Source organism: Gossypium raimondii, chromosome 13, assembly GCF_025698545.1.
Source record: "Gossypium raimondii isolate GPD5lz chromosome 13, ASM2569854v1, whole genome shotgun sequence".
Classification (NCBI taxonomy): Eukaryota; Viridiplantae; Streptophyta; class Magnoliopsida; order Malvales; family Malvaceae; genus Gossypium; species Gossypium raimondii.
The window spans coordinates 53,008,828-53,080,916 of record NC_068577.1 but is presented as its reverse complement, the minus strand read 5'-3'; the positions used below and the strand labels follow the sequence as shown (position 1 = coordinate 53,080,916).

Genomic DNA, 72,089 nt, shown 5'->3' with positions numbered 1-72,089 from the left:
CACTTTAACCATTGGTGACACCTCTATGGTTAAAATTTATAATCGAAAAGAAAAACACAACAATGAACACAGAGACGGAGAGGGCAAATGGAGCTTTAAAAAAAGAAATTAAAAGTCAATATTCAATAAAATACACCAATTTAACTAAAATGTAAAAACCAAAGTTTCCAAAAAATATTATATAATATAATAATGAACACCTTTTTCCCCATTTTTTACGAGTTCACAAGCCGACCAGCCGGCGGCTGTGCACCCCCGCTGGCGAGAAACTCGCTGATAGCTGTCATGGCTCGAACTTGCATCTCCAAAGCTGCTATGTAATCGCTAGTCTCTTCTAGAAGGTTCGCCAACGGTAGTTTCCGGCAACCGGGGACAAGACGTCCCAAAGCCATCAACTTCCTCTCAACGGCCGGCATTTTTCTCTTCTGTCTGTTACTCACCGGCTTCCTCAACTTCCTATTGGCGCCAACCTTGGCTCTCTTATGTTTCCTCATCTTGGCACCAGCAGCGACTCGGCCCAGGAGAATGGCTCTGCTCCACCGCGTTCTACCCTTGGCCGAGACAGCGAGAAGTCTGTACGCCATGTCACGGGCATAGTTTCCGGTAGGCGTTGGAGAACGACGAAGAGATTCGATGAGGTTGGAGGAGTAGATCCGTTGTTCTCGTTGCGTTCGCCATTGCTTGATTCTACGGTTGCCTTGCGTAGGATGAAAAGAAGATGGGTTTCCTTCGGTTTTCCTCCGTTTCTTCCGTTCAAACTCCGGTGACATCTCAGGGCCTGGTTCGAGGTCTGGTAAGAAAGAAGCCATCAAAAGTGGGAAGCAATGAGAGTAGGGGATTCAATTTATTGCAACTTTTTGAAGGATATTGCATTATATATATATATATATATATAGCAATGTTATTTTTTTTATTGTTTTCTCCTTATTTTGCTATCATTTTACTATTAAGTTGCTACTATTTTATAGTAATTGTTTAAATATTATATAAAACTTATTTTATTGTTAATTTTGTTATTATTTTAGAGACATTTGCTTGTTAAGTTGCATTTATCTTAGTGTGAAGTCTACATATTTTTAAAATTTATTTTTAATTTGTTGGGAAATATTTATTTTGATGTTTTAGTATTTTTGATGTATTATATATATATTTAAAATTATATAAAAATAATATAAAAATTAATCTGAGTAGGCGAATCGAGCCTAATAAATGGACTTAAAATTTTAATTGAACCATTATTACTTTAATAACAAATAAATAGATATTTAATTGAAACAAAATCTTGACATATGGGATCATCATTAAATCGATCTCCTAATTTCAATAATTATGATTTAATATACTTGCAAGCTAATAAATAATTAATCATTTAAGCAAGAAAAGGCAGAAACTTAGTTAATTTATAAATTTTTGAAAAGGGTTAAAATATAATTTATAAACTTACAATTTATATTATAAGTCCTTATATTCTTTATAAATTTAAAAATTATTTCATATATTTTCATTTTCGAGAATTGAGCCCTCTACTCATGTACGTATATATATTTTGTGGAGCAGGAGGTACGAAGAAAAGAGATGTCATCAAGTTGGTTATATTTGTGATTTGTATTTTATATTTTATCATTATATTGTATCTTACATTTAATATTCTATACAAAATTTAATTTAATTATCAAGAATGTTTTAAAATTAATTAACTACTATTTACCGTATTTTTCTAATGACGAATTTTTAAATCTATGCTACTCAGTATAAGGCAATAGAAATGAACAGAAATTACAAAAATAAAAAAAAACTCAAAATGTTTTTAACCGACGGAATAAACCGTCCATCAAGGCATGGTGGGATAGTGACCGTTCAAAGTCGTCTTCACTGACAGACTAATCATCGCTATATATTAAGAGGTTTATACCGACATACCCCTATAGCAACGGCTCACATTTTGTCGGGTAACCCATTTAACCGTGGAATGGATTTCTATACTTATAGCATCGAATTATGCTCGTCAGTATATGTCAATTTGTTGTAGTGACATCCAATGGTTAATACAGTTCATTTTTTTTTTGTTAAATTTGTTGATGCAATATTTTAAAATAAAAAAATTCTCACTTTGTAACTATGTAATTAAAAAAGGACATTGTAATGAATTTTGAAATGAAAAAGTTGAACAAAATTCTAAATTCGTGGACACTATATTTTAACATTTTATAATTTATGAAGAAACTAAACTAACATTTCACCATTTTTGAAGGGTAAGAATTGAATTATATATATTAACTTATATTATTATTTCATTGTTGAATTTTTTATTACAAGAAACTTGTGAATTTAAGCATAAGGAAATGGGTTATAGAAAATTAAAATGAAAAACATATATTTATTGTTTATGGAATGGGGTTTTGACAGGAAAGCATTGCTTTAGAGATAATAATTATGTTTAGGGTAGATTTTGTTTATTGCAATACTAAATTATGATTATGTGGGAAAATATGATTGGATGACAAAAGAAAATATGCACTCAATGGGTAATGGAAATTGTTTTCATTGTTAGCAATGTTAGCAATGATGAATGAGGGTTGCACAAATAGGAAAACAAAGGATTAGACACAAAAGAAGGCATCATGTGGTTGCATTCATGGCACTTTCTTTATGTCCTCTTATTTGTTTTGGCCATTTTAGCACACCTTCTCTTCTGAGTTGTGGACAGGTTTGATCCACATACATTATTTTATTAGGTTGAGGTATTTATCATAATTCCATTGATTTTTTTTTAATATTAATTATGAGTTTGTATTTTTAATTTTTATTTTGACAAAATATTTCGTTTTATAACTTTTAAACATTATTTGGTGAAGTTTTTTTTTATTTAAATAATCAATAACTCTAGTATTTTTGAATTTTTATTTTTATTTTAAATATAAAATATTTATTTTCACATTATAAAAATTAAATTAATTACAAAATAAATAAAAATTCAATTCAATTTATTTGAATAATTGTATTTTTTTTATTTCTCAAGATATCTACCGGAGCGAGTTCAATAAGTAATCTTATTAAGGAGTAGTTTTAAAGTGGCTCCATATTCAAAGAGAGACACTATTATTCAAATCGATTTTTAATTTCTGGAATATTTTCCCAACCCACCTTTCTCCTTCCTCACTTGCTATGCACTAAATAATGCAATTTCTTGTGTTTTTCCTTTTCTTTCTTATTTTTAATTATTGATACATTGCTTTCTTCTTTTCTTTTTTGTCACTACCGACAAATCAAGGAATCCAGATAATATTATGTTTACCAATTTTCTTCTAATTTTGAGCTATAGGTTTCAAATATGTATAGGGTTAATTACATTAGATATCTTAAACTATGATCTAAATTTTAAATTACCCTTAAACTTTGACATATTTTAATTGAGTCTTCAAAGTTTTGGAATTATAATATCAATTTGGGTGTTGGAGTAATTTAAAACACGTGAATCATAGTTTAATTTTTGGTATACCTATTGCATGGTAAGTTTGGATCGACACGTTAAAGAAAAATAGGCGTCTCATTAATAATTAAGAGGGCTATTTTTAATTATTAAAATTAGATTTAAATTGTCCATACGATAAGTACAAAAATATTTAAAATTCAATCCACGCGTTTTTAATATTTTTACATTAAATCGAACTAATGAAATGACCTAATTGATATAAAATTTGAAGAGTAATATAGATTATGGACCCATTAGGTAGAATAAACCCATATTATATAAATACATGAATGGTTATAAATTGCAAGAAATTGAGATATCACATCACATGCATTAGGTCATAAGTAGTAGTTCCAATAATTTGTGGACATGGAAAGCTTAACAAGAGAAAGATTAATTGTATATTAGCAAATTGTAATGTAGAAAAATCTAAAGAGAATCTGATGAGCCAGTGGGGTTGCCTCCTTGTGTGAGACACCCATTTCAATCTCATAAGTCAATCCTTCATTTTTTTTCTTCTATCATACTGTCAACCTCATCCTCTGCACTACATTCAAAACTTACATTTTCCTGTATGCATGTTTATATATTATTACTTAAATTTTAAGATATTATTATATTTATTTTAAGAAAAATTAAATTAAATTAATATCTTTATATATCAAATAAATATCTTTGATTGACCAAAAATTGATTCAATTTAATTCTCATATTAAAAGAAATCTTAATTTAATTATTAAAGTTGTTTGTAATTTCTGTTAAAATTTATTAATTTGCGTATTTATTTATATCAATTATATGTGGAATAAATAAATAAATAAATGAAGGAAAGATTGGAAAAGACAAACAAGGTTTGATTAACTTTGTAGGGTTGCTCCCTAACATGGGTTTCAGAATTAAATATATATATATATATATATATATTGTAATAGAAGAGGAGGGAGCAGAAGATTAAAAATAGGTTAGGTGAAACAAATGGGGATTAGGGTGTCAATCCTCCATTCTATATTATTATAATAATTTATTCAGATTCAAACATTACTACTTGATATGGATGTCTATTTTGATAATGCCATATTATTATTTTTACATACTGATTGATTGTATCATTAGTCAAATTATGTGGGTGAATTCAAAATGTTTTATAGTAATAAATTATTATAAGTTGAGTGGCAAGGGTGTTTATATGAATTTGTTGCTACCGTGTTAGATTCTTAAATAATGTTTTTTTTATTTGTTTTATTAAAAAATTATATAAAAATATAAAAAGATGAAAATACCATTGTAATAATATTATTACTTTTTCAAAGTAAGGGTATTTTAGTAATTCTATAGTTGAGTTGGTATCGAGTTGACTCGTGATATCAACTTAATTAACTACTTTATATGTAACAACCCGATTTTCAGTGGCGTCGGAAACAGTAGTTCAAGAGCACCAAATCTGACGAGTAAGCTCGTAAAATCTATTATTTAGTATTTATGAGTCAAATGTGATCTTAGAAAGATTTTTGAATTGGTAATTCTGTTTTAGAAGGATTTATTAGGTTAATTGGTTTCAAAAACGAGATATCGAGACCTTGATTCTATAAACCGAGCCATAAATATTTTTATAAATATTTATGGAGTGTCATTAAGGTAGTATTAAAGTTTCGTTAGAAAATTTTAACGTTTTGATAGTTAATTAAATAAAAAGAACTAAATTGAAAAAGGTGTAAAACTTGTTAACTAAAGAAATAGTGATTAAATGGATTAAATGCTAAATGAGGGAGGACTTGAAGAGTAAATAAACCTAAAACGAGAAGGCTGGATGGCATGAGTGTGGAAAATAAATAATGAAATACTGTGAACTAAGGGTAAAATGGTAAATTAGTTGAAATTAAACAAATAAAACAACAATTAAAAGATTTTCTAGACATTCCTTCATCAATCTTCAGCCAAAAACAGCCATAGGAGAGCTCCTAAAGATGGTTTTTCATAGTTTTACTTCAAGTGACTTCAATTCTTGCTTATTTCTTATAATTTTTTAATGTTTTGAGACTTTTACAATTAGGTCCAACTATTTATTTCATTAGTTTTGATTTTATTAGTAATTTTGAAAGTTACCATTGATTAATACTAAATGTTTATGATGAATTAACATGGATTTAGAGCTTTAATTTTTTTGTATGATGATTTTATCAAGTGATTTTGACAGATATTGATTTTAGGACCAAACGGTGAAAATGTTAAATATTAGGGTTTGGTATTAAATTCTGTTGATCAAGGGATATATTATAGCTTAGAACATTTAGATAAATTGTCAATTGAGAAAAAATTAGTTCATTTGACGGACTAATTAGTAAGGGACTAAATTTCAAAAGCTGTAAAAGTTGGGGTAATTGTGTAAATTTAAAATTGAGGGTATTAATTGTGAATTGAATTGAAACTGAAATATGTGCTAACGAATGAATAATTTTATATTTTAGATCAAAATCCCGTAGATAATCGTGAAAAGGAAAAATTAGCAGAATAGTCTCTGAACTACTACAAATCTTACAATTAAATCCATGTAAGTTTGTATGGTTAAACTTTAATATTTATTTATTAAATTGATGAATGGTATTATGTATTTGTTCATATTTATTATTGAAAATAAAATTATTGTTAAATTATGAAATTGAATTGATTGTTCAAAATGAGCGGAAAGCGGGATTGAGTACAACCGTTCTGTGGCAAAGGATGAATTGACGGCAAATTACCCAAATAAATCGAGGTTCAGCATTTGTTACGAACATTCGTGTTTACTTTCCATTTAGCTCTCACGAGCTTCTGTTAACTCATATGAGTTTCTGTTTAACCTTAATGGGTTTCCGTTTAGCTCTTTTAAGCTTCAATTTAACCCTTATGGATTTCCGTTTAGCTCCTATGAGCTTCTGTTCAACCCCTATGGGTTTCTGCAACGACCCGATAGTCATGGGTGTCAGAAAGTTCATTTTTGAGACTCTGTTACCTTAAATCGGACTCGTAAATATTTATTAAAAATATTTACGAAGCTAGTTGTATAGTTAATTAGGTTTCGGTTAGGTGAATATGCTTAAATTAAGAGTAATTAGGTAAAAGGACTAAATTGAATAAAGGGTAAAAGTTGAATTATAGATTAAAGAAAAATTTAAGGGACTAAATAAGCAATTATGCCATTGACATTAAATGAGGTGGCATAAGATTTAAAACATGTGAAAATTTTATTTTATATATATTAAAAAAATAAACCTTAAATGTTAAGTAAATATATTATATTATTATAATAAAACAAATAAATAAAAAGAAAAGGAAATAGAAAAAGAAAGAAAGAAACAGAGAAAGCCAAATGAAACAGGAAGAAAAAGAAAGAAAAGAAAGAAGGAAGGAAAAATTAGGGTTTCAAAGTTCCAAACTCAATTGGTTAGTCAATTTAGTCCCTTTTCTTGTAATTTTTATGTTTTTGGAAACCCGGTATTAAATACTACCCGACCCATGTCAAAATTTTAGAAATTATTGAGTTTTTAAGTGTTGTCTATGTTGACTAATTTTAGTATTAGGGATTAAATTGATAGATTTTTAAGTTAGAACTAAAAAAGGATTGAATTATAGAATAAATTGTAAATTTTGAGTAATAGGGATTAAACTGTGAAAAATTCAAAATTTAGGGATTTAAGTGAAATTAGGGAGTTAAATCTAGTCTAAAGTGGAATTTGTATGAAAATATAAGATTGATTATGAAGAAATAAAATTAGTCTCGGTTTAGGGACTAAATTGAAATTTAAGAAAATATTGAGTAAAAATTGAAATTGTAAATATGATATTGAATTGTGTTGTATTGATGAATTTTAATTGTTTTAATTCCGTAGCTAACGTAGTACCGGAACCCTCGACTAGAAAGGGGAAAGATAAAGTCGACAAGGAATAGCTCAAACTTTCTGGTTTGTATTTCTATAATCCGAAACTAGTTATTAATTGTTGTAATTTTTATTTAATGCATATGGTAAGTGTTGAGGTAAGTAATTGATATTTTGATAATTGATTGAATGAAATGAATTAGTAGATATATATATTGAAATGATTATATGTGTAATTATGTGATTATATGAAAAATCAGTATTGGATATTGATTATATCTGAAATGCGAAATTAAACCCTATTAACTGTATCGGGCTGAGTCGGATATAGATGGCATGCCATAGGATTAGAAGAGTTCAGGGATTACTTCGACTTCGAGTCGATGAGGCACTGGGTGCCAATTTACTTCAGTTTAGCCGATGAGACACTAGGTGTCAACTTATTACTTCGAATTTTTCGTTGAGGCACTGGGTGCCAAACTGATGTGTTTTGGTTGGATCCGTGTATCTGTCCGAGTCCGAGTCGTGTTAATAGGGGTAAATGAATAATAAAGTTTTATAATTGATATTGAAATGGAATGTTATGATAAATGGAAGTGAAATAGTGAATTGAAAATAGATTATGAAATATGTTGTGAATACATGGAATATATGAGTTTCCGAATTAGCCCGACTTGTTTTTAATACGTAATTTGGGCCTCGATGGCTTGAATATGAGACAATATGTATGAGTTTGATTAGTTTTGTCTTTAATATTATATGATATGAAATGCTTGAAATTATGTCTGTTTGATCAGTAATACTTCGTAACCCTATTTCGACGACGGATGTGGGTTAGGGGTGTTACAGTTTCTGTTTGGCACTTATGTGCTTTTGTATAGCCTTTGGGCTTCTGAATATGATGTACTCATATCCGTAAGTCATTTTTCGATTCGGTAAGATTTGGTAAGTGACATAAGAAATGATTTGGAAAACTTATTGTTGTTATTTATATTGATCTAAAATAAGTGTATTCATCGATTAAAATTGTGATTGATAGGGAAATTACTTTGAATGAATTTATTTAATTTGATGTGTCGTGTTAGGTTCTGTAAGGTTTATATTTTAAGCCATCGAACTTACTAAGCTTCATTAAGCTTACTTGTTTTGTTTAATGTCATTGTAGATTAACGTGAGGTCAGGAGATCAGATCAACACATCAAGACACACTATCCAATTTAATCCGGTAGCTTTTGTAACGTATACTTTGGTTTATATGGCATGTATAGGGTTGGATTAGTTTGTGTAAATGTTAAGAATTACATTTTGTTATAATCCCAACCAACTTATATATGTATGGTCTAATCATGTTTCATATATGTGTTTGGAGTAGTTAGATGATGGATGATTTATAAGTATATAGGTGAATTGACTAATGTAGTGAATTAGAATGTTAGAATATATGTGATAATATGACAATATTAGAGCTAGGAATTGGTTGTTTTGGGGACATTATTATGGCCTATATGTATGAAATTTGAGATGTTTAGGTTGAAATCAAGAATGGGTGAGAAAAGTGGCCTTGAAATGACCTATTTTCGTCTACATGGGTAGAGACACGGGCATGTGTCTCAGCCGTGTGTGACACATGGCCTAGCACATCGGCGTGTGATCTGGACGTGTGTCCCCTGCATCTTAAAATTTAGAAACAGAATGCCCAAGTTTTTGCACACGGCCTAGCACACGGATGTGTGGCTTGGCCGTGTAGCACTGCACCTTACACACGGCCTAGCACACGGGCGTGTGGCTTGGCGTGTGATCCAAGTCAGAGAGTTACACGGGCTGGGACACGACCGTGTACCTCATATCGAATGCCCACACGACCTAAGATATGGGCGTGGCTCACACGGCCTGGCCACACGAGTGTGTGTCCTCTACTTTTAAGGAAATTTTTGAAATTTTACGAAAAATTCTCTGAGTTTTCAGTTTAGTCCTGACTTATTTCTAACTCGTATTTTAGGTCTCGAGGGCTCATACAAGGGACAATATGAGTGTTTTGTGAATGGTTCCTGATATGTATATTAAATTTTGTGAAATGTTTGTATTTAATCCGTAAAGTCTGGTAATGCGTCTTAACCTTATTTCGGCGATGGATAAGGGTTAGGGGTGTTATATTTTAGTGGTATCAGAGCTTCGATTTAGCTGATTCTCAAAATAAACATAGTGTGTAAAATGGTTAGAAATACATGCCATATAATTCTGTGATAGTGTGATGTGTATGATCCGATCTAACTCTTGTTTTTCTTATAGATTGTAAAGACGCCAAATAGATCTGAAGCTGATCATGATGAGGCCAATAGTAGGGTACAGACATCTAAACATGGGACAAGTAGTAACACCCCAATTCCTTTGGCTCAAGAACAAGAACTTAAAAATATTTTCATTGGGCTTATGAATCAATGGTTTAGTGAATTTATGCAATAGAGAAATATGGCTCAACAACCTCCTCCCTCTACTGTACCACCTGTAGAGTTGTCGGTTGCACCTCCACCTCCTCTAGTGGCTAAATCCAGTAAACGTACTTCGATAGAAAAACTCAGAAAATGTGGGGCCGAAGAATTTCGGGGTAGGTCAGATGAAGATTTAGTGAAAGCTGAGTGTTGGCTTTAGAATACAATAAGAGTTTTTGAAGAAATATCCTATTTTCCCGATAATTATTTGAGATGTGTTGTTTCCTTACTGAAAGAGGAAGCATATAATTGGTGGTCGACTATAGTGGTTGTAGTGACGAAAGAGAAAATCACTTGGGAACTTTTTCAGAATAAATTTAAAAAGAAATACATCGGCAAAAGGTATTTAGACAAAAAGAAGAGGGAATTTCTTGACCTGCGCCAAAGAAACAAATCGGTAGCTGAGTACAAAAGAGAATTTGTATACCTTAGCAAATAGGCCCGGAAAATTGTACCAATCGAAAAAAATGTGCATCTGATTTGAAGAAGGGTTGAATGATGATCGGGGGCACTGAAATACGAGAATTTATCATTCTATTAGATCGTGCTCAAAAGATGGAAGAGGTGTACAATAGAAAATTACAGCTAGAAACGGAATAAAGAATCTTACAAAAAAAGTTCCTCTAAATCATTTTCAGCATTGCTGGCTAAAAAGTTTAGAGATGATTTCAGTTGAGCCACCTCAATGTCTGAAAGATTAATTAAAAATAAGGTGACTCAACTTGATTACGGGGTATCTATTAGACCAGCTGCAAGTGTAGGTAGTGTGTAAAATGCTCTCAAGCCTAAATGCTAGTATTGTGGGAAATACCACCCAGGTGAATGTAGAAGTAAAGTGGGGGCTTCTTATAAATGCGGAGCAATTGATCATTTCATCGAAACTGTCCTCAATTGCAAAAAGAGGAGGAAGAGAAAAAAGAAAAGCAATTAGCCACTTATCAAAAAAGTAGACATTCAGGCCAAAACAGTGCTACTGGAACTGCTCATGCATGTATGAAAGATTCTGCTACTCGGTCAGAGGCTAAAGCACCTGTACGTACTTATGCCATAAGAGCGAGAGAATAAGCTACGACTCTAGACGTAATTGCTGGTGCATTCTATCTTTTTGATGTTACTGTATATGCATTGATCGACCCTGGGTCCACGCATTCTTATGTTTGCACTGCATTAGTATCAGAAAAGAAATTATCTGTTGAATCTACCGATTATGATATTCAAGTCACCAATCCATTAGGTTAAAGTGTAATAGTTAATTAAATGTGTTGTGATTGTCCACTAAAAATAAAAGGCTGTGAATTCCCTACTGATTTGATGTTGCTACCCTTCCGAGAATTTGATATTATTTTGGGAATGGATTGGTTAATGAAGCATGATGCTGTAGTAAATTGCAGATAGAAACAAATTGATCTGAAATGTCAGACAGGGGAAGTAATTTCAATTGAGTTTGAAAATCCAAAAGATATTGTTAGAATTATTTCAGCTTTTTCAGCTCAGAGATTGATGCGAAAAGGTAATAAGGCATTTCTAGCGTACATTCTTAATACTCGAGGTTAAGAATCTAAACTAGAATAGTTACCGATTGTTAGTGAGTTTACTGATGTATTTCCTGAGGAACTGCCGGGTTTACCACCTGATCGTGAAGTTGAAGTTGTAATTGATGTAATTCTTGGAACTGCTCCAATATCAGTAGCACCATACTGTATGGCACTAGTTGAACTAAAAGAATTAAAGGCACAGTTGTAAGAGTTATTAGACTGAGGGTTTATCAGACCGAGCATGTCTCCCTGGGGTGCACCTGTATTATTTGTGAAAAAGAAAGATGGTTCGTTGAGACTATGTATAGATTACAGACAATTGAAAAATGTTACAATTAAAAACAAATACCCTTTGCCACGCATCGACAACTTATTTGACTAACTGAAAGGTGTTGCGGTGTTTTCGAAGATAGACCCTAGATCTGGCTATTATCAAATGAAAGTCAAAAAGTGTGATGTGCCAAAGACTGCTTTTAGAACTCGATATGACCATTATGAATTTTTGGTAATGCTATTTGGCTTGACTAATGCCCCTGATGCTTTTATGGATTTAATGAATAGGATTTTTCAACCTTATTTGATAGATTTTTGGTTGTTTTTATTGATGATATACTAATCTATTCCAAGACAGAATCCGGGCATGCACAACATTTGAGAGTTGTGCTACAGGTTTTGAGAGAAAATTAGTTGTATGCAAATTTTAGCAAATGTGAATTCTGGCTTCACAAGGTCGGATTTCTAGGTCATATTGTATCAACCGATGGAATTCGAGTTGGTCCAAGTAAAGTTTCTGCTATTGTGAATTGGAAAATTCTGAAAAATGTTTTAGAATTATGAAGTTTTCTGGGACTAGCAGGTTATTATTGATGTTTTGTCAAGAATTTTTCGATGATTTCCTCGCCGTTGACTCGATTACTACAGAAAAATGTTGAATTTGTTTGGTCTGATGAGTGTCAGCAGAGCTTTGATCAGTTGAAGAAAATGTTAACAGAAGCTCCGGTCTTGACTTAACCAGAATCGGGTGTACTGAATGTTGTTTATAGTGATGCATCTCTAAATGGATTGGGTTGTATACTGATGCAGTCAGGAGAAATAGTGGCCTATGCTTCTCAACAGTTAAAGCTGCATGAGAAGAATTATCTTACACATGATCTTGAGTTGGCTACAATCGTATTCGCTATAAAGATTTGAAGACATTATTTATACGGTGAGAAATGTTACGTGTTCACGGATCATAACAGTTTGAAGTATTTGATGACTCAGAAAGAGTTGAATTTGAGACAGAGACGGGGACTAGAGTTATTGAAAGATTATGATCTGGTTATTGACTACCACCCGAGAAAGGCTAATGTGGTTGCGGATGAACTTAGTCAAAAATTGTCATTTTTTGCACTCCAAGCATTGAACACTCATTTAACTTTTAATGAAGATGGTTCTATATTAGCAGAGTTGAAAACGAAACTTTTTTTCTTCAAAAAATTTGGGAATTGCAAGACGAGGATCCGAAATTAGTGTTGAAACAACAGATGGTTCAGGACAATCTGAGTTCAGAGTTTAGCGTTGATGATAGTGGTATGCTACGTTATCGCAATAGAATTTGTGTTCTGAATAATTCAAATTTGAAAAATGATATTCTTTCTGAAGCTCACGGTAGTATGTACTCCATTCATTTGGGTAGTACAAAAATGTATTGTGATTTGAAACGAATGTATTGGTTGCTGGGTATGAAATGGGAAATTTGTGAGTTTGTAGCTAAGTGTTTGATTTGTCAGCAAATCAAAGCAGAACATCAGGTACCAACGAGTTTGTTACAACCTGTCATCATTCCTGAGTGAAAGTGGGAGCATGTCACGATGGATTTTGTATCCGGATTACCTGTGACTCCGAGAAAGAAAGATTCAATTTGGGTGATTTTTGACAGATTGACTAAGTCGGCGTATTTTATATCAGTTAGAACAGACTTTTCATTTGAGAAGTTAGCGAAATTGTATATAGCAGAGATTGTGAAGTTATATGGGGTTCCGATATCCATTATTTCTATTCGAGATTCGAGATTCATATCGATATTTTGGAGTAAAATGCAAGAAGCTTTGGGTACAAAGCTAAATTTCAGTACAGCGTTTCATCTTCAGACTGGCGGGAAATCAGAACGAGTAATTTGTAATAGCTCGATTTCGACCCTAATCGGACATAGTAGTTTTGGGACCACAAATCTGAGTTGGAAAAATATTTTAATATTATTTTGTGTGTTTATTATGTGTGAATTTGATCGTGTGAAATTTTTGTGTTTTAATTTTGTCGTTTGAGTGACCGATTAAAGAAAATGGCTTAATCGCGTAAAATAAAAATTTAGGGGGTTAAATCTAAAAGCACCTAATTGTTTTTGTCTTTATAAACTGGAGGTTTGAAGATGCAATTAGGCCAAAAAAAAGATAGTGGGTGGTAAAGGACAAGTATAACCTTGTTATATATATGTTAGTTTATTATTATTAAGGTTAAATAGGTAAACTAATTAATATAACTAATATATGTTAAATAAAACATAAAAAAATAAGATTATTATCATCTTCTCCTAGCCGAATTCAAAAAAAAGAAAAAGAAAAAGAAAAGATGCCTAGCAATATTCAGCCATGTTTAAAGCTTGATTAAGGTTAGTTCTTTGTTCAGTTTTTGATAATTTTTACGTTTTTGAGATCGTTGCTTTGAATACTTCAAAACCCATGTTTTAATTTTGTGAATTGTTGATGATTTTGAAATGTGCCATTGATGAATGTTAGATTAATTTTATGATGTTAGTAGGTGAAATGTGAAATATATGTGTTAGATTAATATGTTTTGTCTTTGAATATTTGGTGTATTTGAGTAATTAGGGCTAAATTGTGAAAATAAAATTTTGAGGGACTAAAATGTGAAATAAATGAAATGTGAGGACTTGTATGAAGACAAGGAACATTCGGCCCTAGCATGGTGTGTACAAATTTTGTGTATTTTGTGTTTTATGCACTAGCGACTAAATTGCAAAAAATGTAAAATGTCAGAGGCAAAATGGTAATTTGCCCATTTATGTGTTTTTGGACTAAATTAAATGGAATTATATTTAAATTATTTTATTTTGAATACATTTAGATCAAGAACCAAAGAAATCAAAGTTGGATCGAGGAAAAACCAAAGTCGTCGATTAATCGCTCTGTTTCGATTTTCATCATCCGAGGTAAGTCTTTTAGCAATTAAACATTGTTATGTTAGAATATATATATGAGTTATATAAGCTGAATTTTAATTGTATGGATTTTATATACATTAGCCGAATGTATTTTTATTAGTAAGATTTGAGTATAAATTCGATTTTTGTTGAGATACGATGATTGGGAAGCCTTATATGAATCTTAAAGCATATTTAGAATTTCTTATATAAGAGTTATGTGTAAGACCAACTTTGTATCACTGAAATTCAAGCTTTGTGCCTAGCAGGCTTATTGCAGGTGAATTAATTCAGGCTTTGTGCCTAGCAGGCTTATTGCCGGTGAATTAATTCAGGCTTTGTGCCTAGCAGGCTTATTGCCGGTGAGTTATTTCAGACTTTATGTCTAGCAGGCTTCATGCCGGTGTACCAAATCAGGCTTTAGGCCTAGCAGGCTTCATGTTGGTGTATCATTCCAGTACTCGTGCCTAGTAAGTTTTAAGTTGATGTGGTACCAAATGAGATTGAGGAATTAAATTAGTTAGGTATGTGATGCTTTATTACCTATTTGATAATTAAGTAAATAATTTGGTTGGTTATATATAAAAAAATGATACATATAGCTATTATAAGTAAATGCGTATATATAATAAGTATATTCGGCATTATGTCAATTATAAGAAAATGTTTGGAAGCTTTTGTAATATCAAATTGCTATGGCTAAAATGACTTGAGATAAATGAATGTAATGGTAATGTTATTATATATGTATATTCGGCTTTGATAAATTGCCTATGAAAATATATATTTTATATGTTCTGCTTAAAGCTTACTAAGCTAAGTTAGCTTACTTTGTATATATTTATTTGTCAATATTTTATAGATTTTGGAGGTCGTTACATGCCCTGGGATTATCAGTGAAGTCAATCACACTGTCGACTACTTTCGGTATTTAAAAAAAAATTCATTTTGAACTTATGGCATGTATAGGCTAGTATATATATTTTTATTTGTCAATATTTTATAGATTTTGGAGGTCGTTACATGCCCTGGGATTATCAGTGAAGTCAATCACACTGTCGACTACTTTCGGTATTTAAAAAAAAATTCATTTTGAACTTATGGCATGTATAGGCTAGTATATATATACATATATATTTGGGTTTGATTTTGATTATGTATATAAAGAAAAAGCCATGCGAAAATGACTTATTTCCTTTTGTTTGATTTTGGTATTTATACATATAGAAGATGATCAAAATGATGGTTTACTTATATTCGGATATAGTATAATTTTTATGCTAGGTATATATATATAATTTTTATGCATTTGATTTGGCCTGTTATGAGTTGAACTAAATGTCTAATGTACATGTATTGGAGGATATTAAATTGAAAGTGTATGTATTGATCGGTTTTAGTAAGTATACCATATGTGTGCATGATTTGTTTGATTTCGATAGGATATGATTTCGGTTATGGGTTGTAGTTGAAAGCTTGATTTTGGTCTTTATATTTTTGAGTAATTGGTTTGAAAAGATGCCGTTACCTATGTATATTCGACTAGGTTATGAACTCTTGATTACATGTCTATTAAAAATTGGTTTTTAATAATTTGACCTTAGCTTATTATGTATGAAATATAGTTGTTAAGTTTATGTTTGATTTGGTGGACATGTTTTGTCAATGAATATCAAATTAGGTCATGTTATATATTAGACATTGGAGTCTTAAATAATGTTTGATTTGAAGTTGTAATTACTTATAATATTCGTTATTAGCACTTGTATTATATTGATGATATGGTTATGACTCAACCGATATAACGGTAATTGCGACTAAAGATTATAGTATAACATGTTATATGTATAAGTGTGTGGTAATGTTCGATTTTAATGTTTTGCTTTGTATGTCTATGACATGTAATTGTAAACTTATATTGTATTGATAGGTAATTACTAAAATGGTTTGGTTGTTTAATAAGTAAAATGTAATAGTGGGTATATGTTTGGCCTTGGGTGTAGTTATAAATTTGGTTATAAGGTGCTAATATATTTGAATATAAGATGTATTAAATGATGAGACATATATGGAGTGGTAATATTTCATATTTGGGTATGGTAGTTGATATAAATTAGATTCTGTTATAATAGTATATAAATATATTATGGATTAAATAATTTGTATGCAATGATGTATTTTGCTTAAGTTAGCTAAATGGTTATTATTATGAAAAGTAAGTGTTTTAAATTGGCTCAAGTGAAATGGTTGCTTTATTACAAATTTAGTGTTAAAAAAAGTAGGTTGTCATGAATTAAATATAAATTGAATATACCTAGATTATTTGAGTTCGTTTATGGTGGTAAGTTTGTAACATTATTTGTTTGAATGGTTTAGTATATGTCAGTAGAATTGACTTTTAAGCAATGAACATGTTCTATTGTTTATATATGTAAGTTCGGGTTCGAAATTTTTTTAAATATTCGTAAGTTATGACTAATCCTTTAATTGTTCTATGAATATTTTAACTCTGATATTGAATTTAAAAGTATAGTTATTCCTTGGTGAGTTAATGATTGTGGTAAAACACGCTTTGTTCTGTAATGCCCTGTAACCCTAGTTCAGCAATGAATAGGGGTTAGGGGTGTTACATAATTTATATTTTGGAAGATATGTTGAGATGTTGTATACTCGAGTTTGGTGGTAGCTGGGAAAAGTATTTACTGTTGGTTGAATTTGCATATAACAACAGTTATCAATCTAGTATAAAAATGGCACCATTTGAAGCTCTTTACGGGAGGAAATGTAAGACACCATTTTATTGGTCTTAATTGAGTGAATCCAAGCTAGTGGGGGTTGACTTGATCCGAGAAATTGAAGATAAAGTTTAAATCATCTGGGACAGTTTGAAAGCTGCTTCTGACTGTCAGAAATCATATGCAGACTTGAAAAGAAGAGAAATAGAATTCGTTGTGGGTGATCGAGTATTCCTAAAAGTTTCACCGTGGAAGAAGGTATTGCGATTTGGTAGAAAAGAAAAACTAAGTCCAAGATTTACTGGACCTTATGAAGTTATTGAAAGAATCGACCCTGTGGCTTATTGGTTAGCTTTGCCTCCGGAACTTAAAAAAATTCATAACTTGTTTCATGTATCGATGCTGAGACGATACATATCTGATCCTTCACATGTAATTCATCATAGTAAAATTGAGCTTCAACCGGATATGATGTACTCAAAAAAATCGGTAAAGATTTTGGCTTGAGAAGTTAAAGAATTGCAAAATAAACGAGTACCGTTAGTTAAAGTATTGTGGCATCGTCATGGTTTGGAGGAGGCTACTTGGGAAACAGAAGAATCAATGAGATCAGAATATCCGAATCTATTCTCAGGTAACAAATTTCGAGGACGAAATTTTTTAAAGGGGGAGAGTTGTAACAGCCTGGTTTTCAGTGGCATCAGAAAAGTGGTTCGAGACCACCAAATCCAACAAGTAAGCTCGTAAAATTTATTATTTAGTATTTACAAGTCAAATGTGATTTTAGAAAGATTGCTGAATTGGTAATTTGTGTTTTAGAAGGATTTATTAGGTTAATTGGTTTCGAAAATGAGATATCGAGACCTTGATTCTATAAACTGAGCTATAAATATTTTTATAAATATTTATGGACTGTCATTAAGGTAGTATTAAAGTTTCGTTAGAAAATTTTAACGTTTTGATAGTTAATTAAATAAAAAGAACTAAATTGAAAAAGGTGTAAAACTTGCTAACTAAAGAAATAGTGATTAAATGGATTAAATGCTAAATGAGGGAGGACTTAAAGAGTAAATAAGCCTAAAATGGGAATGTTGGACGACTTGAGTGTGGAAAATAAAAAATGAAATAGTGTGAACTAAGGGCAAAATGGTAAATTAGTTGAAGTTAAACAAATAAAACAACAAATAAAAGATTTTCTCGACATTTCTTCATCAATCTTAAGCCAAAAACAGCCATAGGAGAGCTTCTAAAGCTGGTTTTTCATAGTTTGAATTCAAGTGAGTTCAATTCTTGCTTATTTCTTATAATTTTTATGTTTTTGAGACTTTTACAATTAGGTCCAACTATTTATTTCATTAGTTTTTGATTTTATTAGTAATTTTGAAAGTTATCAGTGAGGAATAATAAATGTTTATGATGAATTAACATGGATTTAGAGCTTTAATTTTTTTTGTATGATGATTTTATCAAGTGATTTAGATAGATATTGGTTTTAGGACCAAATTGTGAAAAGATCAAATATTAGGGTTTGGTATTAAATTATGTTGATCAAGGGCTGTATTATAGCTTAGAAAATTTAGATAAATTGTCAATTGAGAAAAAATTAGTTCATTTGAGGGACTAATTAGTAAGGGACTAAATTGTAAAAATTGTAAAAGTTAGGGTAATTGTGTAATTTTGAAAATTGAGGGTATTAATTGTGAAGTGAATTGAAATTGAAATATATGCTAATGAATGAATAATTTTATATTTTAAATTAAAAGCCCGTAGATAATCGTGAAAAGGGAAATTAGCGAATAGTCTTTAAACTACTACAAATCTTACAATTAAATCCAGGTAAGTTTGTATGGTTAAAATTTAATATTTATTTATTAAATTGAAGAATGGTATTATGTATTTTTTCATATTTATTATTGAAAATAAAATTATTGTTAAATTATGAAATTGAATTGATTGTTCTAAAACAAGCGGAACGTGAGATTGAGTACAATCGTTCTACTGTAAATGATGAATTGACGGTAAATGCAAAGGATGAATTGACGACAAATTACCCAAGTAAATCGAGGTTCAGTATTTGTTACGAACGTTCGTGTTTACTTTCCGTTTAGCTCTCACAAGCTTCTGTTAACTCATAGGAGTTTTTGTTTAACCTTAATGAGTTTCCGTTTAGCCCTTTTGAGCTTCAGTTTAACCCTTATGGGTTTCCATTCAGCTCTTATGAGCTTCCATTCAACCCTTATGGGTTTCTGTTTAGCACTTATGTGCTTCTGTACATCATTTGGGCTTCTGAATATGATGTACTCATATCCATAAGTTGTTCTTCGATTCGGTAAGATTTGGTAAGTGACATAAGAAATTTATTTGGAAGACTTATTGTTGTTATTGATAATGATCTAAAATAAGTGTGTAAGGCCCAATTTTGGCCCGGGCCCTCATAAATAAGAATTAAAACCTAAAACAATAATAACAGTCCATATGACAAAGTCAAAAAATATATTACAGCCCCAAATAGCTAAACCCAAACCCACTAAGACCCACTAACCTAAACCCTAGCCCAATTACGGAGGCCCGACACTTAGCCAAGCTGAGAAAGAAACCCTAGACAACAACAGCTTCCAGTGCCACAGCCATCAAGGCCATCCTCCGCGCGTGCCGAGCCACTCCCCATGCATGCAGTGCCTTCACGCGCCTCCAGCTGGCCTCCGTACACGCCATGTCCTCCCTCCGTATGCAGTACCTGCGAACACAAACAAAACACAGCAGATAACAGAAACGAATTGTATTTTTATTTTTTTCATTTTTATCTATTATTCTGTTCTTTTTCCAAGGAGGCTATAAGAACAGAAAACCTTTGTATTTCTTTTCAGACACAATATCAATACAAAAAAAGCAAAAAGACTGAGTTTTTGAAGGTGATTCTCCAAATTTTTTTATTTTCCTTCTTTGTTTAGTTTTATGCGAAAATAATAAAGAGAAAAGGGTTCAGAAACCTTACCTGGATCATTGCGCCGTTAAACCTTCATCACCTCTATTTGAATCGGAGAGGAAGGGTGAGGGTTTTGCGCCGGAAAGGCGCTCTTAGGGGCGACCCTCAGTTTTTTTGGTTGCTAAAAGGGGGATAGGGTGTTTAGGGTTTTTTTAAATCTTACTGATTATTGAAACGGTTTCGTTTAGACCTTGTTTCAATGGTTTAAAATGGCACCGTATTGGCTACTATCTAGTAACCCGTGACCCGACCCGTTCCGTGGGGGATCCGCGCGTTTCTCTTATATGGGTTTTTTGCAACCCCGGTTCTCCCACATTTTCCAATTGTTTTAATTCGATCCTTTTCATTTTTTTTGATTTCGCCCTTTTAATTTGTTTTTCGTTTTATTTTAGTCCATGTGGCAACACAGCGTTTTGGAGGTCTGGGAATATTTCCAAGTTAACCATCCATGTTGTTCGCGCGATGCACATTGGCCCTTATTTTGTTTTATTTACGTTATTCCCCGATTAATTTCGTTTTAGTTGCAATCTAATCTTTTTTGTTTTGTTTTGTTTGTGTTATCTTTTTTATTCTTTTTTAATTAGTTTAATATTTTCATTAGTATTAGGATCATTGTGTTGGTATTATCACTATTATTATTACTACTATTACTACTTTTATTATTATTAATATTATTACTATTGTTGCTATTATTGATAATATTATTCGCTTATATATTTTCCCATTATATATACATTACTCTATTTTATACATATTATTGTTTTAGGTTTCTTTTAAAATCTTATATATATTTACCTTTTATAATATACTATTATTAATATTATTTGAATTCATTTTATTCTACGATATGTTTTATCTATATTCACTCATTACATATTTTTAGATTTGTATAAATATTTTTTTACGTAATACTATTATAATATTATATAGGTATACGTATTCCATATTAAATTATTTTCATTATACATACATATATATAATCTATTGTTAATTTCATATTATTATATAGATATTTTATTTCTTTCAAATATTTTAACATCTTTAATTTATTTCAATTCTTATATATATATTATTTATATTAAGTTTTTCATCCCATATGTATTACTTATTTAAATTAATATATGTGAATTATTGATTTTAATTCATTAGCTTTTAAATGTTAGTATTTACATGTAACCATTGCTCTTATGTATATGATATTGTTTATTCGTATATATTAAATCTTTGTTACTCATTAGTCTATGCTTTAGTTTACGAATTATCATTTCGCGTTGTACATTATTAAGAAATAATGAAAAAAGAAAACGGCAGCAAAAAGGAATAAGAGGAGAAGAGAAAACCAAAAATTCTATTTTTGGGGAAAAGAAAGAAGGAAAAAAATATGAACAAAATAATTTGATAAAATTCCCGATAACCTTAAAATCCCTTAATTCACTCCAAAAATTTTTCCATCAAACTTCCACTACGCAATTGGAATAATTTGAAACTCCACCATCCCTTATTTTTCTCCCCAAATCACTCCAACACCTCCCAAAACTGTCCACCACTTCCTCTCAACTACCAAATTTAAATTCCACTCAAACACTTCAGCATTTTGACTAAACCAAAACACCCATACGACACAAGCAGTAAAATAAATACTATTTGCACAAAGAGGGGTTTGAACTTCAAACCTCCTGCTCTTTTGCTCTTCACTTAACCACTAGACCAGCAGGCCCATTTTGATATATTTTACCAACATTTAATTATAAGCCTACTGACTAGTGATAGGGCTAAAATTTTCCTAAGACAAAACTTGAACTTAAGACCTCTCATACACACCCAGAGCACTTAACCACTGAAGCAGATACACAGTTGTATCATAAATACACGTAAACAAATATACAAACTTTGGGGCGTTACAGATCTCCTCCGTAGCATAACTGATGACAAAAGAAAACTTCATCATAAGGCTTTTTTCAGAGGTGAATGGTATGACTATAGCCTAGTAGTGATTAAGAATGTACAAAATTGCTACGGTCAAAACATGGTTGAGTTGGATGAGACCATGAATCAAACTGTAGTTGCGATCACCAACAACGTCTATCTTACTTGGCTAGAAAAGAGGTATTATTCATGCCTTTTCACTTTCTACAATCTATGTTGCTCTATATGCTATTACTACGAGAGTTTGGCTTCCCAACAACTAGCGTGATTCTGTAAGTAAGAAAGTTGTACTCTTTCTTAGAAAAATTGTAGAAATGGTGAAATTTGATCTTAGCCAGATGGTCTATGATGAAATTATTAAACACATTGAAAAGGTGCACGAGTGATATTTGATGCCATTCCTATCCTTGATCTTTCAAGTCCTCTTCAGACAAAATCCTCACATTTTCGACACGACTAAGCATCATGAGCAATTAATGCTTGAGCTCAAATTTTCACACAAGTGATTGGAAAGTAAATACACAGTTAATGAACTAGAGGATTAACTAGTAAGTGCTAAAGAAGATGGTTAAGATGAGGTGCCTAAGGATCGAGAAGTGCCCACTTTCTAAGGCTCTAAGCCTATTCCTATTGGAATCATAAAAAGGATGATTGATGAGCTTATCTTATCCATAGAGGCTAATGATTGGCTTATTGCCTAACTCCCAGTAGAAATGAAGGTTGTTCAAAAGATCAATGACAGACAAAAAGCCCTTTGCAATGATCTGCTTACCTTTTTTGTTGAAGAGTGGCTTGGCAATATTTTGATCAAAAAAAGGGAGATGATGAATGATGGCTGGTGGAGGGAGAGTTTGGGGCAATGCTGCTGATATTGCTTTCGCTTTTATTTTGTTTATTTTTTGAATATTTTTTTATGATTGTAATATTGAACTCGAATGTTATAGGATGGAAGGTATTTTTTTACTTGGTTTCATATTTGTCTTGTCCAAACCTTACTTAGCTATAATAATAGTTTTTTTTATTTTTAATGTGAATTTCAAACTGAGAATTGATGATTAAACTACTAAATTGTTTTCTAAGTTAAAGTTGTTGGAGTAAAGGTGTAGAGGCCCAATTTATCCTTGGCCCAAACAAAAATCAAATAAAATAAATAAAACAAAAAAAAAATCAAAAGTTCATTACAACAGTCCATACGGCCCAAATATACAAACCCTAACCCAATAACCCCGAGGCCCAAATTACCAGTGGCCTAAAAGAACTTTTCAGAAATAGAAACCCTAATCCCTAGCCTTCGCGCCACTACCTCCACTTCGCCAACGGTCTCGTTGCTCGAGGTCTGCCACTGTCAACTGCCTTTGTCCCGTCATTGACTTTAGGGACACCTGCAAAAAAGGAACAACAACAACAACAACAACACGCAAAAGAAACAATAAAAAAATAGTAAAAAGAAACAATGTATAATAGCTATAAAAGGCAGAGAACAAATTGTATTGAGCATATATTTTTTTTACGCAGAGAAAAAAAACAAAAAAGCAATCAAAAAGACAGAAACCAGATATTAACGCTAAGCAAAAAGGTGATTTATTTTTTTGTTTTATTTATTTTTTTGATTCAAAAGCAAAAATAAATATAATATAAAAAAGAAAAAAATGAACTTTCACCTGGTTCTGTTTTGCGCCGCCGATGGGAGCCTCGTCTCCTTCGATCTCGAAAATCGTCAAACCCACTAGGGTTCTGCTTCGGGTTTCAATATAGGGGAATACAAAAAGGGCAAACAAAAAAAGGAAAAAATCGAGGCTTTTTTTTTATTTTTAAGGCTTTTGGCCTTTGGATCCGGGCATTGAGAGGCGAAAGGCAAAAAAAAGGGGGTGTTGGGCATTTTTCGACCACCGAGAACGACGGAGCCCTTCGCCGGCGACTGGTGGTTGTCGTGGGGGCTCACCGAACCTGATGGTCAGCCTGAGAGGGCTGTTGAAAGAAAAAAGGGATGGGTTTTTCATTTTTTTTAAAATGGGTCTCAAATGATTTTTTTTGAATTTTTTATAGGTCCCTTGCACGACGTCGTTTTGGACTTGAGCTTCAGACGCCAAAACGACATCATTTTGAATCGTGACCCGAAAATTAACCCGACTCGACTTGCCTTAGGATCTGAGTATTGTTTTCAAATGGTCTATTTCCGCCTTTAGTCCTTCCACTTTTGTAGTCTCTTTCAATTTAGTCCTATTTCATTTTTTTTATTTTTTCTATTTTCCATTTAATTTCCTTTTATTTTCATTTTTGTCTGTGGACCATTTTAAGAGACGAATGCCTGAAATAGTGTCGTTTCAGCTGACACAATTGCCAGATTCGAACTGCCCCGAAGATTTGTGCGTTTTTAAGGGGGTATTTGCGGCTTTAGTCCTTCTATTTTTTTAAATGCTGTTCAAATTGGCCCTATTTCTAGCTTTTTCATTTTTAAAATTTATCCACTTAATTTTATCATTTTTTCATTTTAGTCCTTTGGTTATTTCATTACTTCTGGAAACAAAGCGTTTAATAAGTTTGGGATAATTTCCCATTTATCCCCTGTTATTTTTTGCGTGTTATAATTTTGTCTTTTATTTTTATTTTATCCTGATTTATCCTTTTAATTTCATTTTAATTACGATTTAGTCTTTTATTTTTCAGCCTTTTATAAACTGTTTACTTTGTATTTATTTATTTATTCATTTATCATTTCTTTACTTTTTTTACGTATTTAAAAATTATATTTTAACATTTCCTTTTCATTATGCATTTATTTTCTTTTTCTTTCCCAATTATTATTATTATTATTATTATTATTATTATTATTATTATATTTCATGTTAATATTATGATGGTAACTAGTATAATTATTGCTATTATTATTAAATTGTTATTTTACTATCATTATAGTTGTATTATCATCACTTATTAGCATAGTATTTTCATTTCTATTTTATTGATTGATTTACTTATCATTTTAATGTCATCTGTTCTTTTTTACTCTTTACTATATTACTTTATTGTGCTAATATTAGTGCCAAGTATCGTGTTTAAACATATTTGTCCGTTTTCATACTATACCTGAATAAACTAAATATACATCACTTTAAGTGTCACATTAATTTTTTGCTTGATGCATAAAAAAAGAGAATTTCAAAACCAATGCAACGTTCTTATTTAGAGATTCGAGAAGTCATGCCCTAACTTACGGGGTTTGAATTTCTCCTTGAACCTAGATAACCGAACATTCCTTTTAAAACTAAAACACATGAGATTTAATTAATAACGAGCAAGCTTAAATTTGAGGATTCGAGACGTCGTGTCCTGACTTATGAGACGTGACCTTTTTATTTACCTCGAGATAAAAAGCCCTCTTATGTGTGTTTTGATTCACTTAGGTGATTCTAATTAAAGGTGGGATCGTGCTTTCAATTTTATTCAAATTTTTAATTCTCGACACTAGGACATCAATTAATCAACTAGGTACCAATTTTGGGCGTTATGAGGGTGCTAATCCTTCCTCGTACGTAACTGACTCCCGAACCCATTTCCTGGATTTTATAGATAAAAAAAATATCATTTTAATAAGTCTAATATGAGTTTTAAGATGATCCAATCATACCTAAATAAAAAGGATTTGTGGCAACTCCATTTTCGTTTTTTAAAATAAAAAGTCAATATCAAAAAAGGGTTTCAATAGCTTGGCGACTTCACTGGGGAACAATAAGAGAGTTAAGCCGCGAGTTGATTATTTTTGGGTCTATTTGTCGAAAATTGATGATTTGGTTTAAATTAACGACCCCACCCTTACATTTCATCCTTCATTTTCGTGGTCTTCATCATTTTGTTACATAATGATATGTTTTGTTCGAGAGTTACTCTTGGTATATTTTTGCATATTGACATAATCGTTCGATTTTTCCCTTTTTAAGTGAGAGTGAGAAGCTATTCCTTCATGAGGTCTCCACCTCCGTATAGGATAGTGGATTGCTTTTGGGATACATTCGTGCCTATTTCTTCGTGAGATCTTCATCTTCGTATAGCCATAGGGAAATGTATTCCCCTGAACTAAACTCGGTCCGTATAAGCTTATAATGGGCGAGGATCGAAGAATCTGTTGGTTCAGGTACCCTTACTTTAGAACCAAACTGCATATAATGATCCCTAAGAATCTAACCTAGATAGAACCATACTAAACCTCTAATGGTCACTCGAATAGGTGTTCTATTTATTATTTCTTGCTTTGAATTCTGGCTTTGCATGAAACATACTGACTTGTTTCGTTTTGTTTTGGCTGTGATTGTATTGCATTTTCATCATAGAAAAGGGTGTTGATTCGCGTTCAGTTGCTAAATAGAGAGCTTATCATGGAAAAAGGATTTCTTGATAAAGTAGAAGACAATGCGGCCGTACGAATATAGTCTAAGAGAATATAACAAGAGAAGGGCAACAGCCTGACGGTGGGTACATTCCAGAATTATGGGATTTAACTCGCATCAGTGTGACTTAGAATGATCTCCAAGAGTTGAAAGAGGCATGGGACCAATGGGATGACAAAATCGAGCGGTTATTCTACTGAGATTATGGTGATTTACCTTATTTACTCGATGTCAAAGTGGATAAGCACTTATTCCAAGCTCTTGCCCAGTATTGTAATCTCGCCTATAGCTGCTTTACTTTTGGGAAGGTAGATTTGGTTCCCATTTCGAAAGAGTACTCAACTCTACTCCGTTACCTAAGAATCCAAGCCGACAAAGCTTATTCTAGAGCCGTCAACGTCCTGAATTTTTTAAAGAGGCTAATGAGCATCATGGGGATGAATAAGCAATAGGTCGCAGCCTGGATTAAACAAAAGGTAGATAGTAAATGCATCCCTTGGAAAAGTTTACGGGATTTGATCTTGGCACATCTGAATACGAAAAAAAGAGTCGACATCTTCGCCCTAAGTATTTACGAGTTGATCATCTTCTCCAAGGCACTAGGGCACATAGATGAGGCAGTTTCAGATCTATTTGACCGGCTTGACAAAAAGGTCATACCCGTCCCAGCAATTTTCGCTGAAACCTTCAGATCTTTGAGTGCATACTAGAAAGCGGGTGAAGGAAGGTTTATCGGGTGTATGTAACTCTTTTTAGCATGGTTCCATAGCCATTTTTTGAAAGTAAAAAGTGTTTCTTATCGAGTATTCTCTGAGAACTACTCCCCGTTGAAAGAGTTAGTGGCTACCCTAAGGTGAGACAACATTTCGGAAGAAAAGTGGATGACAATTCTCCAAGGTCTCCAAGATGAAGACATTGAATGGAGACCCCTTGGATGATTTCTGATGAGATTTTGTACTGATGTGGAGACTTTAAATGGGTCCTTCTACTCGGGATATGGGGAGCTATTGGATATCTCCCTCTACTTGTATTGAGGCAATAAAGGTTAAGGCAGTTTATACCGGCAACGCAAGGGTTGACTTAGTGTGAGTTTGTGTATAAGGGTGATAATTACAAAAAAAAGGCTCGTGAAATATCAAACGCTTGGAACCAAACTCACAAAATGAAAAAAAATTTCGCAAATCCCATGACGACCCCTGAATATGATTGGTGGTGGGGTAAAAGAGTCAATGACAATGTCCTCGTGTCAAGTCAAGAAAACACTCGGTCGATAGAAGAGCATTTAGAAGTGATTCCGTCTGAGTTGGAAATCAGAAAGTAAGACTTTGAAAAGAGGAGTTCGGAGCTGGGGAAAAAGATAAAATAGTTGGAAGAGGAAAAGATACGGCTAGGATTAGACGTCGACGTCCAAAAGTTAGAAGCCGAGGAAATGAGAAAAGGAAAGAATATGGCTGAGGAAGACTTGGACAGTTGAAAAATAGATTATAAGAATCTGCGTTTATCGATGAGGACTGCCGGATTGGGTAAGACATCAGAACAATGGTGGCAAGAAATCAAAGAAGAAAATATTAGAGCTGATCAGTAGGAAAAGAAATTCCAAGATGCTCGAATGCGAGAAACTACTCTAGAAAGGGATTTGTTAGAAAACCAAAATGAAAAGGTTGGGTTGAGAGCCCGGGTGGCAGAATTAGAAAGCTCACTGCATCAATATCATAGTCACAACTCTGCAATTGTGTTGAACACAAGCCTAAATAATATTGAAGAGTTGAAGGGAAATATAGAAGAGTTCGAGACCGCACTGTAAAATTGTGAACTTCGAGTTGAGCTTCTTGAAACGAACAATGAACACTTGCAATAGCAACTCCAACGCTCTCAAGGTCAAATTAGGGATAGAGATCACATTATGGGTGAAGCTGTGACTCAAGTACGTGAAGTAGCCGATCATTTACAAACCCTAACAGTTTAGGCTGACATGCTAAGCTTGAGATACGAGTCAGAATCAGATCGGGGCCTAGAAATAGCTTGGCTTCTTAAGAAATTCAAGGCTTTGAGTATTAGGGCAATGCCGTATATGTAATATATTTGTTCTATGTAAAGAGATTTGTTTTCTAGTAAAGTTGTTCTAATAGAATTCAATCAGAATCAATACCCTAATTAATCGAAACTATGACAGTTACCCTGGAAACCAACAAGAATCTACCAACTGAATATCGTTATGGTTCCCACAACAAAACCAAAGCCATAGATCAAATATTAGAGAGATTAGAACAAATTCAGAAGGACATGCAAGATCAGTTGCAAGCGCAACTATAAGAACAATTAGCTAAAGTACAACAATACATGAGGGACCAAATACAAGAATCCCAACGAAGCATGATAAGCCAGTTGACCCAATTGCTGACCGGGAGGATTGAAAAAAGGAAAAGTACTGTGGTTAACTCTGGGAATGATAATGAAGACCCTACATGCCCCCCGGGTTTTACCTCGGTAAATGTCCAAGCCCAACCAGATACATATCCATGAAGGATACCCATTACCATAAGACCTCAACAATATCAAGCTGACACCTCAGCACCAGTGAACTACTAAAGAGGTTCAGGTTCCAATCTTAGGGATAACCCGACTAACCCAGTTGTTTTCGATTTGGACGATATGACAGAAATGGATAGAGCACTAGTAGAATTGCCGAAACAACTAGAAGATCGATGCAACTGGTTGGAGGAAAAATTCAGAGCTATAGAGAATACTGATTACCTTTGTAGGGTCGATGCTAAAGAACTGAGTTTAGTGCCAGATCTAGTACTTCCACCAATATATTGAGACTAGTTGTCCTAAAGCCTATATCACAATGTTTTACAGAAGAATGACGGGATATGTCAATAATGGCCAATTATTAATCAATTGCTTCCAGGATAGTTTGATCGAGTCAGTTGCCAAATGGTACAAATAGCTAAGCCGTGCGAAAATTAACTCATGGAAAGACTTGGCACAGGCTTTCATAAAACAATACAACCATGTGACTAACATGACACCCAATAGAATTACGCTACAAATCATCTAAAAGAAACAAAGTGAAAGCTTCAAGCAATATGCTCAGAGATGGAAAGGAGGTGGTAACACAAGTTCAACCACCTCTTCTAGAGAAGGAAACAACAATGCTTTTCATAAATACTCTGAAAGCTCCGTTCATTAACCATATGTTGGGAAGTGCTACCAAGAGCTTATCAGATATAGTAATCTTCAGAAAACTGATTAAAAATACAGTAAAGAGTGAGAAAATAGACGCGGGGGAAAACGCTAAAAGATCAACCCTAAGAAAGAAGGAAAATGAAGTGAACACCGCGAGTGTGTATAACAAAAATTATTCAAAATCGATCACTGTGGGCCAACCAAGGACCGCAACAACCAGCCATCAAGGCCCATTAAGGCAAGAATCTAACTCAAGTTCGAACACGAAAAAAATCCAATTCACACCCATCCCGATGACATATAGGGAGTTATATCAGAATTTGTTCGATGCGCATGTGGTATCACTGTTTTACTTAAAACTCATGCAACCTCCGTTCCTAAAGTGGTATGATGTGAATGCTCAATGCGAGTACCACACAGGAATAGTAGGACATTCAATTGAAAATTACCTGCATTTAAAAAGTTAATTGAAAGGTTCATCAAGATAGGGATTGTAAGGTTCGATGATCCATCGGGACCTAATGTGGCAAGAAATCCGTTACCCAGTCATTTAGATCAAGGGGTAAACGCGATAATTGAGAGTGGAGAAAAGAGGACCAAAATCGATGTTGTGGAGGTGAAATCCCCATTAAAATGGGTCTTGCAAGAAATAATAGACGGATGATTAATTATGCAAGATTCAGAGGAGAGACCCAAGTGAGTGAGGAGCTACTGTGAATTTCATGCTAAAGAGAGTCATGAGATCTAAGAGTGTGTTAAGTTCAGCGCTCTAGTGCAAATTCTGATGGATAACAAAGAAATCAAATTTTATAAAGATGTCAAGGGCTTAGAAGGAGGAGATGTGTGTGCCTCAGAAGAAGGATCGATGGAGAAGGTTTAAAAAGTTAACCATTCGATGGTGATTATTTCTCTACCAAGAAGTAATGAGGCGAGAACATAAACTATGCCAAAAGTCATAATTTAGAAACCTATGGCTTTTCCCTACAGGGATAGCAAAAAGGTTTCGTGAAATTATAACTACAACGTGATGATCCGAAGAGAGGATAATGCGGTTAACACTTCAGAAGAGGGCCAGGATGTTGGTTTCTACAGACGCAGTGAGAGGCGATATGACCTTGCAAATACAATAATCGAGCCCGTTAAAGGAAAAACCTTGGTGGTTAAACACAAGAAAGAAAAGACGGCTAGACTTGAATCACCTGTTAATGAGCCGATAATTGCAAATAAGGCTAAGAAATTTCTAAAATTCTCGACGCATAGCGAGTATAGTGTTGTAGATAGCTACACAAACAACCAGCTCGCATATCGGTATTAGCCTTGCTCTTAAGATCAGAAACGCGTCATAGCGCATTGATGAAGGTGTTAAATGAAACTTATGTCGCTGATGATATCTCTGTGAAAAGCTAGACCGTCTGTTAACAATCTGAGTGTCAATAATTTCATCTTTTTCAATGACTATGAAATACTGCCAGGGGCATGGGATCCACGAAGGTTCTACACATCACTACCCGCTGCAAATGATATACGTTGTCAGGAGTGTTAATCGACAATGGATTTGCACTGAACGTCTTGCCTCTATCCACATTGAATAGATTGCCAGTGGATAGCTTTCACATGAAGATATGCCAAAATATAGTAAGAGCACTTGATGGTACGGAAAGAAGGGTAATGGGAAGGATTGAAATACCTCTCTTAATTGGCCCAAACACATATGAGGTAGACTTTTTGGTGATGGATATCAAGCCCTCTTATAACTACTTGTTGAGTAGACCTTGGATTCCCTCAGCTGGGGCAATGCCATCGTCATTATACTAGAAATTAAAGTTGGTAACGGAGGGTCAACTGGTGATGATAAACGCTAAAGAGGATATCATTGCATCCATAACTAGTGACGCACCATACATAAGAGCGGATGATAAGGCAATAGAATGTTCCTTTCGGCCACTGGAATTTGTTAATGCAACTTTCATTGTCGAAGGAAACAAAATCCCAGAACCAATAATATCTAAAACCACAAAGATGGGTCTGCAGTTGACAGTTGGAAAATGAGCCTTACTTGGAAGAGGACTCGGAAAATACTTTTAAGAGAGAGTCGAGGCACCAATACTGATGGACAAACGAGACCGTTTTGGTTTAGGATACAAGCCAGATGCGAGGCAAAAAAAGAGGGAGCTAGAGAAAAAATAAGAAAGAAGAAGAGCGCAACTGAGTGGGGGAGAGGTCAAATGGGAACCGATGACCTTTCCCTATATATCTAAAACGTTCGTGTCAGGGGAAATCATTTATCCTAAATGAAAGACATCAAGAAAAGAAACTGCAAAAGAAATGTTGGAAAACTTGAGCATGAATGCTACATCCGAAGAAGGAATTGGGGAAAACCTGTCAAGCATTCGTCGTTATATCCCCAAAAGTGTTCTGAACAATTGGATTGCGGAAGAGATCCCTGTAATTTTTAGAAATAATTCAGAGTAATGTTTAAAACACACTTATTGCTCTAAGCCTAGGAGCAATAAAAATCCTTTTGTGAAAAAGGCATATGTTCAACATCTTTATTTCAATAAAATGCATCTTTGTGTCTCATTTTGGGCAAATATTCTTTTATTTTTTCCATTTCATTCATACTCATACCACACAGATAATTATTCTTGGATTCATTTATTTTTTGGGTCTTCCTTCGTTCCTATAATAGGTCTCCAAATATCAATGATATGAGTAATGCTGCTACTAACTCAGAATCTCCTTTTGGACAAGATATGTGGCTAGAGGAACCTCAAGATTTTGAAGATGATCGAGATTGTAACCTATCTCCTGATTTGTTAAGGATGGTAGAACAAGATGAGAAACAAATCCTACCTTACAAAGAGTCAGTAGAAGTTGTGAGCTTAGGAGACAAACAACAAAAGAAAGAGGTGAAGATCGCGGCTTGCATCACTGTAGAGAAAAAGCAAGACCTCATTGAATTACTCCAAGAATTCAAAGATGTTTTTGCATGGTCGTACCAAGACATGCCTCTTCTAAGTACTGATATCGTGGTACATTGACTCCACATAAAGGAAGAATGCAAACCGGTTCAACAAAACTCCGAAGGATAAGGCCTGACGTCCTGTTAAAAATAAAAGAAGAGGTTAAGAAGCAATTCGTCGCTGGTTTCGTACAAGTGGTTAAATGCTCGGAATGGGTAACCAATATAGTCCTCGTCCCTAAGAAAGATAGAAGGGTACAAATATGTGTAGACTACAGGAATTTAAACAAAGCCATCCTAAAGGACAATTTTTCGTTGCCCTACATCGACACCTTAATAGACAACACAACAGGTTATTCACTATTCTCCTTCATGGATGGCTTCTTTGGATACAACCAAATAATGATGCATCCTGAGGATATGGAAAATACCACATTCTTAACCATGCTATAAAGTGATGCCATTTGGACTGAGAAATACGGGAGCGATGTATCAAAGAGACTTGGTAACTTTGTTTCATGATATGATGCACAAAGAAATAGATGTTTATGTTGATGATATAATTGCAAAATCTCGAACAGGAAAGAAGCATGTGCAAGTCCTGAGAAAACTGTTATTAAGGTTGAGAAAATTTTAGCTAAAGCTCAATCCAACAAAATGTACCTTCGGGGCTAGGTCGGAAAAATTGTTAGGTTTTGTAGTCAGTAAAAAGGGGATCGAGATCGACTCGGATAAAGTCAAGGCTATACAGGATTTGCCTCCGCCACGCACTCAAAAAGAGCTCCGGGGTTTCTTAGAAAGATTAAATTACATAGTCCGATTCATTTCACAACTAACCGAGAAATGTGACCCCATATTCCGTCTCCTTAAGAAACACAATCCAGGTGTATAGGATGAAGAATGCCAGAAAACTTTCTATAAGGTCAAATAGTACCTGTCCAATTCCCCAATGCTGATGCCACCTAGTCTAGATAAGAAACTGATACTGTACTTGGCAGTATTTGAGAATTTTATGGGATGCGTGCTGGGTCAACATGATGAGTTAGGAAAGAAAGAAAAAGCGATATACTACCTTAGTAAGAAGTTCACTGAATGTGAGACAAGATACTCACCGATTGAAAAGTTGTGTTGCGCTTTAATCTGGACACCCCAGAGACTGAGACAATACATGCTGTATCATACGACCTGGCTAATCTAAAAAATGGACCCCCTAAAGTACATGATGGAGTCAACTGCTCTGAATGAAAGAATGGCTTGATGGCAAATTCTGCTTTCTGAATTTGATATAGTCTATGTGAACCAAAAGGCAGTAAAAGGGAGTGTAATAGCATATTTCCTAGCCAGTAGAGCTCGAGAAGATTACGAGCTTTGAATTTTGATTTCCTGAATAAAAATCTGATATATGTTGCAACCATAGAAGAAAATGCTTAAGACGAACATCATTGGAAATTAAATTTTGATGGAGCTTCAAACGACATGGGTAATAGAATCAGAGCAGTCCTAGTATCCCCAAACGGAGATCATTATCCCTTTACTAGTAAATTGGATTTTGATTGCATGAACAATATGACAAAATACAAAGCTACCAGATACAAATCTTATCTCCCTGAAGTTGCAGTAGATCAGATTGAAGATAGTTAATCATATTTCCCTGAAGTTGTAGTGGAATAGATTAAAGCTACAAGTTATAAACTTTATCTCCTTGAAATTGCAGTGAAGCAGATTAAAGCTACAAATCTTATTTTCCTGAAGTTGTAGTGGAACAGGTTAAAGCTACAAGTTACAAATCTACTTAAAGTTGCAGTGGAGCAAATTGAAGTTACAAGTCTTATCTCCTTGAAGTTACAGCGGAGTAGATTGAGACTAAATCTCATACCTTTGAAGTTGCCGTAGGTCAGATTAAATTTACCATAGCGAATCTACCTGAAGTTGTAGTGCAGCGGATTAAAGTCACAAACCTAATCTCCTTAATGTTGCAGTAGAGTAGATTGAGGTTACGAATCTTATCTCTCTGAAGTTGTAGTAGAGCAGATTAAAGATAACATTATCTCCCTAGAGTCACAGTGGAGCAGATTGAAGCGACAAAGAGGAGAACCAAAGAGGTCGAAATTCGGCGAGACCGGACAAAATTGACCATTCTTAAAAGTCTTTACTCTATTCTTGTTACACGACAACAAGTAAAGGCGGGCAGTTGTAGAGACCCAATTTAACCCGAGCTCAAACAGAAATCAAATAAAATAAATAAAACCAAAAAAAAAAATCAAAAGTCCATTACAACAGTCCATAATGCCCAAATATACAAACCCTAACCCAATAACCCCGAGGCCCAAACTACCAGTGGCCTAAAAGAACTTTTTAGAAATAGAAACCCTAATCCCTAGTCTGCGCACTGCCGCCTCCACTTCGCCAGCAGTCTCATTGCCTGAGGTCTACCACTGCAAAAAAGGAAGAATAAGGAAAACAACAATAACACGCAAAAGAAACAGTAGGAAAAAATAGTAAAAAGAAACAATGTATAATGGCTATAAAAGCCAGAGAACAAATTGTATTGAGCAGATTTTTTTTACACAGAGAAAAAGTACAAAAAAACAATAAAAAAGACAGAAATTAGATATTAACACTAAGCAAAAAGGTGATTTATTTTCTGTTTTATTTATTTATTTTATTTGAAAGCAAAAATAAATATAATATAAAAAAGAAAAAAATGGCCTTTCACTTGGTTCTATTTCGCGCCGCCGACAGGAGCCTTGTCTCCTCTGATCCTGAAAGTTGTCAAACCCACTAGGGTTTCTCTTCAGGCTTCAATATAGGGGAATACAAAAAAGGGCAAACAGAAAAAGGAAAAAACCAAAGCTTTTTGTTCTTTTATTATTATTATTATTATTTAAGGCTTTTGGCTTTGGATCCTGGCTTTGGGAGCCGAAATGCCAAAAAAAGGTGTTTGGCATTTTTCAACCACCGGAAACGACGTAGCCCATCACCGACGACTGGTGGTTGTTGTGGGGGATCGCCGAACCTGATGGTCGACCTAAGAGGGCTGTTGAGAGAAAAAAGGGATGGGTATTCAGTTTTTTCTAAAAGGGGTCTGAAGTGATTTTTTTTTTGTATTTATAGGTCTCTTGCACAACATTGTTTTGGGCTTAAGCTTAAGATGCCAAAACGGCATTGTTTTGAAGCATGACCCGGAAACTGACCCGACTCACCTTAAGATCCGTGCTTTTTTTTAAAAATGTTCTATTTGCGCCTTTGGTCCTTCCAGTTTTGTGGTCTGCTTCAATTTGTCCTATTTTATTTTTTTATATTTTCTATTTTTCTATTTAATTTCCTTTTATTTTCATTTTGGTCCATGGACCATTTTAAGAGATGGATGCCTGAAACGGTGTCGTTTTAGCCGACCCGATTGCCCAATCCGAACCGCCCCGAAGATCCGCGTGTTTCTAAGGGGGGATATTTGCAGCTTTAATCCTTCCTTTTTTAAATCCTGTTCAAATTGGCCTTATTTCTAGATTTTTAATTTTTAAAATTTATCCACTTAATTTTATCTCTTTTTCATTTTAGTCTTTTGGTTTTTTAAATACTTCTGGAAACGGTGCGTTTAATAAGTTCGGGATAATTTCCTATTTAGCCCCTGTTATTTTTCGCGTATTATAATTTAGTCTTTTATTTTTATTTTATCTTGATTTATCCATTTAATTTCATTTAAATTACGATTTAGTCCTTTATTTTTACCCTTTTATAAACCTGCTTTTCTTTGTATTTATTTATTCATTTATTATTTCTTTACTTTTTTACATATTTAAAATTATATTTTTACGTTTCCTTTTCAATATGCATTTATTTTCTTCTTTGTTGCCCCAATTATTATTATTATTATTATTATTATTATTATTATTATTATTATGGTAACTAGTATAATTATTGCTATTATTATTAAATTGTTATTTTACTATCATTATAGTTGTATTATCATCACTCATTAGCATAGTATTTTCATTTCTATTTTATTAATTGATTTACTTACTTATCATTTTAATGTCATCTTCTTTTTTTATTCGTTACTATATTACTTTCTTGTGCTAATATTCGTACCAAGTATCGTGTTTAAACATATTTATCCATTTTCATACTATACCTGAATAAACTAAATATACATCACTTTAAGTGTCACATTAATTTTTGCTCGATGCATAAAACAGAGAATTTCAAAACCAAAGCAACGTTCTTATTTAGAGATTCAAGAAGTCATGCATTAACTTACGGGGTTTGACTTTCTCTTTGAACCTAGATAACTGAACATTCCTTTTAAAACTAAAACACATGAGATTTAATTAATAATGAGCAAGCTTATATTTGAGGATTCAAGACGTCGTGTCCTAACTTACAGGACGTGACCTTTTTGTTTACCTCGAGATAAGAAGCCCTTTTATGTGTGTTTTGATTCACTTAGGTGATTCTAATTAAAGGTGGGATCATGTTTTTAATTTTATTCAAATTTTTAATTCTCGACACTAGGACATCAATTAATCAACTAGGTACCAATTTTGGGCATTACGAGGGTGCTAATCCTTCCTTATGCGTAACCGACTCCCGAACCCATTTCCTAGATTTTGTAGATCGAAAAATATCGTTTTAATAAGTCTAATATGAGTTTTAAGGTGATCCAATCATACCTAAATAAAAATGATTGGTGGCGACTCCATTTTTGTTTTTTAAAATAAAAAGTCGATTTCAAAAAAAAGTTTCGACAAAGGGGATCATGCTAAGGGGAAGCTTTGGTTGATTGTTTATTAAGTTCCCTGTCTTAATATTATTTTGTTCAAAAAATTATCAAAGGGGAGAGTATTGAAATATTTGAAGTTGCTGTAATGTGTCATATTTGGAAAATTGACAATTTATTGAATCATATCTTTGGGTTGTGTTGATATCATGGAATTATTCAAGCACATAAATGAAGATCAATTCATTAGGAGAAACATATCTAGAGGATCAGATAATATATATCGAATCCTTTAAATCAAGGAAGTTGGATAAAATTGAAACTTAAAGACTTATCTGCCAACAATCCTTTTTACTTTGGTCATTAATATTATATTGTATTTAGCTATTTTAGTTGTTGTTTAAAAGGGATTATAATTGATCTTCATTATATTAGCAAGTCTCAAAATGTTATATAATCGAGAGACTTGTATAGGTGAATGTATAGAGTATTGAGAACACTTATTTGTTCAGATAGGAATGTTCCTTGTAAGTGAGCATTTTTATTGTTAAAACTTTGTGTGTTTGGTTTTACAAGTTAAGTTCTTAGGGGAGAATTTAGCAGTAAGAGGTTTAGTCTTTAAAATACAAAAGTAAGGATTCTTCACTCAGGTGTACTAGAGCTAGAATCACTGGCTATATTTGTTTCAAAGATAATGGATTCATCTCACTGAGTTAAGCTCTGCAGACATAGGAAAATCAAACTACATAAACAACTTTGTTATCCCATGTTTTCATTGTGGCTATCGCAGTTATTGCAGAAGTGCCCACTTCTGCAATCAGTTTTGCTCACTTTGCTTCTTGTAAACTTAACAACTGTTTTAGGTCAATGTAAATACATTCGTGCATACTTGAAACATAGAATCATTACAGTTCACATGGTGCCCATTTTCGTGCCAAAACGAGGAATTACAAATGCTTTAGAAGGAATACATGCTTTTAGTGCCAAAAGAAAGAATTTGACATGTTTTTCATACCATAAAAGACAAGTTTCCTGAGATTAAGATACAAAGAAAGTTTTTTTTTATCACAATAATAAACAAGTTATTTTTTATCAAAATCATAAACAAGTTAAATAACAATTTGGTCAGCAAGGTAAGACGACCGAGTCCAAAATGAGGAGCAAAATTACCACACCAAAATGCGCAACACAAGGAGCTTAAGTATCAAGAGAAGCCATGCAAGGGAAATGTTTACAGAAGTAGATATTGTTATGTTTATGTCTTGTAAACTCGCCTCATGATACAGTGCTCTCACAAGGTGTTCCATGAGCTAAGATAATTTGTGACAACAAGTTTTGTTACTCAAGGCTAGGCCCACAGCTAGGAGAGCACACCCCTAAAGGTAGGGGTGCGCAAAATTCGGGTAAAACCAAAAAAATTCGGTTAACCGACCGAATTCGTTAATCGGTCGGTTAACCGAATTTTTTCAGTCGAGGATCGGTTAATTATCTTTTGATTTTTCGGTTAACGGTTAATTCAGTTTGAAACCGGTCGGTTAACCGAATTTTTTCGGTTTAACTGAAAAAATTAATAAATAAAATTATAATATATAAATAGGCTCACTATTCACCTAAACTCAATCCAAACTCAAGTATTCAACCCAACCCAATTACCCAACCCAATTACCCAACCCAATCATAAAAATTACAAATAATTTAATAAATAAAAATAAAATTCTAAAACTAAAACTAAAACTAAAGTCTAAAAGTCTAAAAATATTTTAATTATGTAGTGATTCAATTCGGTTAATTCGGGTAATTCGGTTAATTCGGTTAATTTGGGTAATTCGGTTAATTTTTAACCAAAAATAAAAAATATATATAATTTTTGGTTAACCGAGTAAATTAACCGAAAAAATTTCGGTTCGGTTAAATTTTTTTTGAAAAAATTTCAGTTCGGTTAACGGTTAAAAATTTTGAAAGGTCGGTTAATTCGGTTAATGTTATTTCGGGTCGTTTAACCGGTCGGTTAACCGAATGAACACCCCTACCTAAAGGGACCACACCTTTGACAAAGACATCATGCCTACCGTATGTAAAATTTACTCATTGTCTTGACATGACGACTCATACTTAAGAGGAAGTGACTTCAATAAACCAACTGAGTTTTAAGGAATATGAAGTCAATAGGAAAAAAACATGTGGTACCTCGAGAAGGAACAATGATTCCCTTTAAAAGATCCCTCAAGAACGAGGGATAGGGCACTCTCTCTCTTTCAACTGTCGTCTCCCAACTTCCTCCATTTCTCATACTTATTATATTACCTACAACTCTCCACCCACTAAGTGGACCGTCCTCAATCACCGTCATCTCTACTTTGTATCGAAAATTCAAATTTCAACTCAGTTGAATCTTTTTATGATACCCAAAACAAGATTTTGCAATGCATACACAAAGTAAATGAGTGCAAGTTTCAACAAAGTGTATATAATTATACTAGCTAAAGGTTTCTCCTTCCTTTTTAGCTTTGGCTTTCGCATGTAGTCTCTGATTTCTCCTTGCTCTCTTGCCTTATCTAGTGGTGGCTCCTTGCCATTCTCTTTTCTTTCAGCTTTGATTTTTTCTGGTTTTCTCTTACTTGGAGCTCTTTCTTTTTCCTTTTTTTTTTCTCTCACCCTTGAGCCCCCTTAAGCTTGGGCTTTTTAAAAGCCAATTTTTCTTCTTTTATTTTCCCTCTTGCCATTGTTGAAATTGGCCAACCATGCTGCTGTTACATGTTTTGTTTGAAGTGCATGCAGCTTGATGACATGTTTGCAAGACGATACTTCTTTGTAATAGCAAGGTTTTCTTTAGTTTCTTTGTTAAGCTACTTAATTGAAAATGAACTAAGTTGGTATTGTTTTGATGTTTTTAGGTGCTGATTGACATAATCAGCTTGTGTGCAAGTTAAGTTTTACTTGTTTCGAAGTAAAACTAGTGGTAGTAGGTAGTATTTGGTGATGTATTTGACTATATATATGTTGTTTTTCTAGTTGAATGAATAAGTTGAATGAGCTATCAGCCATTAGCTCTCTTGCTGCACGTTTGTGAGCAAGTAAATTGTTCTTTGTTTCTTCCTCATTTGTTCTCTGTCTTGTTCTCTTTTTTTTGCTGCTGCCAATGTTCCAACAGCCATGTTGCTTCTCTATCACGTTTAATTTTTGTACCTTTTCTCTACTTTCACATGGTTATTCCTTGCCTTGTCTTGTACCCTCTCTTTGCTTTTAATTGTTGTCCTTTTTGTTCCTTCCCTTTGCAAAATATGGCCGCCATCTTTACATGCATGGTCATCTCTTTTATATGTTATACTAATAACAATCACAAATAAATAAAAATTAAAAGTCAAAGTCAAAATCAAAATCAAAATCAAAGTCAAGCCCCCCGAAATTTGAAACAAAAATTAACTTGGATTTTCAAAATTGAAGCTGAAAATTTTAATTATATGGATTACAACACCTATAAATTAGTGTCCTTTTTCATTATGAATAAAAACGGTTTGAAAGCCATGTATGGAAAGCAGTTAAAACTTACCATAAATAATATTAACTTGGTGGCTTTAGGAAGATGAGCAGATTTTTTGGTGCTAATATGGTTTTCCCCTCATTAAGGAAAGTTATGTTTTGTTGGTCAACACAGCCTTGAGTTATCTGGCTCACCCTAGTACCTGATTCTTTCATAATAATCTATCAGAAAATGGCTTATTTTCCCAATTTTGCCAGATAAACTGCCAAAAAGAAGAAAACAAATGTTAACTTTCCGGTTCAAACATATTATCTCAAATGGTATATATATTCACCCAACTCATTCTATTTTTCTATAATTCTTAAGCTCCTATTCCATTAAAAAATGCAGTTTTTCAATTTCTTCCTCAACAGTAGTGTGCTGGTTTTAGTCCTGTTGATGTCAACCAAGACAGATGGTCAAGTTAGACAAACTATCATAGTAGATCAATCAGGCCATGGGAGTTTCACCACTATTCAAAATGCCATTGATTCTGTTCCATCAAACAATGAAGTTTGGACACTTATTCATGTTAAAGCCGGTATCTACAAGTAATATATTTACCGCTGAAACTCTTTGGTATATATATATATATTTGCGGACCAATGAAGTGGTTTATTTATAGCTCTAATCTTATGCTTTAATATTTGTTTAGTGAAAAGGTGACTATCCCTAGAGATAAACCAAGAATTCTTCTTCAAGGAGAGTCAGACAGTTCGACAATTGTCCAGTTTGGAGATGGGGGTGACTCCATTAGAAGTTCTACACTCTCTTTGTATGCTGACGATTTTGTTGCCATGGATATAACATTCAAGGTCTAGCGGCTTAACTTTTTGCACGTGCTAGTCTAAAAATATTCACAATTATATTGAACAAATAACCTTTTTTGTTTGACAGAATACTTACAATCTTGAACCTGGAAAACCAATTACATGGGCACCAGCAGCTCTGATCAATGCAGACATGGCTGCATTTTATCGATGTGGGTTTGTAAGTGTACAAGATACACTGACAGATTCAGAAGGTCGTCATTACTTTGAAAATTGTTATATTGAAGGTGCTGTTGATTTCATATGGGGAAACGGAAGATCAATTTACCAAGTAGGCATTTACTCGGTTATAACCACACGAATCTCTCTCTCTCTCTCTCTCTCTCTCTCTCTGATTGAGGTATATTTACACTCAAAGTTTCATGTAGGGATGCAATTTAAATGTAACGGCATCGGCTCAACGTAGCGGCATGGCGGCTTATATCACCGCTCAAGCTCGGGATAGCATAGTTGATCATAGTGGTTTCGTGTTCAAAGAGGGATGGATATTCGGAACAGGTCCTGCTTATCTAGGAAGAGCATATAAACCTTATGCCAGAGTATTGTTTTACCGCACGAGGATGTCGGGTATCATCGTACCACAGGGTTGGGCAGCATGGAATTATGTTGGGAAAGAGTAAGATTTTTAGGCCTTGGAAAATTGTTTATCTTTGTTGGAACTAATGATTCAATTAAGCATGGTTAGTTTTTGATAGTTTCATTGATAAAATTTGTGCAGAAATAGTATAGTTTATGCAGAAGTAGATTGTACAGGAGCAGGGGCAAACAAGTCGAAGCGTGTGGCATGGGAGAAGAAGCTGTCGTCTAAGGATTTGAGCTATTTATTAAATATCAACACGTTCATAAACAATGGAGGCTGGATCCAAAGACAACCTAAGGGAGGCTCTTAAATATATATATATATATATATTCCATATAACACGTGTTGCTTAGATACGTTTTGGTTTGTTAGCTAATTTTGTTGGAGTTCAAATTTTTTTCTTCCTTTTTTAAAGTTTTGTTTCGAATCCAATGTTGATGAATCTAAAATTTTTTATCCGTTTTTATTTATCACCTTTGATTTCGCAATTTGTGACCCTCAGCACCTTCATCATCATCATGGCCCTCACCTCAAGTTCAACCCCTCCCCTCAAATAATCGCTTAAAGGCTAGGCTAAATCGAGACTTATCCAAATTTAATTTGATTCAAATTAGAAATTTAATTTTATTTAAGTTTATTCATATTTATAAATAATTAATTTAAACTTAATTTAATATCACTTATATTAGTTTTTAATTTTTTTAAAATATTTATATTATTTTTAGTTTAATATTTAATAGTTTTACATATCTTTTTGTTTATTAATTTTTATATAGACATTATAACATTTTTTTAATATTTTCATCATAATATTATATAGGGTAAATATATATTTTGCCCCCTAAAATTTTCCATTTATACCTAGCTGATACTCTTTTTTGGACCTAGTTGATACTTGAACTTGTATTCCATCAACAATGGTAGTATCTTCACGCTAACACTATTAATTTGTGCTGACGTGGCACTGGTAACCAATATAGCAATGACACATGGTAATGCTACATGGCAAAACATAAATAAAAAATTTTAAAATGTGTAAATTAATAAAAAAAGTACACTTTTTTTCAACATCAAGTTTGAACCTAGACTAATATATGTCCAAATACATCTGAATCTAGACACCTGTTTGTCTAAATTCATTCCAAATGTATTGTTAGCAAGTTTGTATATTTTTAATACATAAAATTACTAAAATTATATATCAAATGAGTCTAGACAAACAGTTGTTCAAATGCATTTGAATCTAGACAGTAATCTGTCTAGGTTTATTCTTGATGTGAAAAAAATTACTTTTTTTTATTAATTTATATATTTTAAATATTTTTATTTCATTATTTATGTTTGTCAAGTGGCATATTGAGAGGTTGTCAGGTGTCACAGCCAGATTGGCTATTAGCGCCACATTAGCACAAACTAACCATGTTAGTGCAATGGTATCAACCTAGGTAACGGAATATAAGTTTAGGTACCAACTAAGTTAAAAAAAATAGATATTGGTCAGATACAAATGAAGAAGTTCATGTGGTAAATTTTATATTAAACTCATATAATATTATGCTGCAAACATTAAAATAATTTAAGGGTAAACTACATCGTTAATTAGTCACTATACTATGGGCAAGTTTTTGTTTTGGTCACTTAAAAAAGTTATAAGTTGGTCATTAAACTATTCAAAAGTTTTCATTTAAGTCACTGGGCTATTAAAATCGATGCTATATGACTATTTCTGTTCACATTGCTTGCACTAATTGCAAGTTCTTTTTCTCATTCTCTTCTATAGTTTAGTTTTGGATATCATGAATCTATGAACCAAAATTCTAACAACTTTTTTCTCTAATCTTCGACACTGATCGTCAGATCTATTTAGATCTAAGGTATGTTCTTCTACTCATTGATGGGTATTGATCCACCATACCGATTGTCAAATTGTTGCCATTAATCCACAAACAATCAGAGCCAAAATTTAGGCAAATCCGACGGTCAAAATGGATATTGAACAGATTCTAGACCCCCACTTACCATTAATCCTCAAGGTCTCTACAATCACCTCTTTCTTCAATTTCATCAATATATTTTCTTTCACCTTTGCTGCACAACAACCACGTCCAAAAAATTCTAAGTCATCCTTTATAACTCATAGTCCAGTTCCTTCTAGTAGACTTTTACACCTAATTAAAAACTTTCGATAAGACTAGAACCCTACAATCCAAAACAATCTCTACTTCAAGCTGGAAAGATTCATTCAACTTGGTTGTTGAAAGTGACTGCCAGTGTGTTGTTAATTGGCTTAAAGATCCTTCTAAAGCCCTTGGGTACTTAAAAATACCATATGAACAGTTCATCATACCAAAGCTCAACATAGAGGCACCCCCTTTCACTTTGATTTTCATTTAAGAAATTATATATCTCACCAATATCAAGTTTGTGGCATGGAAGAAATGGGATCAACCATATACATATATTTGAAGTAAACAAAGACTGAAAGACAAAATTGAGTTTGGAATTAGGGTTTTTCCGACAGGCTGACAGTTGCCATAAATAGATAAAAGATACTTAGCTACCTGCACAACCAATGATCTATAATTGCTCAATGACTGCAGCATCCAATAACAATAATGTCTTCTCAAACTGATTTTTTTCTCCTCTAACTGCACTATCAAAGTAGATAAGTTTTAAAAAAACAAAAACTTTAAACAGAAGAGGAAGATAAGGGCACGAATGTATGGATGTGTGTGTGTGTGTGTGATATGAGTAAAGTAGATCTTGTTACAATCTTTTCAATCACAATATTGTAAATCCTTTCAGCTAAAGGAATCAATGATATAGTAAGACCATAGGATGATGGTGAACAACAAGTTACTTGCTTGCATGCTTATAGGTACATATCTCATATATATATATATATCATGGCAGGCAAAGCAGAAAAAATTCAATCAATGAAGTACCAATCACCTTGACAACAATTTTTGAACCTCATGGGGCTGAATTGGATCTTCTAATTTATTAATACTCAATATGAAAAGACAGAGAATCCATAGTAGATATATAATTTGTAGATAAGCAAAAACATTGCCGAAAATCAAATGAAAAATGTAAGGATCCAATTGGCCTAATAGAAGAACACGTGATGATGAGAGTTAAAAAGGGGCAATTCGATCAGGAGAGTTGATCCTCGATATCAAGTTCCTCGATCAGGTTCACATGGTTGAGTAGGGGACTGAACATATCAATGTCCGAGCACTTGTTGGGAAGTTTAGGGTTCTCAACGGTGTGTTTTGTAGTTGGAACTTTACGAGCAATGACCACTGAATTAATAACTTCATCAGTAGGATGGAATACGGAGAGGACCTCAAATCCTGTTAGATCACAAGGATCAACAACTGGATAAAGGAAAGCCCTAGCACCATGAGCACTCCTCAGCATTAAAACTGCCCCGGGGGCCATATACTTAGCCAAATGATCAATGACTCGAACTTTAGCATCCTTGTCCATCCCTACAAGAGCCGCCAAGAAAACAACATCATAGTCTTTCAAAGCATATGTAACATCCATTATGTCCGTGGTGTGAAAGAACATTCTTTCAGATAAATCAGGGTCGGATGAAACCAATTGAAGAGCCTTGGAATTTGCTGAAGGGTCAATATCATAGTTATGGAAAGAGGTGGTAGTGAGATGGAAAGAAGCCAAGACAATTGAAGTGAGAGGAAGAGGACCAGAACCCACAAAGGCAACTTTGATAGGGACATAATCTGAGCAGTGTTTTTTAAGAATATCGAATTCAAGTAGGCTAAGCTTAAGATAGTTAGAATAGTAAGGGAAAATGTTGAGATGGTGAAGAGGGTTTTCATAGGATCCTAAGATGGTTGAGAAATGGCTCTCAAGGAGACCCTCAGCTTCCCCACATAGTCGAATCAACTTAAACCTGATTTCTTGAACTCTTTTGCAGAGCTTGGTAACATCAATAGGGCTTGGTGGCATGCATGTGAGGACAAGTTGTGTGAAGAGCATGTTGACATCCTTGGAAGGTTTGAGACTCTCGAGGCTCGAGATTTGATCATACAACTCGCACACTTTTTGCACCAAAGGATCTTTCTCCCAAACCATGTCGACACTATGAGGAAGCTATAGAAACACTCAATTTTAAACTCTTCAGAGAGCTAGCTAGAGAATGACAATCTCAGTACCTCCACTGGAGTCCTTATTTATGGCCAAATGTGGGACCACACCATGCTGAGGGTTATATTGTTTTTTAGCTTTTGTAACTTCAAATTTTAGGTTAACTTTTAACTTGGAGCATTAATTTACCAGGTTTCCGTCAAAAGAAAAGGATGGTCAGCTATGAAATATTGCTTCATATATATTTCTGGGTCTGATCATTTTGATGGATCCTTTTACGTATAATTGTTGAATTTACATGAAAATAACTAGATGGTTAATTTCTTGGGTAATCTTTATTTCCAAGACACCCATTTTAGTTTTTTTTCTTCACATTCTTTCTTATTTTGTCTTGTCAAATCCTTCAAATTAATTTCATAAATATATATTCTGCATAATTTTCATTTCACCATCCATTTAGCATTATCATCAGCTCGTTGAAAGTAGCTTGAAACACTATCCTTCCTTTGATATATATATATATATATATATATATGCAAATTGACAAGTTGTAGTGAATTACTTGGATTTTCATTTTTTTTTAATAACCCAAAATTTTATTAATAAAATACAAATATTACAAGCTAGCATAAAGCTAGAAGGTAACAATAGAAATATCACTTGAATTTTCAATTTGACAGACGTAAGCTCTATGTATCTTACTATGAACTCAGCATGCTGCCACAACACAATTGACCATATTGCAAATGTTCTTGATAAAATTAATAAGTTTTTCTTTCTCACTCTTTTATGTAAATTTCCACAACACACCCCATTCTATGATGGCAAGCTTATCGTAGGGTTAAACTAGATTAGTAAGTTGAATTGAAAATTGATATGTTCAATAATTTAACCGATACCATATAAATAGAAAAGGGATGAGTGGATTAAAAAAATCAGTCAAACTGATAAAGAATTTATCAAACCTATTAGAAAAACTTTAAGTTAATTTTGTTATTGTATTTCTATTTTTTATGAATTCTACGAAATTCTTTAAAAAATTTATATTATCATAATTGAATCTAAAATGAATAATATGATCCATTCAATCACCATCACAATTCTTACAACACTGATGACAGGAGACTTGGTCATTGGTTTCGTAAAATCTTATCAATATATGTATATATAAATATAAAAATATATTTCTTAAATAAATTGTTGTCCCTTCGTTATCCAAAGTGGAAGTTTGAAGGATCTTTTCCTTTAACAATCAAAACATATTAAAAACCGTGATTACATCTACAATATCTTATCACCGAGAAAGTAATTCACTACAAATTGAACCTCACAATAGTTTGGTTGCAATGTATTTGCACTGAAAATAAGTTCCTAAGATGAGTTAGATTTGTGCTCTCTTTATTTCATACAAAATCAAATAAATAAACATTATGGGCTTGTTAATTCCTAGCCATAGTGAACAATATATCCCTTTCAAATGATACTCAATTTCATTTCACAACTTTACATAGTTTTTTAATATTAATATCATTATAACTTCTTAAACAGGAGAATAATGCATTTCAGCGCACTCGAACCCACTTCCTCCTATACTGACAACAATACTAATGCCAATCAAGCTAAGACTTACAAAAAAACTTAAAACTACTCTATATGAATTGTAGCAATCAAGTTGTGGATATAGTTACAAAGTCATTGAGAGCTGCAGTTTCCCAATATTTGAGAAATTGCTTGGAGATAAAGTTTATAAAGAAATAAGTTTAAGGGGGCAAATGTTCAACTTTAAACTTGTCCCTTCATTATCCAAAGTGGAAGTTTGAAGGACCTTTCTCTAGAAACTACAAAAGGATCTTGAAAATTTATGTAAAACTCATAATTATAATATTGAAATTTGAATAGAATTTTTTTGGGTCTAAAAAAAATAAAAAAATAAAAAATTCAGTTTATCCTATAATTTTTAATATAAATATAATTCAACTCTGATATCTTAATACTCATATTCGAATTCGAGTACTCATAACATACAAAAGAAAATGTTGACATTTTAACGCCATGATATGAAAGTTATATACTTCCAATTTAAAAATTCAACCCTAGCTTTTGCCACTGAGAAGCAAACACTAGTAGTGCTTCCCTGTTTGATTTATATATATATAATATTGTGGTAATGCCCTTTTTCTTTCTTTTGTATTGAATGGTGATGAATTTGTGTTAAAGTTAGTGCATGTGATACCTTATCATTGCACTGCTACCTCTTCCTTTTGGCTTTGGAATTTTCTCCTTTGTTGAAGGTGCCCTCACAAATTAAGCTTTCACTGATCCAACATGTGACACATAATAAAAACTCTTTTATGGTAGATAAATAAATCATGATTGTACCTCCAAGTTTTCATTTTAAAACGTTTTTTTTTGTTTATTATTATAAATTGTTTTGACAAGTTATGTGATGACACTAATTCTACCAACTTTTTAATTTTTATTCAAATGATTCTTTTAGCTAAATTAAATTATTTTTCATGTTATTTTATGATAATTTTTTCAACAATATCATCTTTAGGGTTCAAACAAATTTTTAAGAGTACAATTTACCTTATTATTGTACTTAACTCTTGATAATTTATTTGATAATAATGTTCGTAAATAGGATTTTACTATTATTATTATTATAATTTGTGATACAAATTATTATCACATGATTCTTTTTAAAAAGATAAATTCATTAATTCATTTCATGAATGAGACAAAAACAAGCACTCGTTGTAAGTGATGAAGGTCAAGCTTCATCAATCCAACAAAAGTTTTAACCTTAGCAGCAAATGAACATTATGGCACATTGACAATTGGCTCTGTCATAACTCAAGTACCACATATTTGGAGTGATTACAAGCACTTAATACGACAAGGAAATGTAACACCCCAACCCGTATCCCTCGTCGGAATCGGGTTACGGAGCATTACCAGAGTTTACAGATCAAACAGACAGAAATTTCAACATTTCATATAACATAACATTCATGTCAGAAACCAATCAAACTCATACATACTGTCCCTTATTCGAGCCACTGAGGCCCAAAATATGCGTTAGAAATAAGTCGGGACTAACTCGGAAACTCAGGAAATTTTTTAGAATACATTAAAAATTTTCAAAGCTGCAGGGGTCATACAGCCGTGTGACTCAAATGGTCAATAGACACGCCCGTGACTCAAGCCATGTGGATATTCGAATTAGGGATACACGGCCATGTCCTAGCCCATGTCCGTACCCATGTAACTCTCTGAGTTGGTCACACGGCCAAGTCACATGCCCGTGTACTAGGCCGTGTGAGCATACTGACTTGCATTCTTAAAAGATACAGGGGACACACGGCCATGTCACACACGGTTGAGACACACGCCCGTGTCTCTGCCCGTGTGGACGAAAATATGCCATTTTACAAGCCATATTTCTCACCTAATTTGGTGTCAACCTACAATCAACATTATGCATATAAACAAGCCATATTATGGCATCCAAAACAAGCAAAATTAGGTCTTAAACATATAGTATATTCACATACAACCAATATGCCTTTAGGCACCTCAAATGGCAATTATAAACATGTTTAATCATGTAATCCATGTAACCAATAAATCAACCAACTTTTATGTATAATTGCATTAACACATGTAAATCATTTGCCAGAATTTAACATTTGGTACCAGTTGTATAACTTATTCAATAACATCAAATACATATACACTTACTATAACATAATATAAAATCACACCAAGTTATAAAACATAACTCATATGCATATTCAACTACTATTTTACCTTTCATCATTCAACCACAAATCATTCCACACATCAACATTATAAGGCAAATTGTGCACATACCAAAATACCAAAAAACAAGTCAAATAAGTGGCTTATCTCAACAAAACACATATATGCCAACATTTATCCAAAATAACCTATAAATGCCATTATAAACAAAATCAAAACATCCAAAAGTACCAATAGAACTGATGGATAGTGTGATATAACTCTGACAAGTTTCCAACTCAATCGAGCTTCCGATAATCTATGAAATAAAGGATAAACAACTACGTATGCAATGAATGCTTAGTAAGCTCGTACGAACTTTAAACATAATATTCCAATTCAATAATAAACTTTATATATTAAATATAAAGTTATGCCAATGCCTCAAGATTTATCAACTACATAACCACCAACTCATAAATGAGTAAGTCTATCAACATCATATATATATTCATTTCTAACTTAATAGGATGTTATAAACATTATACACCATCATTAACCTTTTCATAAAACTACGAATAACTTCCTTTACTTATTTTCCATTCTATTTACTAAACATAACTTAAATAACAACATCAATTAACTAATTAATATATTTATTCATAACATAGGTAAGTTCAACCATAACATACGTAATTTCTCATATATAAGTACATTATTCAACTCATCAATCCTTTTTCATCATATCATATTTCAATTATGAATTTACCGTTTCATTTGTATAATATTAGACATAAGCATATACATCAATCATAATCTCAAGCTTGACATAAGCCTAATCACCATCACCAATACACAAGTTAGTGCATTTATGTATATAACTCTTTTTCATGTTTCAAATCACTATCTCATTTTCAATTCTCATACAATATCATCCAATATCAATCATAATACCGTTTTATTTAATTACCCCTATTAACACGACTCGGGCTCGGACGGATACACGGATCCAACCAACACACCAGTTTGGCATCCAGTGCCTCATCAGATAAATCCGAAGTAATATGAGCCCAGATCTATATACATTTGACACCTAGTGTCTCATCGGTTAAACCAAAGTAAATTGGTACCTAGTGCCTCATTGACTCGAAGTCGAAGAAATTCCTGAACTCTTCCTATCCTATAGAATGCCATCTATTTTCGACTCAGCCCGATACAGTTAATAGGGTTTAATTTCACTTCCAAATATAACTAATATCCAATTATTATATTTGCACATATATATATATATATATTCCTTTCAATTCAAATAATCAACACATTCATAATTTATATATAAATTCAATCCATTTCAATTAACTATCAAATGTCAACCTTTTTAATTCATACATATTAGCACATCATTTCAACATCATTTTGTATTGTACTTAAATTACACATGCTAACATCTTTTATTTGATTAACAATGTCTCAATTCACACAATTGCTATATAAATAGGTATTCACATATCAAAACACAATTACTTATACATTGGAATTAGTCATTCAATAATTAACAAATATTTCAAATTCATTACATAGTTTACCTTATCGAGATTTTCCATACGAAGAACGACTTACGGATAAAAGTACATCATCAACAGAAGCTCATAGGGCTGATCCACCCAATCACTCCAAACAAAAAGTAAAACATGAGAGTTTGCAACAAATGTTGAACCCTGGTTTACTTGGGTAATATGTTGATGTCTCCCTCCAATACCACCATACACCAATTTACGAATGTAACACCCCAAATCCGGCCTAGACGTTATGGCCGAATTCGGTAATGTTACAATAAAAGTGTTTTGAAAATAGTGCAAATTCATTGAAGCTTTGTAACCCATTTTCGTTATTACAATTTTTATTGAAAACGTTATTTAATTAATTTAGTTGCCAAATCATAATTTACAACGGAAGTCTTAAAATCGTTATATTTTAGAAATCCAGCTCGTATTTTTAGAAAAATATTTGTTTTTGTAAAACTGAGATTTACAGTTAGATATCGCAAATATAGAAAAAAATGCATCCAAAACCAAATTAAAAACCAACAATCTGGTGAGTCCAATAAATACAAAACTCCCAAAAATAGTCCTTAATTTAATTAAAACCAATATTTAAGGTCAGTTTACAATCTCGTGGTCACCGTGAGACTCTGTTGCACTGTGAGTTTTCGTAAACTCAGTATGTAATCCAACAGAAATAGACATGTATTACAAAAAGATATCACATACACGGTCAGATTCAGATTCAGATTCAAATTTAGACTCGGACTAAAGTCCTTTATAGATACAGATACAGATAGAAGATAAACTAAAAATAGGTGCAGTGAGTCCTACCCCCATCCTCTACACACCATTTCCGTCCATCCCATCACACCATGTGGGGTTAAAAACACCCACTCATCCCTATACACCATATAATGTCGATGCGACACATTACAGATAATATGCAGTCAAGCTGCCAGAATATAGGCAAAATGTCACCAATACAAACCACTTCCTCCACATATTCAAATCCCACCCCAAATACAGATACAGATACAGAATACAGGTACAAAATACAAATACAGAAATTACAGACTTAACCTGCTTGTTTAAACAATATAGTCAGACATACATTTAGTATCCTACTCATATCAATCTATCAAAATGTCGTAGCACACAAAATAGGGTTTAGTTAGCCCTTAACAACCCTAAGGTAGGACTATAGTCGATCGAAACGACCCGTGCGACCCTAGGAAAAATTTTAGAATTATGGGCCCACATGCCCGTGTGGGCCACACGCCCAGATTGGCCTTGCCCGTGCGGTCCACACGGCCTGACCCAGAACCCACACACCCGTGTGGCATACTCGTGTGTCTCACACGCCCAACTTAGCCTAACCTGTGTGGCCCATACGGCCATACTTACAGCACCATACAGCCGTGTCTCACACACGGCCCGACACACGCCCTTGTGGTGTCGACAGAATGCACTTTCGACTTTCGCTGAAGCTCAATTTTTCGTGTTTCAGGTACATACTTGGTACATTTTTTACGCGAAACCACTTTCGAGACCACCAACACATAAAAACAAAGTACCCAAAACCTTCAGCAACCAATTTATGAGTCTAACACGATTAGCCAAAAACAGAAAAACAATCACGAGTTACCGCTAACAAAAATAACCATGACCTCAAATTAAGCCGCTACAGTGCAATCTTCCGCCTCACAACTTTCACCTAAACACAAATTTTATCAATTAAACACCAAATAAAGGTTGCCAAAACACCGCTATTATCTCAGAACCAACCGAAGTGATAAACTGAGTTCTACTTACCGAATTAGAAGGAGAACCTGACAATTCCAACAGCACAATTGAACAACAGATTGAAAAATCAAAATGAATAAGAAAAAAGCAAAGGTTTGCAGAGAAGGAGAAAAGAAAATATCAGAAAGGGGAAAATAGAAGAAATTGACGTCATTTTTTTAGAGAGAGAAAAATAAATTTTAAAAAAATAAAATAAAAATATAAACAAAACCACCCACTCTCAATATCTTAACTCCCCACTATCCTCTTATCCTCAACCACCCACTCACACAAACTCCCAATCTTATCCAAACTCTCTCAATCAATCGAGGCAAAAATTAACCTCCACGCTTGTGCAGGGATTCAAACACAAGACTCACAACACACAAACTCCCTTATCACTCGAACTAGCAGGCTCATTCTAATAAAGATTAACAAACAATTTTATATAAGCCCGCTCAACAAGGGTAAGGCTAGGATTAGAAAAAAAATTTGACAAATGTGAGACATGAACCCAAGACTTCATACACACACCTAGAACACTTAACCACTGAAGCAGTTACACATTTGTGTCAGATATTTACAGAAACAGAAATAAATTATTCAGGGTGTTACAACTCTACCCCCTAAAAGAAATTTTAACCTCGAAATTTACCTGATTAGAACAGATAAGGATACTGTTGACACATTGAGTCCTCAAGTTCCCACGTGGCTTCCTCAGTGACATGATTTTGCCACAGAACCTTCACTAATGGGGTGGACTTCCTCCTTAGAACCTTAATATCATGATCCAAAATTTGAACCGGTTCCTCCTCAAAAGTCAAATCCGGTCTAATCTCAATCTTCTCAACAGAAACAACGTGAGATGGATCAGACTGATACCGCCTCAACATCGAGACATGGAATACATCGTGGATACGGTCCAAATCTAGAGGTATCTCCAACTGATAAGCGACCGGTCTCACACGCTTTAAAATTCAATACGGCCCAATGAACCTAAGGCTCAACTTGCCCTTACAACTGAATCTCAGAACTTTCTTCCACGGAGAAACCTTAAGAAAGACGAAGTCACCCACAGAGTACTCAATACCTCTCATATTTCGATCTGCATAAGACTTCTGTCTATCAAAAGTCGGTTTCAGACGATCCCAAATCAGTCTAACCTTATCTTCGGTATCAGAAACTAACTCAAGACCCAAAACCTAACGCTCACCCAACTCAATCCAATATAACGAAGTACGATACTTACAACCATACAGAGCCTCATAAGGTGCCATATGGATGCTAGACTGGAAACTATTATTTTAGGCGAACTCAGTTACCGACAGATAATTCTCCCAACTACCTCAGAAATCTATTACACAACTTCGAAGCATATCCTCTAGTATCTGAATCACCATTTCAGACTGACCATCAGTCTGAAGATGGAACGCAGTACTGAAGTCCAATCTCGAACCCAGAGCTTCATGTAATTTCTTCTAAAATTGAGAATTGAAACGAAGATCTTTATCAGAAATTATCAAAACTGAAACCACATGCAGTCTTACAATCTCGGAGATATAGAGCTTCGCTAACTTTTGCAAAGAGTAGTCCATCCGAACCGAAATAAAATGAGCGAACTTGGTTAATCGATCTACGATGACCCAAACAGAATCATTCTTAGTGGGTGTCAAGGGAAACCCACTAATGAAGTCCATCGTTACTCGTTCCCACTTCTATAAAGGAATCTTAACGGGTTGCCGCAAACCCGAAGGCAACTGGTGATTAGCCTTAACTTGCTGGCACGTCAGACAACGAGCAAAGAAATCCGTAACCTTACATTTCGAACTTGGCCACCAGTACAGTTCACGAAGATCCTGATACATTTTATTACCACCGGGATGCAGAGCATAAGAGCTACTATGCGCCTCCCTCAGAATCGGCCGCCTTAGATCAGAATCATTCTGCACACAGATCTGATTGTAACGCATATGCTTGTGCAAGTGTACACAGTCATTATCAAGTAATAAGTAAGTATCGAGTTATCGTCTCCACAAGGATTGTATTTGTGCTAAGTCACTTAATTTATAAAATTATATTAACAAATTGGTAAATAAAAACACAATATAGTTGAGAAGTGGTGATTAAAATATATTAAACTAAATACAATGATCCCTAATGCAAATTATCCTAAGTGTGCAAACTATATGAATGAAATAGATTTTAGTAAAATTAAACACAATTTGCACCAATTATAACATAAATAAACTAGGACAATTACTTTAATTAAACTCAATTTATTATCAACATGCTTAATAACATTCGGAAAAATATTCCATGGCAACTCAATCTTTCATGAGTTTGGAAACCACATTAGGTTCTTTTGGAATCCTTTACTTAGTAAATATGCATTTTACAGATCCTTATTTACTAAGAGTTTCTTAGTATTCGTGTGAGGTAACAGGGACGTGTTAGGTTTGAAACAATTTAATCACACAAATCTAAAAACTATACAGATAACAGAGCTTGGTCAGAGTTGTTATGCAACCTACAATTTAATTGGGTCAGGATCTAAATTGAGCATGCACATTTCAATTATGTGTCCATTAGCCATCGTCTAGTCAGGATCGCTTAGCTAATTTAGGTGTATCTCAATCACGTATAAACGAAATACAGACTTGATTTTAATTGAAAACATGATCAATTGAGGCACAAACATTATAAGCATAAATCAAATAAATATTATTTAATCAAAACAATCATCCTAACTTAAATAAAATTAAGCTATCATTTTTGTAAACAAGAGCAAAGAACACATAGTAGACATATTTATATTAAATTAAAAAAAAAAGAAGATTAAACCCAATTCAGGGTGGCTGTCACCCAAGACTCTGACTGACGAGGCTCCTTCGTTCCTTTGCTTTTCTCCTTTGCTGATGGCTCTCTAAAGTGGCCAACCAAGGGTTCTTTAAGAGGCTTAATTGCTAAAATCTCTATGAAGAGATGATGCTAGAAGTGGGAATGGAAAAGGCTAAGAGAGTTTGGAGAAAAGAGAGAATGATGCTTGAGGGATGATGAATGAAGGAATGAGAGGGTCTTATTTATAGGTGAGGAGAGGGGGATAGTTTACTAAAAATAGAATTTTTCATCTTTTGAAGAATCTTCCATGGGTGGCTGACCATGAATTGAGGAAATGTGGCTAATTATGCTTGATTCTTAGTCAATTTGAGTGCCACCACAACTCAGGACTAAGACTTGGTCAACAACAAATCTTGGGGAAAATCTTTGATTTCTTTAAATCTTCAAGGACCTTGTTTAATTAAACCAAAATCTAATTTATGGTCAGGCATGTGCAGCCAAAAATTGGGTTGACTTGGTCCCTAATTTGGACGGTTTTGCAATTAGAAGAAAACTCTCAGACCTGTCCAAAAATAGTAGATAGTTTAGAGGACCAAATAATATAATTTAACCACTTTAATTAATCAATTTACTTAATTAATTAAAACCCAATTTATTAATGAAATATTTAAAATGAATTATTAAATATAAATTTATATTTTATTATTTAATTTAGTTATGCATGGCCCACTTTATAGCTTAAAATATAATATGCTCAAATTAATATAAAATAAGCCATTTTATGCATGAAAACTATATAATAAAGTATAAAATCACATTTTTATAATTTTTTTGTCCTAATTTCATATTTTTGTATATTTCATTAATTTTTTAAACAATTACTTGGTTTTAACAACAAATTTAAGTAAAAATGTGATGAATTTTATAGGAAAAATCCTATATATTTTTCAGTTTACACCGAGCTCGAAAACACATAACTTCATCTTTATTCAGCCCAAAATTCGAAGTACTGCCACTCTCAATCTGACGAAACCGCAAACCCAGACACTTATCCCCTAACTGTTTGTCTCGAATCTGATTAATCCAAGTTGGCTTAACTTGCAACTTGGCTAACAGGCTTCCATCATCAAATAAACTAAGACAAGCGAACATCACCCTCAAATCAGTCATCGCTCTTCGACTTAGAGCATTGGCCACCACATTGGCCTTACCAATATGATACTCTGTTGTGCAGTCATAAACTTTGAGCAGCTTAATCCATCGGCATTGCCTAAGATTCAACTTATTCTGGTTAAGGAGATACTTGATGCTCTTGTGATCAGTGTAGATAATACACCTTTCACCATACAGATAGTGCCTCCAGATTTTCAACGCAAACACCACCACATCCAACTCGAGATCATGCATCGGATAATTCCCTTTGTGTGCCTTAAACTGATGGGACGCATAAGCCACAACCTTACCATCCTGCATCAGTACACATCTCAAACCGACGTGCGATGCATCACTATACACCACAAACTCTTTACCAGATTCAGGCTGTATCAGAACAGGAGCTTGAGTCAGAATAAACTTGAGCTTTTCAAAGCTCGATTGTTACGCATCAGACCAGACGAAGGGAACACTCTTGCGCAGAACACTCTTACGCATCAAAGAGAACCCCTTAACAAATCGCCGATAATATCCCGTAAGACCCAGAAAATTGTGGATTTTAGATACATTCTTAGGCTGCTTCCACTTAAGCACAGCCTCAATCTTCCTCGGATAAACATGAATCCCCTCAGCAGAAACCACGTGCCTTAGAAAAGTTACCTATTACAACCAGAACTCACACTTGCTCAACTTAGAGTAGAGCTGTTTCTCTCGGAGTATCTGAAACACTACCTTAAGATGTTTATCATGGTCATCCTCAGTCTTAGAGTAAACCAGAATTTTGTTGATGAAGACCATGATAAACTGATCCAGATACGGCTGAAAGACTCAGTTCATCAGATTCATAAATGCAGCCGAAGCATTCGTCAAAACAAAAGGCATAACTAGGAACTCATAATGTCTATAACGAGTCATAAATGCAGTCTTATGAACATCAACTTCCTTAAATCTAAACTGATGGTACTCAGAACGAAGATCTATTTTGAAGAACATTGAAGCCCCTCGAAACTGATCAAATAGATCGTCGACTCTCGGAAGTGGATACTTATTCTTCACCATCAGTTTATTAAGTTAACGATAATCAATACACATCCTCATGGTCCCATCCTTTTTCTTAACAAACAAAATCAGTGCCCCACACGAAGACACACTAGGACGGATGAAACACAATCTAAAAGCTCTTGAAGTTGAGCCTTAAGCTTTGTAAGCTCCTTCGATGCCATTCGGTAGGGAGCGATAGACACTGGAGTTGTACCCGATAAAAGCTCAATGCCGAACTTAACTTCCCGAATCAAAAGTAAACCGGGTAAGTCCCCAAGAAAGACATCTAAAAAATCCCTCACTGTTCTGATATCCCCAATAGAAAAATCCCAGAAACAAAAACACTAACGTAAGCTAAATACTCCTCACACCCTTTTCGAACAAGTTTCTCAGCCACAAGAGCAGAGATCATATTGGACAAATAATCTCGACGCTCACAAATTACAACCACCTCTTTATCATCCTCGGTCCTCAGAACGACCCTTTTAGTCGTTCAATCCAAACTAGCTCAATGCTCGACCAACCTGTCCATACTCATAATTAAGTCGAACTCCCTAAACGAAAGTTGTATTAGTTTTGCCAAAATTACAGCCCCTTGCACTTCTAACGGAACATTCTTATAAAGTTTATTAACCTGAACAGACTGCCCAAATGGACTTAGTATAGTAATCTCACTAGAAGCACTCTCAAAAGAAATCCACAGGTTTTCAGAAACAATACTAGCTACATGGAAGTGTGTAGAACCAATGTCTATCAGAGTAGTATAAGGTACATCAAAAATAAAAAATGTATCGGTGATAACATCAAGGGCATCTTAATCCTCTCGACGTCAAGTACCATAAACCAGTGCAAGTTGCCTCGCCTCCTGCTGACTAGCACCTCTACCCAGTGCTCTCTGCCTTCGTCTCATACTATTACCACCCCTAGCCAGTCCACGACCCCTAGGTGGCTGCTGAACTGCTCTCTGAGACTGTACAGAACCATATCCTAAAGCTTGCATCTGATCAGCCTGCTATGGACACTCTCTAATACGGTGCTCAAAAGATCCACACCTCAAACAAGCCCTTAAGCTCCTCCAACACTCGCCCGGATGGCGCCTACCATAATCTCCACATAGCTGAATCCCTCTTATTATTGCCTCTCTCACGGTCCCTATTTTGCCGTTCCACACGCTTAACTTCCTCAGTAATCTTTGTCTTATCCATAAGAATAAAAAACTCGCGCTCCCTCTACGGAGCAATTAGTACCCTCAAATTATCCCTCAAACCGTCCTCAAAGCAAACACATTTCTCATACTTAGATGCCACCATGCCTCGAGCATAACAGCTCAACCTTATAAACTCAGCCTCATACTCGGCCACAGATCTACCACCTTGCATGAGATTCATGAACTCATGCCTACGAGCATCCACATAGCTCGCCCCCACATACTTCCCCTGAATGATAGTCTTGAAGAAGTCCCAGTTCAAACGATCAGGCTAAGTATCCTCCTCAACCGATAACCACCACTGATATGCCTCATCCCGAAGCAAAGATACTACACCCTTAAGTTTCTACCCGGGAGTACAGTCTATATCATTCATGATCCTTTCCGTGGCCTCCAACCAATACTCTACCAAAGTAGGGGCGACTCTAGTGACGCCCCTAAATAGCTCAGCACCATTGGACTGAAGTCTTTCAGTTACCGACCTACCATCCTCAGATCCAGAATGGGGTCCAGCAGCCCTCTCCAATACTCTCAACATGGCTTAGGATAGTGCGTTGTCCCCAGCCAAATGATTTTGAAACCCAGTCTCAGTATCAGGCGAAACTGGTGTCTCACTCTTATCTAAATTTAGCATACTGCCCAAAGAAGAAGACTCAACTCGAGCCCCCTACGGCCTCTACCACGACCACGAATACCACATTCGTAAGTTCCACGAGCGCTCATCACAAATTTCAATTTTTTATCTACATTATAAAATTTTATGCATCAATTTCAGTTTTTATTAGCAGATATTTTATGCATAAATTATCAGAAGTTCAGAACTGTTTTCAGAGGTTTCAGTCTCTAACTATTTCAATATAGTTTCAAAAAGTACTAACTACAGTGTTTTCAGAATATACTGTAGTAATCCAAATTTGCCCGACCCACATACGTTTCAAAATAATAATAATAATAATGAACCAATAAACCAAATCAAAGTAAAGGTCCCAATGTCCAATTACATCAATCCAAATCAACCTAGCCCAAAACCTTCCTTAGACCCGGTCCTAAGCCCAGATGCTACAAACCCATTACCCAGACCCAAGTCATTTTTACCCAAGCCCAATACAAACCCACTAAGCCAAATTAACTAACCCTGGCCCAACCTAGCCTTCAGCAACCCAACACCAAAAGAAAATTAGAAACCCTAGGGCAAAAGCGACATCTAGCGTCAGTGATTGCCCTGCTCACGTGCATCACCACGCCTCTCAGCCACGCGCGCCTCTGTATAGCCACCTCCGTACCGCCAGGCTGGCCGAACACCTGCAAAAAAACAACACATGGAAGCAGCAGCAAATAGAAATAGAACAGAATAGGGCAACCCTTTTTTTATTTTTTTGTTATTATTTTATTCTCATTATTTTGTAAATCGGGCTATAAGAAGACCGATTCGAGTGCTGTAATATTTTTACGCAGTCAGAATCAAAGATCAAAATACTAAAAATGTGATTTGAGGTTTCTTTTTCTTGGGCATTCGCAAATTATTCATTTTATTTATTTATTTTCTTTTTCTCTTCATTCCTGGATCTTTGCACACTACTGAGTGTTTGTTAAAAAGGGAAATAACAAAAAGGGTTAGAAGTTACCTGGTGGCGATTCGGGCCTTCTCCGTCATCATCGGAGACCAGGCTTGGATCGGAGGACGCTTGAGCGCCCTTAGTGCGCAGAGCGGCGCATTTTTTTTCTTTTTTCATTTTTAGCCTAAGTTTGTTTTAGCGAAACTGATAGGCAGTTTAGGGTTTATTTCAGTTTAAAAGGGGGGCCATTAAAACGCCGTCGTTTAGAGTCAATCCAATGACTCCTAAACGGCACCGTTCTGAATACCCGACCCAGCGGTGACCCGGTCCGGGAAGGATCCGCGCTTCATAGGTCATTTGGTTTATTTATTCTAAGGGCCCCTCTACGTTTACTGCAATTGTGATTGGATTTCTTTAATTATTTGTAATCGGTATTGTGTATTTGTTTCTATGTTCATTTAGGTCCAGATTTAAAGGCGTCGTTTCTGTAATGATTGAGACTATTCTGATGCTTGTGTTTAATTGCCTGATTAGTCCCTTAATTCTAAAATTGATTTCAATTTAATACAAATCGAATTTTCTTTTTCAACTTCAACAAATTTTTAAAAAATAGAATTAGTTTCACTTTCATTTATTATAAAATTTAACATATGTTTTGATATTTGATTCTTAATAATATTTTAAATGCATTGTTACCATAGTTTTAAATTTTAGTAAATTATTATTTTGATTTATTATTAATACTTTCAAATTCATTATACACTATTAGTTGGAACTTGTTATATTTATTCATTTAATTTCGTTTTTTTATGTTCAAAGCCTATTTAAACTCTACTTTTTGATGTTTTATTATAATTATTGTATCATTCTTAAAATTGTTTTATCATATTTAAATTCATCTTCAAAAATATTTTTAAGCAAATTAATTCTCATTTTTAATCTTTTTAACATTATTTTGATATTTAGCTTAATATTATTTTCAAATTTCTTTTATTAGCATAATTTTAGAAAATAATACACAAATCCTTGCAAACTATTATTTTGAAAATATTAAGCTCATTAAACATTATTTCAAAATTTTATTGTATACTTTATTTTCAAATTTAGTACTATAATTGTTTCCATAGTTTTTTAATATATCTATTAGTTAATTTATCTCTTTAAATGAGGAATTTTAGAATAACTTAAATCGTATTTTCATTATAAAATTATATGATTCTTTTGTAAATATATATATATAATTCATATGCAAACATTTAGTATTCATATATATGAACGAAAGCGTGGTATTAACTTCGAACCTTTTTCTTTTACATAGTTTTAAACATAATCATTTAGTTGTTTAAACATTTTTATTTTATTGGATTTATTAGTCACATATTTATTAGCGTTCAAGTTTATATGATGTTGTTAAATTCAATGTTGGTATTTGTATAACACTTATTTAATTTTTTCTTAGTTTAAACATAGATTGTATTTCTTCTTTTACATCATACGTATCGTTATCCAATCATGTTCTTTTCGCGAGAATTGCATTCCATTAAAATATTATAATCGTTTCATTTCAAAATTCAAAAAGGGGCTTGGTGTTAAATAATTCTCGAGAGAATTGTGCCCTAACTTACTGGGCTTCAATTCTTCTCGATGAATTTATATCATCAAGTATCTATTTCTAAGACGTACATTTTTTAAAAATAAAATTCTTTAGATTTCAAAATGTCGAATCCTAACTTACTGGATATGACATTTTGTTATCTCGTTTTTTAAATAAAGGAAATATTTGGTGTTTAGGAATTTTAAGAAAATTGAGCCCTAACTTACTGGGTTTTGGTTTCCCGAATGATCTAAATAATCAAATATCCTTCTCAAAATGTATGATTTTTTTAAAAGGATGAATCTAACTTCGAAGATTGAATCGTTGCGCTCTAACTCACTGAGTGTGACGATTTATTTCTTTAAAGTAGGTAAGTCTTATTTTCCAATTCAATTATTAAAATTTTCTTTTCAAAGGATCGCATTCTAATTTTTTAAATTCTCGACACTAAGACATTAAACAACTGATACGGTACCAATTTTGGGCGTCACGAGGGTGCTAACCCTTCCTCGTGCGTAAACGACTCCCGAACCTGTTTTCTCAACTTCGTAGACCAAAATCATTTTAATGGTGAATCGATCACACATTAATAAAAGATCGGTGGAGACTCCCGTTTTCATTTTTAAAGTCAATCCCCGTTTTTCCAAATTAAAGATGGTTTCGACATATACTATCTAAGTTCAGAAAAACTTACATGATCGGCGCTAGAGACTCGGTGTACCACATACTATCTCAAATTATCCAAATTATTTGAAATCCAATTCTTTAAAACAAAACTTGGAACCCAAAATTGATAGTCAGAATTTTGTAACCTGGCTTTGATACCACTAAATGTAACACCCCAAACTCGGCCTAGACGTTATGGCCGAATCCGGTAATGTTATAATAAAGGGAATTTGAAAACAGTGTGAATTCATTGAAGCTTTGTAACCCATTTTCGTTATTACAACTTTTATTGAAAACGTTATTTAATTAATTTAGTTGCCAAATCATAATTTACAGCGGAAGTCTTAAACTTGTTATATTTTGAAAATCCAGCTCGTATTTTTAGAAAATTATTTGTTTTCATAAAATCGAGATTTGCAGTCAAATATCGCAAATACAGAAAAAAAAATGCATCCAAAACGAAATTAAAAACCAACAATCTGGTGAGTCCAATAAATATAAAACTCCCAAAAATAGTCCTTAATATAATTAAAACCAATATTTAAGGTCAGTTTACGATCTCATGGTCACAGTGAGACTCCGTCGCACTGATCCGCCTAAGCCTATGGATTACCTGTACAGAACAGACAAACAAACATGAGTTTTCGTAAACTCAGTGTTTAACCCAACAGAAATAGACATGCATTACAAACAGATATCACATACACAATAAGATTCAGATTCAGACTCGGACTAAAGTCCTTTACAGATACAGATACATATAGCAGATAAACAAAACAGATGCAGTGAGTCCTATCCCCATCCTCTACACACCATCTCCATCCATCCCATCACACCATGTGGGGTTAAAAACACCCACCTATCCCTACACACCATATAGTGTCGATGCGACACATTACAGATAATATGTAGTCAAGCTGCCAAAATATAAGCGAAATGTCACCAATACAAATCACTTCCTCCATGTATTCAAATCCCACCCTAAATACAGATACAAAATATAAGTACAAAATAAAAATATAGAAATTACAGACTTAACCTACTTGCTTAAACAGTACAATCAGACATACATTTAGTATCCTACTCATATAAATCTATCAAAATATCATAGCACACGAAATAGGGTTTGGTTAGCCCTTATCAACCCTACGATAGGCCACAGTCAATCGAAACGTCCCGTATGACCCTAGGAAAAATTTCAGAATTATGGGCCCACACACCCAAATTGGCCTTGCCCGTGTGGCCCATACGGCCTGGCCCAGAACCCACACGCCTATGTGGCATGCACGTGTGACCCACACGCCCAACTTGCTAGCCCGTGTGGCCCACATGGCCACACTCACACCACCACAAAGTCGTGTCTCGCACACGGCCAGGCACACGCCTGTGTAGCGTCGACAGAATGCACTTTCGGCTTTAGCCGAAGCTCAATTTTTTGTGTTTCGGGTACACACCTGGTACGTTTTCGACGTGAAACCACTTTCGAGACCACCAACACCTAAAAACATAGTACCCAAAACCTTCAGCAACCAATTTATGAGTCTAACACGATTAGCCAAAAACAAAAAAACTGACTTACCGCTAACACAAACAACCACGACCTCGAATTAAGCCGTTGTAGTGCAATCTTTCGCCTCACAACCTTCACCTAAACACAGATTTTATCGGTTAAACACCAAATAAAGGTTGCCAAAATACCGCTATTATCTCAAAACCAACCGAAGCGATAAACAGAGTTCTACTTACCGAATCAGAAGGAAAACTTGACAATTCCAACAACACGATTGAACAACATATTGATGTATCGAAACGAAGGAGAACAAAGCAAATGTTTGTAGAGAAGGAGAAAAGAAAATATCAGAAAGGGGAAAAACAGAAAACATTGACGTATTTTTTTTTAGTGAGAGAAAAACGAATTTTGAAAAAAAAAATAAAAACAAAACCTGATAACTCCCAAATACCCTAACTCCCCACTATCCTCTCATACCAGTTTTTTGGAAATTCTGTTTTGGATAATTGAACACCATTATAAGTGCATTTAACATGCATTTCTCGATTCCAATCCATTAAATCCTCAGACCAATCAGGAAATTGAAATAATAACATATGGGCAATGTTTTTAACTATTATCAGTGAAGGTAATATAATATATTTTCTAGGAATTGATTGGGTTATTAACACGGCGCCCATTATTACTTGAGCAAGTAAAAGACTATCCCAAGCTTCTGCTATTTCTATCCTCATTTTCTCTTCTCTTATGTATTTTTCTCTTTTGGCCTCATCTTTTTTCTCGATCTTTTTTTTTTTGTATAATCAGAAATTTTTTATTCTTTGTTTTTACATATCCAATTTCGAGATATTCATTTTAGCAGTCCAGAAATATCAAAATAAAAAAAAGAGCGATTTGTCTACTCTATCCAAAAAAAAGAGGGAATATACATTTGCTTGAAACAACTCCAAAGTAATTATTTTACGCCTTTGGGCACGCATGGAACCTTTTATTATGTCTCGCTGAAAATCTGATTATTACGAATAGCGTATCAAAGCCACTTCGTCTGTTTGACCAGGATCATTAGCACTTCATCTCAACCACCCACTCACACAAACTCCCAATACCATCCAAACTTTCTCAGTCAATCAAGACAAATATTAACCTCCACGCTTGTGTAGGGATTCAAACACAGGACCCCCAAAACATTAACTCCCTTACCACTCGAACCAGCAGGCTCATTCTGATATAGATTAATAGATAATTTTACATAAGCCCACTCAACAAGGGTAAGGCTAGGATTAGAAAAAAAAACAAAATTTGACAAAAATGAGACTTGAACCCAAGACCTCACACACACACCCAAAACACTTAACAAATGAAGCAAATACTCATTTGTGTTAAATATTTACAGAACAGAAATAAATTATTCAGGGCGTTACAACGAATGTACTTAAATCTCGCGTTCAATCCAAACTAAGTATTAAATTCGATAATATTTTTTCAACAATAATTCAATTCCAACAATAAAACAAATATATATAATAACAATCACCAATTAACATTCACTTTAATCAAAATTATACAGAATACAGTTCATACGAACTTGCCTGGTTAAATTGCAGAAATACCAAGATTCAGGGGCATTTTGGTAATTTTTCATTTTTCTCGATTTTCCACTCGACCTTGATCTAAATTAATAATTTCATTCCATATATTAATTTAGAAAATAAAACAACTCATTCCATGCAATTTGATCATTTTTGAAATTTTTACAAAACTGCCCCTAAAGTTTTACTTTTATTCAATTCAGTCCTTGATCCCAAAACATGCAAATTAACCATTTTTAATACAAACCCAAGCTATAAAAATGTTCATGATATTCAAAACATCCCATTTATGCAATAATTTCACAACAAACCCTTTTATTTTTAACCTTTTCACAATTTAATCCTAAAATCAATATTTAACAAAATCACTTTATAAAATTATCATACAACATAATCAAAGCTCTAAATTCATGTTATTAATAAAAACATCTAATATTTATCAATGGAAACTTCCAAAATTTTTAATAAAATAAAACACTAAGGTAAGGTCTAATTGGACCTAATTGTAACAATCTCAAAAACATAAAAGTTACAAGAAACGGGTAAGAATTGAACTCACATGAAGCAAAAATTGAAGAAAAAGATTAAGCTCTCTTCTATGTCTGTTTTGAACGGAAAATTGAAGAAGAAAATGTCTAGAAACTTTCCAATTTCAAATTTGTTTTATTTTAATTTCACCAAAATTACAATTTTGCCATTGAATGGTTTTATTTTATTATTTTTTTCTGTTGTGCCGCCTCATCCATTAAATTTAGGTACAATTATTACTTAGTTCCTTATTTATTTATTAATTAAGCCATTTAATCACCTGATTATTATATTTAACAAGTTTTACACCTTTTCAATTTAGTCCTTTTTCATTAATTGACTATCGAAACATTAAATTTTTTCAATGAAACTTAAATACCATCTTAATGACCTCCGTAAATATTTATAAAAATATTTACGGCTCGGTTTATAGAACGAGGTCCTGATCCCTCACTTTCTAAAACCACTTGACGTAATAAATCATTATAAAATACAAATTACTAATTCAAAAATCTTTTTAAAGTCATATTTGAATCGTAAATATTATTATTTAATATTTATGAACTTACTTGCTGGATTTGGTGACCTCGAACCACTGTTTCCGACACCACTAAAAAATCAGGCTGTTACAGGAAATTAGCCCCGAATAGTCTAAAGAGGCGGGCAAAATTTGGCAAAAAAACCGAGCATCCACCAAACTAGGGAAAACAATATATATAATTTAAGACAACACAATTTCAAATCGACTTGTGAAATCATTTATTATTTTGAAATACTCTCAAAGTAAAAACATGTTAAAAAGTCAACGAAGAGCCACCCACTTTCCAAGAGAAATTGCTGGTGGGCGGTGGAGAGTTAGTGACGATAGACACTATCATTTATCTATTACAACTTATGAAAACAAAAAAGAAACCCACAACATAAATCTGCAAATTGAGAAGAAATAAAACACATGGAGTGAATACGGAGAAAAGAAAGAAAGAAAGAGTTAATAAGAGAAAAAGAAAGACTGATAATAATAGGTAGCACAAATGCTGACACCGTCACTATGCAAAACAAAAGCGTAGAAACGAACTGTTTGGTAAAAAAGAAAAGTTTTTAAGGCTTTTTCTCAAGTATATTGTTATTTTTTTATCACATGCTTTTAAGACAATAAGAAATTCTTTAAAGATTTATATATAGTTATAGAAATATTTAGTGATCCAGAAACCCGTAATAAAGTTTTCATCTCATAATCATATTATTATTTTTAACCAATAAAATTAGGGTTTTAAAAGAAAGGTGGCAACCGACAAGTGTTTCATTCCAAATTGGAAAGTACAGAAGGAGCACTAAGTCTCCATATATATATATATATATATATATGCATGCTTAGAGCTAAATGTGTTGACATTCTGAGCATAGTATATACATATATATCACAGTGACGAAGATGAGAGAAGAAAAATAAAATGGAGGAAAAAAAAGGTTGATTTTGATACTGAAGAATCGATATGATGATTGATGCAACAGTAGGTCAAGCTAGCAACCGCGACCACTCGACGTCGAAGTTGCGATGGATACTGTTTTTATGGGGCAATCTAGCTTTTCAATTTTTGTTGATATTAGTTGAGGTTGGGTTTTCTAGCTCATTTTAAGTCCATGTGCTTCCGGTGTATTTTGAGTTTTTTTTTTTAATTTCTTAAGGTACTTACCTGAGCAAGCCCAGTAATTAATTTTTTATATTTTATAAACCTATTAAGGGGCTGATGTTGGCCACGAGTTTTAAAGCTACTTTATATTCAGAGTGAGGATTAAACCCTCAACCACTGATTAAGGTAAAAAAGACCGTCACCACTAATTAAGATGTTGTTTTTGTTGTTGTATTGATACACCTTATCCCTTCTTAATGAAAGTTAATGCTTCAACATAAAAGTACTTTACCTGTCTTTTAACATTAAACTAAGCAATTTGCAACTTAAATGATTAAAAATAATCTAGCTTTATTACTTATAATTTTTTTAAAAAATCTCAAAAACATTAAAAATAAATTTGAAATATTATATTTAAATAATATTAAATTATGATGCACTCAGGTTGGAAGTAAAAGCTTTTATGTATATATAACATATTTACAAAAAATAAAAATAAAAATAAAATTAAATATAGCTTTGATTGAAATGATAATAGCAATACTTTATATTTATGGTTACTCATGCTCAAATCTCACCATATGTAATAATTTCTTTAAATTTATTTAATATAAAAATAAAATACTCTCATAATTATATTTATTACATTGTAAAAAGAATAAATATTTTAATCATTTTCCAAGTAAATTGATGTCCAATAATCTTATTATATCATCTTAGTCAAAAGCTTAAAATAGTATAAAAGATATATGTAATAATTATACAGCCAATTGCTCCATTGCAAAACATCAAAATTATTTTATTTTACAACAAGTGAAAAATAAAAGGCAAACTACATCGTAATCACTCCAAAGATCGTTTTTTCTTTTGTCATCCAACTATAAAAGTTATAAAATAATCATATGATTATTTAAATGGTTAACGGGAGATAGCATAACAACTTTGAAATTTTTTAAAATTTTAGCCCTCAATATTTACACTACCTAATTTTATCCTTTTTGTTTACATGAAAGTATAATCCAATACACAATGTGTAAATTAGAAACAAAACGAAAATATTTTTTAAAAAATATGTTTATAATTAAACTAGAAAATCTCCAAATACATGTATTTCCAACCAAAAACTTAATATCATTCAAAACAATTAACTCATTTTTATTACCTTGAGCTAGTTACCATTGACGAAGCAAATCAAAACTTTAAATTTTATTTGAAATTGTTAGACTTGAACTCAAGTTGAATCGACAAAATGGATACTTTATTATTCAAGGAATTGAATTGGCTATTTTTTAAAATTTGGGTTGATGAACGATTCAAGTAGGAATCTTATATGAAATCTTATCAAATTACTTAATGCGTAAATATTGAAGGTTAATTTTCATCTTTTCTTCTTTGTCTGTAAGAGAAAAGAACAAGACATCTAACCATCTATGTAGGGAATTGAGCAACTAAAATTCAGTTTATTTGGATAGTAGAAAACGAAAAAGTGGCCATGTAAACTAAAACTCATTAAGATTTTATTACGTTATAATTTATCCATGAATTAGATTATTCGTCCAGCTTGATTCAATTGTCTTTTGAATCCATTTTATTTTAAATGTAAATATAATATATTTTTAATAATTAACTTTTAAAATGGTGTTATAAGTTGGGCTTAACTTTATTCTTCCTTTTTAACTATATTTGTTATGATTAATTATAAAAATACGTGCATCAAATTAACTTAATGTTAGAATCAATTTATGTTCATCAAAAATCCATTTTATTATTAAATTAATTTTGTTATTAAAAATATTACAATATAAAAACTAAAAATACATTTTATTATTGAATTTTTATTTGGATAGGGCTTTGTTCCACTGTACATTTTATATGCTCACCGACTCTTGCTTTGTTCTAAATATATAACATTTGTGTATCTCAATCAATCAATTGGTTTTTCAACTCATAATTTAAAACAGATGATTATGGACACTCTATCAAGCATTTAATCAAAGTATGATATATAAGGTTTTGAAATATTTTTAAAAATTTAAGAAACAACTTAGAAATTTTGATGATTTTCATCGTGACAAGTGACATTGTTAGTATTATAATAAAGTAATTCTTATTTCAAAATTCATTTTATAGGGTAAAATACTAAAAAACTCCCTCAAAAGTAATTTGAAAATCAATTGTGCCCTTAATTGAAAATGCAATCAATTAGACCTTTAATCAAAAAATTACAATCAATTGAACCTTTCGATAAAGCCCCTAACGGACTATTAAAGTTCTGCTGAATGGATTAAAAATGCCACGTAGCAAAACGCCATTGGTCCACATGTCTTTTTTATTTGTCTCATAAAATATACATGGAAAATATTTATATTTCTGAAATTGAAAAAAAAAACCCATTAACTAATTAGTTTAAACCCTAGTCATCGCTTAGCTCTCTACAGTTGATGGTCACTATCGTCGAATCTTCTCTGACCAAATGCATCACCATTCAGACACCATGATCCTTAGACAACTTGCACAATCCACACGATCACCATTTCACCATCTACCATCTCTAGCACAATCTCAATCAAGAACCCAAATTTGAGAAAGCAACAAACTCGAACATTAAATCAATAATCAATTCCAAACAACCATAAAATAATCGAGCAATCAAACCATATCATTAAGGAAAAGAGAACCTTAATAAATCGATACAATGCATAAGTGCATATATGGCTTAACTGTCTTTGAATCAACATTAATAAATCGATATATCTAAAGTCAATACAATCTAACCTTGTTCATTCTTTACCATGTTGTCTAAAGAAAACTTAACATACTAGTGCTTTCCTTCATCATTTCCCCAATTAAACTTGAAACGCATAGAGAGTTTCTTAGAACATTGGACGTGAAGCATTGGTTGTGTGGTTTGAGGAGTTCTTTTTTTATGGCAACATAAGAGTTCCTTGAAAATTATTAATTATGTGTATGCTATGTACATGTTTTCTATTTGAAAGATTCTACTAAAATTAAGAATCATGTGCATGCTATGCATGCGTTATCCATTTGCAAATACCAAATATGACTGCACATTATGTGAACGTCTAATGTTAGTTAATAGATGCATCTTAATCTAAAACTTATAAATTCAACTAACTCCATTCATTGTTTTCTGTGTGTATTACACATGTGTGACGCACATGCATAAAACTTTCTAATTTGGTGAATTA

At 33.3% G+C, this 72,089-nt stretch overlaps 3 protein-coding genes across 3 annotated transcripts; 1 reads left to right on the top strand and 2 right to left on the bottom strand.

Moving 5' to 3' along the window:
- Positions 1-77: 77 nt before the first annotated feature.
- On the bottom strand, positions 78-862 carry LOC105784547 (transcription factor bHLH149). Its single transcript, XM_012610455.2, has one exon. The coding sequence runs from the start codon at positions 807-809 to the stop codon at positions 216-218; it is 594 nt and encodes a 197-aa protein (XP_012465909.1). The 5' UTR covers positions 810-862; the 3' UTR covers positions 78-215.
- Positions 863-32,098: 31,236 nt separating this feature from the next.
- Positions 32,099-42,692, top strand: LOC105782036 (probable pectinesterase 29). Its single transcript, XM_012606537.2, has 7 exons — positions 32,099-32,241; positions 32,463-32,598; positions 41,324-41,523; positions 41,628-41,787; positions 41,870-42,073; positions 42,171-42,418; positions 42,521-42,692. The coding sequence occupies exons 1-7, from the start codon at positions 32,099-32,101 to the stop codon at positions 42,690-42,692; spliced, it is 1,263 nt and encodes a 420-aa protein (XP_012461991.2).
- Positions 42,693-45,345: 2,653 nt separating this feature from the next.
- LOC105781107 (nicotianamine synthase) lies at positions 45,346-46,538 on the bottom strand. The gene has a single exon (XM_012605684.2). The coding sequence runs from the start codon at positions 46,484-46,486 to the stop codon at positions 45,539-45,541; it is 948 nt and encodes a 315-aa protein (XP_012461138.1). The 5' UTR covers positions 46,487-46,538; the 3' UTR covers positions 45,346-45,538.
- Positions 46,539-72,089: the final 25,551 nt, after the last annotated feature.

Excerpts from the sequence above, each read along its gene's own strand:
- LOC105784547 (XM_012610455.2), bottom strand. The coding sequence starts at position 809 with ATGGCTTCTTTCTTACCAGACCTCGAACCAGGCCCTGAGATGTCACCG.
- LOC105781107 (XM_012605684.2), bottom strand. The coding sequence starts at position 46,486 with ATGGTTTGGGAGAAAGATCCTTTGGTGCAAAAAGTGTGCGAGTTGTAT.
- LOC105782036 (XM_012606537.2), top strand. The coding sequence starts at position 32,099 with ATGTTGGAAAACTTGAGCATGAATGCTACATCCGAAGAAGGAATTGGG. Across the intron at positions 32,599-41,323 it reads CTCCTGATTTGTTAAGGATG|TTTTTCAATTTCTTCCTCAA; the intron begins GTAGAACAAGAT and ends TAAAAAATGCAG. Across the intron at positions 42,419-42,520 it reads TGGAATTATGTTGGGAAAGA|AAATAGTATAGTTTATGCAG; the intron begins GTAAGATTTTTA and ends AAATTTGTGCAG.